Source organism: Cajanus cajan, chromosome 10 (genome assembly GCF_000230855.2).
Source record: "Cajanus cajan strain Asha chromosome 10, NIPB_CcT2T_4, whole genome shotgun sequence".
Lineage (NCBI taxonomy): Eukaryota > Viridiplantae > Streptophyta > Magnoliopsida > Fabales > Fabaceae > Cajanus > Cajanus cajan.
In genome coordinates, this window is record NC_138526.1 from 24,114,915 (window position 1) to 24,187,003 (window position 72,089).

The following is a 72,089-nucleotide window of genomic DNA, read 5'->3' on the forward strand; positions in this document are numbered from 1 at the left end:
ATTTTTAAAACACGTATATGTAGCAAAAATGTAAAAGTAAAATTTAATATATCTGATATTTTCTTATAAACTAGTATTTTAACGTGTAATGCAGAGATATATTCATTATATATAATATAATTAAAATTTATAATAAATTATATATAAAAAATATAATATTTAAATATATAAATTATATTTACAAAAAGCATATATAAATATTTTTAAATGTATAAATTATATTTTATATTTATAATAAATAATTTATATTGTAAAAAAAAATTATTTATTAATAATATATTTTAAAATATTAATATTTAAATAATAAATAATTATAATAAATAAAAATTAAATTAGATAAAAAGTTAAAAAATCTTACAAATCATCTCGTTAAAGAAAAATTCTTAAAAACACTCTCATATAAAATAAAGATTCTATTTAAATATAGGAGTTGATATGTTGTATTTTAGTTTCAGTTTTCTATTTTTTTAAACTTTGTTCTTTATAATTTTAAAAAATATTTCTCTTACTATTTCGAAATAGTTACTAACATGATATATCTAACACGTGTCATATATTATTAAATAATAATAAAAATAATTTTAAAAAATAAAATTATAAGACTAAAAATGAAAAATTATTTTAAAAACTTAAACCAATATTTATTATATTTATAAGAATTAAAATTTAAATACATATTTGGAACAGAAATAAATAACAGATAAATATAGTTATACATAATATCTATATTTATAATTATATATAATTAAAGATGATATAAGTTTTTGGTGTACACATTTTGTGTACTCTTAAGTTTAATTGAAATTTTGGTTCTCCTAATTTAGTATGAGAGCAATTTTGCTCTACATATTTGAAAAATGGATAATTTTGGTCTCATTAGTAAAATCATAGTATAGTTGGCCATGTACAAAGGATTGGCGACTTAGAGTTTATGGCTAAGAAAGGTCTAGTTTTTTGCCATATATATATAATCAATGGTATGATAATTTTTTATTTATATATTTTTTATAAAATAAATAAAATTATTATTTATATCTTTTTTCTCTATTTTTTTTACAAAGTCTTCAAGCTTCTTTATATAGGTGTTTGATGGAGATGATTGTTGCAAATCTTTGAGCTTTACTTGTAGATTTGTTTCGTCTGCCTTTATTTTTTGTAGAATAAGATGTTCGTTCGTACATTAAATGTGTTTAACTAAATTGTCACTTCTTATTTTAATAAGAAAACTACTTCTTATTGTTGAAAATAACTTTCTTTGTGACTTTATACACTTAATTTGAGAAATGTACTTGGCCTCTCTTTGACGAAAAACATATATTTATTCCTTTTTGAAGTATAAGTACCAAAGAAATTTTTATTCCTTTAATCTATTGAGGACATAGATGAGTTGGTTATTAGACATTATAAATGATACATTTAATGCATTCGTCTTAAGTAGACCAAGTGATCTGTCTGAAAGACTACATGTCATTATAATCAATCATGACATAATCCTAGAATGGCTAACCAAGGAAGACACTAAAGATATTTTTTTGGATTGTTTTTGAAGACATTGAAGACATTGGAGGGTTAGGAAAGGAGGTTCAACCATTTATTTAGTACGAAGAAATGGAGCCAACTTATAGAATAGCTTTTGGGCACTATGGTGCTTATAATAATCTTTAGTTGAGTTTATGTTTTAGTCAACTCAATAGAATTTATTTTTGTCAAGAAAATAGAGATGAAATTAGATATAGAAAAATTAGTCACTAAATTTTAGCTTAGCGACTAGATCATAGCTAAGTGAGAATTTCTCTTTATAACTATTTTAGCCAAACAACCAACTCTCATTACTGAGCGAGCTTAACTCTTTATTTCATTAAATTATAATCACTACAAGAAAAACTGTTATTATCTATGAAATATTACTTATGAAATTTTTTCTGTAGATAATTTTTAGTTATTTATAGAATATTATCTACGAAATTTTTTCTGTAGATAATGTTTAGTTATCTATGGAATATTACTTACAATTTTTTTTATGAACAATGTTTAGTTATCTACGAAATATTACTTACGAATTTTTTTCTATAGATAATTTTTAGTTATCTACGAAAATTTTCAGTAAATAACATATGGTAAGTGGGTAATGAAAAAATTCAGATTACCTACGGATTATCCATAGATAACCTTAGCGGGATACATGGCAAAAAAATTTATGCTCTAAGTGATGTAAAGAATATTTGGTAAAAAATAAATATTATTAAAAATTGTCATTTTAAATTTTTTATTTTTATAAATTAATGATAATAAAAAATAACATAGTAATTTTTTTTATAATAATATCAAAATATTTAATAACATTTAATTTAAAAATAAGTAGAATATTTGGTAAAAAAATAAATATTATTAAAAATTGTCATTTTTAATTTTTAATTTTTATAAATTAATGATAATAAAAAATAACATAGTAATTTTTTTATAATAATATCAAAATATTTAATAACATTTAATTTAAAAATAAGTACAATATTTAAAATAAATGAAAATAATAATAAGTACAATATTTTAATTTTGTATAACTAATATCTAGTTTTAAATTTGATATGAAAATATTATGATATAATTAGATAAGATTTTAAATTATTATTTTATTAATGGTTGATAACTAGAAAATAAAACAATAATAAATACATTTTTTAAATTTTATATCTTAGATTTAAGATGAATAAATATATTAAGTTAATTAATAATTTATTTAAAATGTTAAAATTTAATTTATAAAAATAATATTTTAAAAGAGAAGGGTTATAATAACATCGGTGTAACTTTTACTAAGTATTACACCGCTTAATAATTTTATATTAAATGTGAATTTTATAAATTCAACCATTGGATTGAAAGTTTTTTTACTCAGCTCATATATAAAAATGTTTATATTAATTCAAGATGATTTGATACTTCATTCTTGTAAAACAAAATTGACGTAATATATACGTTTCAAAATATACTAAAATACGAACATTTTGATTACCTTTAAGTTGTTGTTCAATTTTAACAAAATTTGATATAAACATATAAAGTGATATGAACTTTCAATCTAATGGTTGGATTTACAAAATTCACATTTAATATAAAGTTATTGAGTGGTGTAATACTTAGTAAAAGTTACACCGGTGTTATTATAACCCTTATGATTTTAAAATATATAAATTATTATTTAAACTTTTAAATTTATAATAAATAATTTAAATTGTATCATAATATTAATTTTAAATAGAAATAAGTAGATTGTTAATTATAAAAGTAAATATATATATATATAAAAAAAGATTAATTAAATATAATATAATTATTATTATTGGTAATATGATTATTATATATATTTTTATATTTTTATAGCGGTCCGAACACACCGAAATGAGAGAGATCCAAAGATAGTATAAGTATGAGATTGTATAGTTGAGGATGACTTAAATGAATTAATTTGTACTACTTATAATATGCATATGCTTTTCGGTAGAAGCGTGATTGACTTAGAGTAATATAGGGATAAATGACCTTTTGGGAAGTTTACTAGAAATTGTGCAGTAAGGACAAAACACGTTGAAAAGTGAAGTGTCGTGAAATAGCATCCTTGAGAGGCCAAATATGAGAGTTGTTACATTAATAAATTTATTAAAATTAAACAAAAATTTTCCTACGGAAATTTTCATAGATAACCTCACCCATAGATAATTTCGTAGGTAAGTCTTTTAAATTTTATCCGTAGATATAATCCATAGATAACAACTTTTGTGGGTAATCCGTAGATATGTCCATATATAAAATTATCTACGACCTTATTACCTGCTAATTTTTGGTTGTACATAATCCGTAGATAATTAAGACTTATCTACAGATTTTCATGCTTATCTATGGATTTCTTCCGTAGATAATTCTGATTTTTCTTACAGTGAATCTCGTTGAGCGACCAGATCGCTTTTGAACGAGAATTTCTCTATGTGGCAGAATCTTATGTCTAAGAAGAAATGATGCAACTACATCTATAGTTTGAGTTTGTTTTGCATGTCAAACCTCTTTTTTGGGCATTTTAGTGAGTTGAAGTGTGTCTAATACACTTCTTAAATGGGTTAACTATAAATAGGTATTATCCATTCATTTGTAAAACGCTTTTGGAAGTCATTGAATGAGATTATTATCTCTTGGGGGAATTTTTCTCTTGGCTTTTATCAAAGAACTTAGTTCTTATCAATGAAAAAAACATTTATGACAAATCTTTGTTGACTTAAGGATCCACTCAAATCATAGTGTCCAACCATTTCTTTTTTATTTTGTGTTTCTCCAATTTTGTACAGATTACGGACTATCTAACTATATAGAATGATGAATCAAATATATTGAAAATGATTGTTATTTCTCTTTCTATGGATCGGATTATATCAACGGATATCAACTAAGCAACCAACTCTCGTGGTTAAACAAGTTTAGTTCTCTTTTTCATCAATTTTATTTATATATTTCATAAATTATTAAATAATGTAATTTATAAAAAATTAATATCGTATTAAATATTTATGTGACACAAACCAAACGACGAGTTATTTATTTATACACCATAAATATTCTTCATTAGTGTTGATCATATTCTAGATGGTGAGTTAACTCTCATATATGGCTAGTAAAATTTTCCATTTTTTAAATAAATATATGAACAAAAATTGAGCAGTTAAAGCTATGGGACCAAAATTATAATGCATTAATTACGTCAATTAATTCATAAATATAATTAATTTATTAAAACACCTCTTTTATTTAATTAATTAATAGAAATATTTTTTTATATTATAAACTTAATTAATTATTTAACTAAGCCTATATTATACTTTTTTAATAAAGGAGATTTATTTTATTTTGTTTCAGAAAATCGACTGATCCACCATAATAAATAAAAAAGAATTTCTAAAATAAATTAATAAAAAAATTATTTACCAAACTAAATAATTTTGGACACGTCGGATGTGGAGGAAAGAAGAAAACGTCAGAGATAGTGACAATTTGTGAAAAACGTTACTCTGAATGATGTGTTGATATTGTTCATCACAAAAAAACGTCACTGGTACTAACGTTTTTTGTTCATCAACAAAAAGTAACAGAAAACGTCACTGGTACTAACATTTTCTGTTCATCAACAAAAAGCAACAGAATACGTCACTGGAGTTCTCTATCATGGGAGTGAAACAACAGGATTTTTTATTTTTCATTGGATAGTGGTGCTACATGGAGGAAAAATAGGATCTCATGTGGAAGAAGGGATAGACTGAAATAAGATCTAAATAAGACAGGATTGTGACCTAATAAGCTCAAAATTACGGACTCTACTAAAAGAAGTAAGCAAGCGCTACGCCCCTTGAAAGCGAAAGCGAGGAAAGGCTAATTGCGAAGAATCTTGTTATCGAATTCGCTTTTGCTGCGCCTTGTTCTCGAATAAGCTCTTTTAAACTGGAAAATAACGTATCGTATAGAATATAGGAATGGAAAGGTATCAATTGCGGGCGGCTTTGAACCGGGAGAGTTCTAAGGATCGTTGCGTAGGCCTCTTATCTTTGCGGGTGGATGCCCATGGAAAACTGTTAAAGCAACTGACACCGGTTAATCAATAGTAGTGAAATCCACATCCCTGTCCCATTCTTGAACAACCTATTCTGTGCGTGGAAGAAAAAGTTGTTTTGCTATAGCACCAAGTTTTATCCTGCAATGATCACCATTTACGTCGCACAAAATATCAGTACCAGTGACGTATTCTGTTGCTTTTTGTTGATGAATAGAAAACGTCAGTACCAGTGACGTTTTCTGTTGCTTTTTTTTTTTTATGAGCAGAAAATGTCAGTACTAGTGACGTTTTCTGTGATGAACAATATTAACACGAACATTTTTCACAAATTGTCACTGCCTCTGACGTTTTCTTCTTTCCTCCACATCCGACGTGTCCAAAATTATTTAGTTTGGTAAATAGTTTTTTTTAATATTTTATTTTAGGAATTTTTTTTATTTATTATGGTGGATCATCCCAGAAAATCAGGGTATAACAAAAAGCACTTTCTTCCAAAAATAAAAATAAAAAAATCTTAAAAGCACTCTCCTCATAATATATGTTCATGTTTAATATATAGAAATACATTCATTTCAGTCTTTATCTTTAATTTTTTTTAATCTTTTAATTTTAAAAATTGAGTTTATATTTGAAAAATAATATTAACTTAAATTTAAAAACTAAAATATTAAAATAAAAGATAAAAAAAACAAAACAATTTTTTTACAAGAGAAAAAAGACAAAAATATATCAAACCATGCATGTCCCCTTCCCATCATCCCATAGAGAAATTATTATTCCTAACTATTCTCCACATAAGATGTAATTAAATGTAAATATTATTTTCTTATAAGTTAATAATTAGTTAATCAAATCATAAACTAATAACTTTTTCCATCCCATGGCTATAACATGTATATATATATTCTTAGATAGCAAGTGCATAATCATTATTGATCAAAACAGTTCCCACCCCCATAGAATGCTTCTCATAGTCTTCTCCATCTTGTTCCTATTACTTCTCCAGACCCTATGGCACTTAACTTCCACAAAAGGCAAAAACTCACCCCCTTCCCCTCCAAAGTTTCCCATAATAGGAAACCTCCACCAACTGGGCTCCCATCCCCACCGCACCCTCCGATCTCTGGCCCAAAAGCACGGCCCATTAATGCTTCTCCACCTCGGGAGGGTCCCACTTGTGGTCATCTCATCAGCCGACGCCGCACGTGCGGTCATGAAAACCCACGACCGCCTCTTCTCGGACAGACCGCACAGTAAAATGTTCGACATCCTCTTGTACGGCTCAAACGACGTCGCTTCGGCGCCGTACGGAGAGTACTGGAGGCAAATGAGGAGCATCTCCGTGTTGCACCTTCTCAGCGCCAAAAGGGTTCGATCCTTTCGCGCGGTGAGAGAAGAGGAAGTGGAAGCCACCATGGACAACATTCGACACTCTTGTTCCTCCGGTTCGACGTTGCTGAACTTGAGCGAAACGTTGTCTAGGGTTACCAACAACGTAGTTTGTCGCGTTGCTTTGGGGAGAACGTACGGTGGAGAACGTGGGAGGGGGTTTAAGAGGTTGTTGGAGGAGTTTACGGAGTTGCTTGGGAGCTTTGTTGTTGGGGACTACGTGCCTTGGCTTGAGTTCTTAGATAGGGTTTCTGGGTTGCATGGTACAGCAAAAAGAGTGGCTCAAGAGTTTGATGAGTTTTTGCATGAGGTTATTGAAGAGCATGTGAGTGGTCTTGGAGGAACCGACATGGAACATGGCAATTTTGTGGAGGTTTTGCTTCGGATCCAAAGGACAAATGATGTTGGCTTTCCTATAGACAGGACTGTCATCAAGGCTATTATATTGGTAAATTATCTATCATATATTGCTTAAAAATGTCATGCATGTTTTTATATATCATTTTTTTATGTTAAATTACTTTTCTTGACTTTTTTTTTTATCTGTACATTTGTTTTTTTTATTTAAATATTCAATTTATTCTCATAATTTTAGAAAATATGATTAAGTTAGTAATGATGTTAGAGTGAATTTAAATGAAAAAACAACGTTGAATAATTTTTAAAAATTAAAAGATTAAAAATTCAACGTTTTAAAAATAGAAGAATCAAATTAAATTATTTAAATAAAAGAAAATAATTTTTCTTGTAAGCTAGCTATACTATTTGTATATTATTTATTATATATATATGCATATATATATATATATATATATATATATATATATATATATATATATATATATATATAATTTCTCTTTGTCATAATACTTTTTTAATGTTATACTATTTTTCTCTCTCTTTCGTGAGAATTATATACATACAGCTTTGTCCTCAAAATTTAGTTTATTTTCGTAATTCTTCTTCTTGTAAAATCATTATTTTAATATATAGTCATATTTATTAATATCAATATCAAGTGTAAGGTTAAAAATTTACCTAAAATCTTATGTATTCGATAGGTTTTTATATAATATAAATTTAATTAATCTAAAATTTAAATTATGTGATATTATATTCATGATCTTATTTATCAAATTTTATGTGATTTAATTTTTTTAAATATATTATTTAATAATAGATATTTATACATATTTTAAATATTATATTATATGTTAAAATAAAATAATACAATAAATTAAAATATAATTTTAAAATTTTGTAAAATTTGATATACATGATTAGATTGACTGATTGTAACATAATTTAATCATTAGTTTATTAAAAAAATATTAAAAATATAAAATTTGATATAAATTTTTAGACATAGTAATAAATCCTGACTTATATATAAAACATATTAAAAGCGTAAATAAAAAGAAAGATAGAAAATAAAAGATTAAGATCGGGAGTGGGAGTGATGTAAAAATCAAAAAGGGAAAGTGGGGGATTGTTAGTTGCATTGCCCAAGTGTGATAGTGGAATATTGTAAGGCTTGGCTTTTAGTGCTAAAGAAAATATTGTATAATAATAAAAAAATAAAAGAAATTGTTTTATATGGTTGTGAAAAGAAAGCCTCGAGGATTCCACATGAAAAGTCGGTAGCTAATATTATTGTCCTTATTGCGCATATAAACATCTTTCAATAAATTCATCCACTTATGGCCGAGTCCAATATAGTATACTTTCTTTGTCGTTTATACACTCTCATTGTCATTGGTTCAAGTTAGGATTATCTCATTTAGGGGTTGTTGGCTGGTATAAAAAGAGAAGTGATAATAAAAATTAAAAATGCATAAAGATCGATAAAGTGATATAAAATGCGATGTTATAAGAAAGGAAGAGAGAAATGTGAAAAGAAAAGAATACGACTATGGAAATATATAGTTGATTGATCTAATTGTAATTTAACTATAGTCAAATTGAATAAGTAATAATTAATTTATATGTATATATTTTTAATATTATATAATGTGTTGATAATAAATTAATGCTTTATTATAAAAATAATTAGTTAAATATTTTTCAAAAGGATAATATTAAAAAATTTAATAGTTAACGGACTAAATAACTATTTTCAAAAATAAGGTAACCATAATGAAATTGAATAAGTAATAATTAATATATATATATATAATATTATTTAATTATTAATTATAAATTAAAACATTATTATAAAAAAAAATAAGTTAAATAATTTTTTGACACAGTTAAATACTTTTTTAGTGTAACATATAAAGTTATATCATATAAAGTTAAATCTAACTTTGAATGTGTTATTATATAAAATATGCATTATATATTTAATAACAGACATGTTAAACTTTTCTTTTTCATTTTTTTTGTGTGCTAGAAGCACATTAGACTAGTATGAAGTTAGCAGAAATATATACAGAAGGAGGGTTGAATGTGTATGTTCATGTTCAAAGGCAGATTTTTAAAAATCGCTTATCAAGAATAATTTTAAAATTGAGTGTTTCAAACTTGGTTTAAGAAAAACTTATGCAGACTTTTCTATTAGAGATTTTTCTTGTTTAGAAAAACTGATCTTCTACTTAAAGATACAGGTTAAGTAAATTGGTTTTCTGTCTGAAAGGCTTATCGTCCAATAAAAGTTGTTTCAGAAGGTCAAGTGTGTTTCTGTCTAATGATTTGTTGAAAAACAAGGTAGGAGAAAGACAAAGTGAGTAATGTTGAAAAATAAGAGAATGCACAAATGTTTTATACTGGTTCACTCAATCTGAGATACGTCCAGTCTCCTTCCACCGAAGGGTTCCACTAATCACAAAGGATTATTCTCAACCACTTCTGGCTCGTCAACCTCTCTTGTCGACGATAGTATTCTTAACCACTTCTGGTTCTCCAAGTATTCTTGACCACTTCTGACCCGCTAGCTTCACTCACTAGCACTAGTATTCTCAATCACTTCTGGTTCACAAGTATTCTTTTTACTAGCCTCTTCAGGCTTTACAGCAATTGAGTGTGTTAAGTGTGTTTGCAACTCTCATGGAGAGGATAGGGTGGTTTCTACACTCACTAAGGTGTGTAACCTTAGTTTTACAGAGATAAGTGTCTAAGTGTTTATTTACTCTCAAAGAGAGGATTGACTATTAACAACACTTACTAAGATAAGCTATCTTAGTTTTTACACAGATATACAGGAAATACTTGAAGAAGAAATATAGCTTATGCTCCTTGTTTTTTTTATTGCACGTTTTTTTTCTCTCTATTCTATCTCTTCTTCTTCTTGGCCTTGATACTTATACTCATTTGATAAATTTGTCCGTTGTTTGAATTCAATTTTTTCGTTGGAGCGTATCTTTGTGTCGTTGCAGATGGAGACTTCATTCACGTTCATGTAAATCTTTTCATTTAATGCATTTGATCTTGCATTAAATGTTTGCTTGTATTCGTGGAGTTTTTCTGTGTAGTTGATTACTTCAATATCTGACTTTAATCATGATCTAGGTATATTTTTACTTTCCTCATCAGTTTAGCTGCTACGGTACTGTCTTTTTCTGAAAAGTAGGTGTCCTTTCTCTAATGTACTCAGCTTTGACTTGTGAATTCACGCTTGCTTATTTTTATCCTTTCTGTATTCACGTTGATGTCCTCTTGTGTTTCTTGTATGATTTCTTTCAATGTGATTAATGGACTTCAGACGTGCTTCAGTATTTTTGACATCGTTTGGATACAAGATACTTCGTCTGATTTAGACTACCCTTCTCGTCTGGGCATAAGAGTTATAACTTCATCTTCTAGTTTATTTAGTTCTATCTGTTGGTCACTTCATGTTGATGTCAGCCTTAGTCTTGATGTTGGCCTTTGTATTGTCTGATGTTTTGTCTAGCCAGATTATGCTTGATCATATTTCATTGCTTGAAATTTTTATTATCCGACTGAAACACTAATGCACATGTTAGTAATAACAATATGTATTATATTTGTCATGTTCAAAACCTTGGTGGAAATTGTGAATGCACTTCGTCTGACTTAACATAGTAGCATAGGGGTGTACCTCTACAAAATTTAATTGCCTAAAAATTTGCTTAGGAGGAAATAAAAAGCACATATAGTATTTGGATTCTCACTTCAACATTTGATTTTGTTAATAAATTTTACAACATGAAGTTAAGACTCATATATAATTTATAAGGTGAGAATTATTCCTTATTTATATATATTATTATATTTTTGTCTACAGTTGATCTGAGATCTCCAACACAATTTGTGACACCCTTACTACCCCAACACATATATAAATAAATCTTGTAAATAAACTAAAAAATAAAATATTCAACGTTGGTAAAAGGGTTCATATAAAACCTTCATAAATAACCAAAATAATTAAAAATTTAATTTAGAAAGTAAAACTTGAGAGTTTATAAATTGCTTTCAAAAGAGAAGGTATAACTCTAAATACATATAAAAATTTATCCTAGAATTCTCTGTCCCAATGTCACAATATCAGAGCACACCCACAACTCAACGGTTGACATTCTAGATGCCACTCAAAGCCGGATCTTCCTCACCTAAAACATCCACAAATTGTACGGTGAGAAAAAAAAAACATTTATATATAAAGCACACAAGGAAATCCACAACATCATCTCATCATAATTTGAAATGTTATTTACAAGCATTTCTATAGATATATCATCATTCTATATCATTCATCATCACATCACAATTCATAATCAAAAAAATACATTACAATCCACACAAATCTTACAATTAACACTATGTCAAGGCCACGCCACATCTGACACAAGTGATACGGGTTAATTGCCTCACTCATCTCACACCATGCCAGGGGCATGCTCGTCCTTGTAGCATCACTTACTCAAGGTTCGTCTCATCCCTGATCATTAGTGTGAGGAACCACAATCACATTACAATCCACACAAGTCTTGCAATTAACCCTATGCCAGGGCTGCCATATGTGACATAAGTGATGCGTGTTAATTGCCTCACTCATCCCACACCATGCCAGGGGCACGCTCGTCCTTATAGCATCACTTATTCAAGGTTCATCTCATCCCTGGTCATTAGTGTGAGGAACCACAATCACAATCATAATCATATCCATACAACATCTCATCTCATAGTTCAATTTCATATCACATACACAATTCCATATCACATACACAATTCCATATCACATACACAATTTCATATCACATAAACAACAGATAAGTCCAACAAAATAAGGGTTTACACACCCCTCAAGCAATTCACATCTAGATCATCAATTTTTATCAAGTAATATAAGAATAACATTCATAAATTAATATAATACTCAATTGAATAACCAATTTAATAGAATCTTAACTCAAATAGTAAAACCCCCAATTATGCCAAAACCTATCTCACAGACACTTTTCTACAATTTCATTCTCTCTCCCAGATCGTCATTCTTACAAATTAAATATATATTTCTAATCCTCAACACATACAGAATTTAATGGGATCATCAATTTCTCAAACAGAAATAATTATAAAATTATTCATAATCTTAAGGGACTCTTCCTCTACCCAATTCCCTCATGTAACTCTACATACAAATAATCCCCTTCCCTTGTACCTGGATAAATAGTAGTTGAAACTAAAACAAAGATCTCCTTGGTCTCCTCCTCTAAGTGCCCCTCGGTCTTCAGAGAGTGTAGAAGGAAAAGAAGAGAGCAAAGAAGAAAAGAAGAGAAAAGTGAAAAGTGTGCTTTTTGGGAGTGTCAGAGTGCTCTATTTATAGGCATCAAGTGTCTCCGGAACGGCTCGTTCCAAATCCAGAAAGGCCCGTTCTGGACCCTTAAATCATGAGTAAAATTCATATCCAGAATGACCGTTCTCAAACCAGAACGACCCGTTCTGGGTTTGCATTAAAAACTCTCAATGGTCATATTTTAAAACGACCCGTTCCAACTCTGGAACGACCCGTTCTTAATAAGGTTTAAAGGCCATTTCTAAAATCCGGAACAGTCCGTTCCCAACTAAGAATCATAGGCAAATTTAATAGTTTGGAACGACCCGTTCCATTTTGGGAAAGGCCCGTTCCGAGCCACTAAATCACCTTCGTTTTAGTAACTTGAAACGACCCGTTCCAATTTTAGAATGACCCGTTCTGGGTTACTAAAACACCCCTGTAAATTACTAAATTACCCTCATTGGACTTTTAGGCCCTCGTACATTCTATGAAAATTGGACTGTTACACACTTCTTTTATATCGAAGACCAAACATTTAACAATATATCTCTAACACACCCCTAGCTAATTCAATACTATTAAATTTAATATGTAAATTAATATAAGACTTGAATTTTTTTCAATATATCTTGTCACATTTAACTATATTAAACTTGATATACAGATAAATAAATATCATATAACCCTTTTTAATTATCAAGATAAGTAAGATAAGTAGGACTTCAGTTTTTTTTCCTAATGAAATTCTAAGTAAAGAAAATTTCAGTCCCACAAATGTCACGACTTAATTTTAGGAAAAATAAAAAAGTTGCAAAACAGAGGTTTAGAAATAAAAGCCTCCTTCCCTTCAAAAAAATAAATAAATAAATAAATAAAAGCCTCCCGTATAATATATATTATTCTTATCAGAGTCGGTTTAATGGTTAGTGGGAACAAAAGAAAATTTTGAGAAAACTCATTTTATTTTAGACAAGAAAACTATATATTAAGCCCTTTTATCGAAATATGCAACTTTTTTACTTAATATAAATTAAAATAAATATTTTTTTTTGTTAAAATACTTAAAGTTTCATATTTAGTAGCCTTACCTTTTGGATGAACCCGGTTCTTTATTAAGTACAAATATCTCCCATCAAATTTATCCAGTAATGTCCATATGCTTATATGTTGATTTATTGGGCTCGTTGTTGGTTTCAGTAATTTTGAAAGGGAAAATAAGCATTGAAATGAGACTGTCAATTATTTATAGTTTTAGTCAATATCACATAATTGAGTTTTTTCATAAATTAAAAAATTTGGTAACATGTCAATACAGATTGGCCAAAACTATGAACACAGAAAGTTCTATATACAATAATTTATACTCATATACTCATCGGATTAACGTTCTGGGTCAAAAAAAGCTCATCTCTTGAGGTCTATGCTTATTTTTAGGAGAATAATATTAATGTGAATGAATTAAAAAATGCATATGATTTTGTATATTATAAATTAAAATTAAACAAGATTGACCAATTATAGTTTTCATAATTTTTAATGAATCAATATTTGTTCATTAAATGTATATTAATTTTGAAAATCTAAATATTCATTAAATCAGGTAAATTAAATTTAAATTAAGCAATGTAATAAACTATTAAATAATTTTAAAATAATGTGAAATTTAATACACGTGATCTTTTGTATAATATCACAAAATTTCAATAATTTAATTGGTTAAATTTCAATTATACAAAAATTATAGAAGTTATAAAATTTTAGACATCTTGTATTAATGAATCCTGATTCATTTAAGTATGCACATGTTAAAACTCTTGGTTTCACATATGAAAGAAAGGTTATGTTCTCACTATATAGCACCATCACACATTGACCATGCACTTGTTTTTGTTTTAGGATATGTTTGCAGCAGGCACAGACACTACATCAACCCTCTTAGAGTGGACAATGACAGAACTCTTAAGACATCCAATTGTAATGAAGAAATTGCAAGACGAAGGTAAGAGTGTGGCTGGTGACAAAAAGCACATAACTGAAGAGGACTTAGGTCACATGCAATACTTAAAGGCAGTGGTTAAAGAAACTCTAAGATTACACCCTCCAGTCCCATTACTACTCCCACGACAAAGCATGGAAGACATCAAATTGAATGATTACCACATTGAAGCTGGCACACGAGTAATTGTAAATGCTTGGGCAATTGCAAGAGATCCTATGTATTGGGATCAACCTGAAGAATTCAAACCTGAGAGATTCTTAAATAGTTCAATAGATGTAAAAGGAAATGACTTCCAATTGATCCCATTTGGAGCAGGGAGAAGGGGGTGCCCAGGAACAATGTTTGCTATGATGGTGAATGAACTTGTGCTAGCCAACCTTGTCCATCAATTTGATTGGGCATTACCAAGTGGGGATAACACATTGGACATGTCTGAAACAATTGGTTTGACTATGCAAAGAAAAATTCCCCTCATGGCGGTTGCAGTCCCAAATTAAATAAGAAGTAGTGAAGGGGTAAATGTTTAATTTATATATAAGTACAAAAAGATTTTAATTTAGACAAAAATAATTAGATTTGACTATTTTATTTGTTAAAATTTCATATCGTTCTAGTCATTGATATAACATGACGATAAGTTATATAATGTTTTACATCAATAATGTTGAGAGCTTAGAGAGGCTATACTAAAAAAGAATACTTGTTTTGCTTTCTCGTGAGTGCTTGAAAAAAAAGAATATTTGTAACAATGGTTGATATATAGTTAGTGAAATTATTGGTAAGAAGCTAAACACCAAATATAGTCTTTTGGTGAGATATGAGCCAATACAAACTTTTGGTGTTATTATTCTTTCCCTTATTGTTGTATGTTTTAACTAACCTAGGAATTGAATTGTATGCATTGTCTATTGTTTGCAAACTTGAATTTTAATAAAATTGCTAGATAAAAAAGATAAATTAGAACTTCTCAAAATATATGTTTTATATGATAACAAATGTATGTTTTTTTGTGCAGCATAAAAAGACTAAGTTATAAGACGATAACATAGATCACATAAAATGAACATATTTGACTAAGTCTTAAGCTTGTCCAAATATAATATTTAATGTTTTTATTTCAATATTTATTATACCTAATATTCCTATTAGTTGTTTTCAACGTATACCTTAACAAATTGAAGAAATAATCTCTTCTTTGGTACTTGGAATGATTATAAAAGGATGTGACTTGCTTTTTATAAACAAAAGGAGAAGATCTCTTGAAGTATGTGAAATCATCTAAAAATTGTTTTGAGGTATGTAAAATCATCTAAAAATTGTTTTGGACTAACACATGTTACAGTTCTTTACCATTTGTACCCAAAAGTTGATAAGCAACATCATTGATCAGAAGTATGTTTGATTATAAGTTTAGAAAATCTTTTCAGAGGTTCACTACTAAAAATAAAAAAGTTTTTTCTAGTAGAGAAGTTCTTAAAAGTCCTTTAGATTATATCTAAATATATTCCAAATAAGAAGTGACCACTTAGTGAAATGTATTAAATGTACCAAGAACATATCTTTGCACAAGAAAACAAGATAAGAAGTGACCATTTCTATTTTATTTGGTACGTGAATTTCTTTATTCTGTTTATGCGTATAATTTAAATTATATTTTATATATTTATAAATTTAATTATTTTAAGTTGTTAATTATTTGTTGTAGGACATGAATTTAAATACTTTATTATAAGGAAGATTAATTTTGGTTGAAAGAATATTTTCAATAAGAACAAAAATTTAGTTCTAAACAAAATTTACTTATAACTATTAATTTGGAGGAAGTATTTTATATATATTTATTTTAATTTTAATTTAACTCCTCTCCTTCTTTTAATTATTTTATAGTCTTGTAGATTTAAATTAGAAGAGAGAAAGATTTAAAATTTATAGAAAAGAGAGAGAGAGAGAGAGAGAAGATTACTATTCATGATGTGACTTGATCTTATCACTTAAAATTAAACCTTCTCACTTCTCCCTAGAGGGAGAAAATAAAAGTTTCCTTTCATCTTGTCCATTCCTCCTTCTTCTCTAGAGCACTTTTACTTGTTCTACTCAAATATAACATAAACAACTAAGTTTTTGAGCTTTCTACTTCATCTTCCTTTGATTTTTCTTCTTCTATTTCTCTTTAAACTTACTTCAAGCTTGTTCTCTTTAGGGGAAATTGTGTAGAAGCTTATTTTCTTCATTCCATCTTGAGAAAAGCTTCCTTGAGGTAAGGGGTGTGACACACCTTCTACCCCGCATATCATAATACAAATAATAAAATTTAAATAACACAGTCTTTCAATTTTTTTTAAATACCAAACATGTTCAGATAGAGAGCACCACATTCATAACTTAAACAAATAACATAATCACAAAAGAAATAAGGATAATATTTTCAAAATAATTTAACAGAAACAACATACTAATCTAATCCTATCTACGCCCCGATGTCACATGTCCTATCAGAGCAAATCCCAACATAGAAGCCTAAGCTTCATCACCAACATCCTCAGCCTCATGCTGATAATCACCTATAAGACAGTCAAGGAAAAACACCACAAGAAAAGGGAGTGAGAAATATCTCACTCTGACTCACAGTGTAAGAATATACACTAGATAGTCAAACACAAACAAAACATATATAACATAGATAAATTAATAATAATATCACATTTCACTCATTCAAGACATATCAACTTTTCATATAACATTAAAATGCACATGTATGGATACAGACTACATTTTATCATGCATGTGGCGCTAGTAACATATCACATGGCATATTGCCGCTAGCAATACACGAAGAGTAGTCTAGGAGTACATGCCGGGTCACACCCTCTGCGCACTCTCACTAGAAGGACATACTACTAGAGTCTCGTCGGGATAGCTAAGCCGCGCAAGATACATCCTATGCACACAATGGGCGAGACTGGGACTTCCAAACCGAGTTATCCCCAAGGACTAATCCCCAAAGCTTTTACACTAGAGGGCCTTCTCTGGTGGTGTATTCCATATCGTACCCTTAAAAATATTTATGCACATGATGCATGTCAATCAAGACTCTATGCATTCTCATATCACATTATTATCATCACATCTCATCATCACATTTCATCATCACATTTCATCCTCATATTCCATCATCATATTTCATCATCATATTCACAATATCCCATTATCACATTATAATCTCACAGAGCACTTTAATCCATATTAAAACTCATCTATTTGTGAAATTAAACACATATTTACACTTTGCAAACATTAAGGAACACAACAAAGCAATCAAAAGGCAAAACAGAAAACATTCATATTTTGCCCGTTTTCTCATAGGGTTTTCTGTAGGGACCCACAAAAATCTCAAATCATACAACTACAATTTTAAAACTGAAATGAATCATTCATTCAAGCAATTTATACAATTAATTACATATAAGAGGAACAATAGATGAAATAGATACAATTGGGGGAAACCCCTCATACATGAGCATACAACAAACACAAGATTGGAGGTCAATCCCACTACCCAACATACATTCCCACACCCAGAGTAAGGTTTCTCACTTCCCCCTTACCTGGATGAGTAGAAGATGAATGGTCTTGCTGTGATCTAAGATCGTTCCTGAATACTCTTCCTTAAAGCTCTTTGTTTCTCCTTTTTTTCCCTAACCCTTTAGAATGCAAATGAGGCAGATAAGGTTAACGCCACCGGACTTCTTTCTTAAAATTAATCCATTGGGCTGGGTCAACCCAACCCGTTTTCCTTCTCTTCTAACCCACTTCTCTTTTTCCTCAAAATAATTAAATAAAATAAATACATGTGTATTATAAAATATTTTTCTTCTATAATAATAATATATTTCTGACCCCAAAATATAATAATATAATATCAATAACAAAATATCATATAAAATCAACCTTCTCTTAAAACATATAAATATTCATTTAAAAATGCTAATAAAGATACTTATTTAATACGTACAAAATAATTGTCCAAAACAATAATTATTTAAAACGTACAAAATAACATTCCTCTATAATCATTAAAATAATTATGAACAAATACCTTGTAATAATAATAATAATAATAATAATAATAATAACCTTTTTGAAAATTGGGGTGTTACAAGGGGAGTTGATCTCAACAGTTGAACTCTTGTTTGTTGTAGTTTCTTTAGATCTTGGAAAATAAAATCTAAAAAAAATCATGACTTCCCTGTTTGGTCTACATTGATATACTGGTTATTTTTAATTTTTTATGTCAAAAATGGATTCCTTGGGTATGAAAACATTGTGTTTGGTTCAAAGATCATTTAAAACGAAATTTTCTAGCAAAATATATGATTAAAACAAGTTTTGAGGATTTTTGTAAAATCTTTTTATAGCACGAAAATGGTGTAATTTTTGGAGATGATAACCCTATTTTAATACAATTCCTAGTGTTTAAAATGTTCTTAATGTGAAAATGTATGCTTACTCATTTATTTTGTGAAAAATCAATTTATGAGCAATTTAGTACTTATAATCAAATTTTGGCACTTTTGGTGCACTTGCTATTTTGTTTTCTATAGTTGGTCTCTAAAATGATTTAATTTAGTTATTTTGACCTTAAAAATGAATATAGAACATGGATAACCTTTGAAAAAGTATTAAGGTTTATTTTAATTATTTCCAATAGAAGAATTGAAACAATATGTATCAATCGATAAAACGATTGATTTATAAATTTTCTATGCTTTGTTTAGTTTGAAGAATCACGATGTATATTGTTTTACAATATAAAATTTATGATTGTGATATGAAGTATTTACTTTTGAACCTAGGATAGTTTTCAAATTGATAAGACCGTGAGAGTATGAACTCCAACAATTTAATTGTGGTGTATGAATTTAATTATTTAAAATATTGGATTATGCGGTTTAGCTGAGTTTGAGGGTCTTTGACCTTCGACATATTGGTTAGGATGATATTGTAATCCAGGGACATTTCTTGGTTGATCTAAATTGTTTGGAATATATGAATTTACATCTATTATGCTGTCTATTTGTTTGTGTGACCTTTCTTGTGTTTTAGTTTCTTTTGAGTGCTAATATGCTAGAAATGTTTGTATGGTTTTATTTTAATTGGTTTAATGATTATTATGGAATGGGGAATTATATATTAAACAATAACTTTTGAGTTATGGTATAAGGAAACATTAGGTGGATGTGTGGATAATTACAGAGATACACTAGGGTACATGAAAAAAGGTTTTCTGACTTTGGGAAATTGGAAAGTGGTGAATCTGACTAACATTTGGTGTACACATTTGACGTGTTAGAAATCATAGGCCTCACGTTCCACTTCTAATTCTGATGCGATTTATAATTTTAGCCAAGGGATCGTATGCCCCACCATTGTATCGGTCCAAAGCATTGACCAACCGGTGATTATCCACATGTGACGTAAGACCATCATGAAAAAAGGGATTTTGATGGTAGCGTTTGGGCCAAGTTAATAGATTAATGTGTTGATGATCCTTTTATGATACTTGAAAGTAAATTGTTGATAAAACCATTAAAGATTGTTTAGTGGTAGTGTATTTGTTGATTTTAAGATGTATTACTGTATGCATGTTATTGTGTTTGTGGAGATTGAAAAGTTGGTGAAACTCACCCTTACAACCTATATTTTAGGAGACGACAACACCCTAAAGGATCCTTCATCTTGTTGAGTTTCGTTACAACTATGAGGAAGCTCGTGAAATTAGAAATCATGTTCATTTTAGTTATTAAAAGTTCTTAGTAATAACCCCAACCTCAGATTACTATAGAGGTGAATTTGACTTACATGATGCCTTTTTGGGTGGACACCTTGTATGAGGATTCATCATGTACGATACTACTATATTTACTATGGCACGGAGAGACCTGCAAATGTATTGAAGTTTCTTCAAGAGCTCTTTGATCATGATACTCATGGAAGACCTACCCAACAAACTTTTTAACAAGATACTGGTGTTGAAGTGTATGCTGATGAGGGGACTTCTAACCTCAACGATGTGACTTCAGAGGATCAAGAGTACTATTATAGTTTGTTCGGGGAGAGTTAGTCTCCACAAGTTTTCCATCTTCCTCTTATTTTGGGTAAACTGCTCTGAGTATAGGTTATTTCCTTTCTGGATGTATATTTGGGGTGGGAAATTTTCTATACTTTATTTGTTAATACCAGTGATGTAATTAGTGCCTGTACCTTAATTTTGTAAGGGGTTACATCTTCTACTTCTTTTTGAAAAAAAATTATGGATGTATGTAACAAACTTTATATGTATAAAGATATGACTCACCTTAAGTTCTTGCACATAAGGTTATATATCTTTTAAATTATCATACTACTTTAATTATGCATATTTCTTCGATACAGTTTCAGCCTATTAACATATTTTAGAAAGTGTAAATGAAATAATTCTAGTTACATATTTTAATATGCACTTACTTAAATATTATTATGTTTATACATGTTTTTCATAAATTTGATTATTGATTATATTTTCGCTAGAATTAATATATTTAAATAAATTAAATGTTAAAAATCTATAAATATTAGTAATGATTTTGGACGTCATTGGAAGACTCAAGGGTTTTGCAGCAGCTACCTTTCATTGTTGCCTATATAAGAAGTAGGACAAACTCATAGAAAAAAAGAATGCACAATCTTATTCTCTATTCAATTTTCTTTGTAAATAAACTCTCTATACTTAATTATTTTTCATGTCTTGTGTGTAAGATGATTTGTTAATTTACCCAGCTTAAAATTTGTGTTTAGCTTGAAGCTTGAAGATGCTTTATGTTTAAAGAATATTTGGCATAAAATCCTTGATAGATTTTTTTGTTTAAAGAAGACTCGGTGGATAGTTTTTGACGAGACAAATTAAAGAATAGGTTGAGCTAACAATGGTTTCTATAAAGAATACTTTGTGCCTTTTTAAAGATAATAGAACTTGATCAATTGATCAAAAACTGAACGTAATTTCAGTGGTTGAAACGAATTAGTATAAAAATGTTGAAATAAAGATCCACCAAGAAGGACGTTTGAGTTGGTGTTCAAAATCTTTTTGCAATGTGGGAAGTCATCTCTCTCTTTCTTAAATTTTGAAAAACTCTTTCTTGAAAATGTTTCTTAAATTTTTTTTTCTTAATTTTTTGAAATGATTAAGTCAGATTGATGAAATAAAGATCAATCCAACAAATTCAAAGCATAAAAATAACCCAATCAAGAAATCAAGATATATCAAGCAATTATCAAGAAATAGAAGTGTAGGGAAAAAGAGAATCACACAAAAATTTATATCGATTCATTTTCTTATGAAAATTACATTTATTCTCCCATAATCAACCTTAGATTACAAATTATTCTCTAGGAGTAAAAGAATAATTATAGATTAATCTAGTTCGGCCATAGTTTATTATGAAAAGAATGAGAGCTTTACTCATGAAATATGAAATCTATGGTTTGCATGGACTAAAAATTTTACACACACATATACATATATATATATATATATATATATATATATATATATATATATATATATATATATATATATATATATATATATATATAATTTTTAAAAAACACTTGAATCTTCTCTTTAAGTTTGTGATTATATCTTCACCAAAAGTTATCAGAAAAGAAAGGACCATAAAATTAATTTCTCTTGCACAGTAAGCCACACTGTGAGTGTGGAAAATTTGATATTTTTGTTATCAAACAAAGTCCACCTTTCCTGTAATTTATTTCTCTTGCACAGTAAGCCACATTCTTGAACACCATAAGCCTATGAAATTTCATGCACCAAACATGGTTAACAACACATTTTTTTTTTCATTTTTTTTAATTTTTTATTAACCTAATTTGAACTCAACATCTAACTTAAGTGATCTATCCTAAGTTTCACTCAAACCATTTTTTTTATTAAAATCCAAACAGAGACAATTATTCACCATAATTGTAAACTTGTGAGGAAATCAATCAGCTCCACAAATTTCTAAAAGATGAAGCAATTATAAGTAAATTTTTTAAATATATTTTTAGTTTTTTAAATTAAAGTATATATTATTTTGTTTTCCAAATTTTAATTTATGTTTAATTTCCTATAAATTTTAAAAATATTGGTTGGGTCTCTAAAATTTTAAAAGAAAATTTGACCTCCAAAATATAAAAAATTATTATTTTAGTCTTTTTCAATTTATCACTATCAATTATGATATCAATGATTAAAATATGTCTTTTTTAAAATTATAGGAAATAAAAATGATAAATTGTAAGTTTGAGAGACCAAAATAATAATTTTTGATATTTTAGAAATTAAAAACACAATTCCTAAGTTTGGAGGACAAAAAATATATATTTCAAATTTGAAGGACTAAAAATATAATTGAATCTTATATGTAATTAGACGGTTCAATTGCACTTTTGTTTCTTTTATTTACGTTAATATGCAATTTTGGTCCCTCAGTTTCAAAATAGAGACATAGTCCCTTTATTTTTAAAAATACAAAATTTGGTCCTTCCATCTGTTAATCGTTTAATTTTAGTGATATGACATTTGAAGATTAAAAATACTAAAAAAATACATGCAAATAAGATTTATTAATAAAATAAATATCAATAACTTGTTTATATATATATATATATATATATATATATATATATATATATATATAGACACACACATATGAGGAGGGTTCAAATGACACTGGTGTAACTTTTAGTAAGTATTATACTGCTCAATAATTTTATATTAAATGTGAATTCTATAAATTTAATCGTTAGATTGTTAGATCATATATACAAAATTTTATATTAATCCAATATGATTTGATACTTTATTCTTATAAAACAAAATTGACGTAATATATACATTTCAAAATATAATAAAATATGAACACTTTGATTACCTTCAAATTATTGTTTAGTTTTAACAAAATTTGATATAAACATATAAAGTGATATGAACTTTCAGTCAAGCAGTTGAATTTACAAAATTCGCATTTAATATAAAGTTATTGAGCGGTGTAATACTTAGTAAAATTTTAACCAGTGTCATTTGAACCCTCATATATATATATATATATATATATATATATATATATATATATATATATATATATATAAATGAAGATTTTTTGTAAAGTTATTTTATTTTTAGTTTCTATCCTTATATGCCACTTTAATAAATATCACGTCACTTAATTAGTAGGGATAACAATGGGTAGGGTCTAGATAAGGTACTATAGTACTCATCCTTATACCTACGTTTAAAAATAACTCCCGTACCCAACCCCATACCCTTGCGGGTAACAATTTTAATCCTCTTCTTTGTACCCGTTGGGTATTTGTGTACCCATATCTGTACCTGCGACCTACATTTTACTTATGTAAAAAGTAAATAAGTTAATAAAGAGATAACATTTCACACAAAATAACATAATATTAATTTGTGAGGTCTATAATATTACAAAAATCTAACATAACAATTTTTATAAATAATGATTACAAAAAATTCAATTCTTGTAAATAAACTTTTAAAAAATCAACATAATAAAAGTTGTAGTTAAACTTCCAACATCATGATCATGTGTTAACAATATTCTCCAAGAATTGAGAAAAAAAATTGTACAGAAATTAATTAGATTAAATTTATTAATTAAATTAAATACTATAATTTAAAAAAAATATATATAGACATTTAACCTCATCATTGGAATCAACTTCTTATTTTTGCAAATACTTGTCTTCCAAGTCTATATTATTTTGGTTCAGTAATACCAATAGAAACTACATGACAAGAAAATGAATGATTAAATAATTAAATTAATAATTAAAAACTAACAATAAAAAAATAAAATAACTTTTATTAAATAAATAAAATTTTTAATTATTTATTACCTTATTGTTTGTGTTTCAACGAACTTTGTGTACACATAAGTGTTTCTAGAGTAAATCCATAGAATTTAGAATGATGAGAACTCAAAAATGCATCTCTTGTACTTAATGCTAATTTTGAAACTACGATTGAAAATTGGGGTTATCAAAACATCCTTAGCATTTTTTTTTGCAAAATTGGATACTTGATCCCATTTGTTTTTCACCATCTAAGAATGTCAAAAGTAGCACTTCTAGGAAAAAAAATTTCTTCCAATAAGAGCCCTATTTCAGACTTCCTTTGTGTTTCAATTGTATCATTCACAAATGAGTCATCATCACTAAGAAAATTGCTAATATTTAGATTATCTAAGTTTGACTCATTGATATTTGCTCGTGAAGTTGAACTTTCCACTATTCCCTTAGTTTTAGTTTGATACTCTCCAAATAATAAGTAACATAATTTCTTGATATTATTAATTTCAATTAAAGATGAGTTACCATAAAACTTAGGAAAAAAGTACTCTAACAACTTCAACTTGTATCTTGGATCTAAAATGATAGTAATATTATTATATTAATTAATATATAAATAAATTATTATTAAATAATTATATCATATATATATATATATATATATATATAACTATGGGGCAGGGTGGGTTGGATACCATAGTACTCGAACCCACACCCACTAAATTTTGTAGGTCTATACCTATCCCATACCCATCCCCATATAAGCAAGTATTTACCCATCCCACGTGAGGGTATTTTTGCAAGTGCCTATAGGGTCTAGGTCTATTTTGCCTTCCCTACACATAAATAATTACAAATAACTAGGTAACATTAAAAATTAACTATCAATAAGCATCAAATTAATGTATAACAAAAATTATACAAAATAACTTGTACAATATCATTTTTGTATCTATCTCTCTCCATCATTAATAATATATCTCTCCATAATAAATGAAGTGATGGAGAGAGATGGATACGTACAATTGTAAACAATCATGAGGTGCCTTCTACGAGTGGGGTCATGTGACATGACAAACTTGTTATTCCTACTATAACTATGGTGGGAAGACCACTCTAATTATTGAAGGTTAGAAGAATTTGAAGAAATGGCAATCATTTAAGAAAAAAGGACCAACTAGTGATTTAAGAAATGGTGGCCAATTGAATAAACCTTAGGATATGATTTTTGTTAATTAATAGAAAGAGAAACAAGGAAAATGGTCCCACCATAATGGTGGATGGTAACCTTTAAGGGAAGAGATGGGATTGGTGGCCCCTAAGGCCTAAGCTACAATAATTTTTGGGAAAGAATCAAGCTTGGCTAACTCTAGGAACCCTCATGAGGTGGGGGCTAAAGGCCTAATTATTAAAAATCGAAAGTCCGTTTAGAGCAACAAAGTCATGGGCCAGCTACTGTGAATCATAATAAGCCTTTTTTGAAAATTATATATGGAGAAAAAAAGCGTGATGGTTATTGGGGTAGTGATGTACAAGGCGCAACTGAAAAAAACTGAAACGACAAAGAGAAAGGAGAAAAGCCAACCCCTTATCTCCGATTCCATTGTGAACCTCAACCAAACTAAGATATAGGCCATGGCTGATTTTGATAATTGTTCGATGAAGCCTAACTTGCTAGCTAATATGACCATGGCTACCTAATAAGGATTCTTTGATGATATAGATATGGAACTCCTAGAATAAGAGGAATTGGATGTGCAATTAGATGATGATGGGGATGGCGTTACGGGGATGGAGAGTAGTCGTATGAAGATTGATGAGATGGTTGATGAACGACCTAGTATGGACCAATGAGTGTTCTTCTTCTTTTCTTTTCTGTTACTGTCATGGATTGCAACATTCTGAGTTGGAATTGTCAAGGTGCGAGGAACCAATCTTTCTTTTCTTTGATTTGTGATCTGGGTGTGAAACATAGAGTCTATATTCTGTCGTGGTTAAGTCATGATGGAAGAGCATGGACCAAGGGTCCAACCACTAGAGCAATGACTAGGAGATTACTTGAAGACTTGACTACTTTAGAGCTTAGTGGGCCTAATGGGATTGGTGGGCCTAGGGTGCTCCTCACTTGGGATTTACTTGTTTGACACTACTTTTTTATTGCATATTCATAGAATAGGAATTTACTTTGTTTTGGTCTTGTATTTTGGACCATAGATTAGGTTTTGTGAGATTTGGACTTATAGGGCCTAGTTTTGGGCTTCATGGGCCTTTGGACTTTTGGTACACAATATTAAGCTCATTTTCATTCTTGTAATTTTTCCTATTCATTGTATTTCATTGACCATTGTATTTAGGTCATTAGTATAGGATTTAAGGAGGAATACTTGTTTAAGAGGATTAGGCCAAACTAGGTTTAATTTAGCTTGCATTTAAGTTGCATTTTGAGTCACAAGTTTGGCGCCACCTTGGCTGAACATGTGTGACTCAAATTCAACCCTAAATGCAAACTAAATCAAACTTAAATGTACACTTAGCCCTTGGAATCTGGTGATGTACATGTGGGTTAAGATTTGAATTCAAAATTCAAATTTGAATTCAAAATTCAAATTTGAATTCAAATCTTGGCGCCACATGTGAAGCCTCCACATTGGCGCCAAGTGTCCCTAATTTCGAATCTATAAAAGTCTCCCTCCTAACACCTTGTAATCACTTTTGAATATATGAAATTTCTGAACATTCTTCAGCCAAATTTCTACAAGAGTCACCGTGAGAGAGTGCCTTCAAAACCCTAGGAATAATTCCCTTAGTTTCCTACCTTTGAAGTGAGCATTCCTTTGAGCCTTCAAGCTAGGATAATTCCTTCTCTAGCCTAGGCTTTCTTGCTTCGTGTTCTTCAATCAAATAAGCTCCATCTATTCGGTTCAAGTCTCCAAGAAGAGGATCATACGCTTGGTGAAGTCAAGGAGTAGTTCATCTATCACTTCTCCTAGTTTCTCCATCAAGTCCCAGATTAGTCGTCGTAGGGCTAAGAAGATTTGTAGGAAGTTGGGGTATAATAATAATCTTTGTGAAGAGGCAAAGATTTTCTATGGAGGAATTTGGTTGTTTTCGGAGCCTAAGGGTTTTGATTTGGTGGTGGATAGTTTTTCCAATCATAGTAGGGCTTCACTAGCACCTATAGGCCTCCTAGACAGAATCTTAGGCACACCCTATGGTAGTATTTGGTGGACCTAAGCAGTGGTATGGAGGAGACTTATAGGTGATTGTGGGGGATTTTAATGTGTATCTTCATTCACATGAAAAGAGAAAGGGTTGCACTATGAATACACTTTTTATATTGCATTTCAATAATTGTATGGAATCTAGTTCGTTGATGGATTTGTAGTCTTGTGGGCCTAGGTTCACCTAGGAACCTAGGGGTGTGGTCAAGAGACTTGACAAAGCGATTTGTAATACCAGGTTGAGGGCTGCATTTCCTAAATTTTTTGTGAAACACCTTTCATTTTTTCAACCGAATCATAGAGTTATTCTTTTGTGTTTCAAAAAACTTGTTTGGAGAAATAAAGGTAACTCATTTTGTTTCACGAAAAATTGGCTATAAGACCTTTCTTTTGATCAGGTTGTTAGTGATGCTCGGGAAAACTCGCCTTATTAAGAAGGCACTGTTTCAACTTTCCAGAATCAAGTCATGGAGTGGAACTACTCTCACTTTGGTAATGTTTTTCACAGGAAAAAAATTATGGGGAGGATGGAAAGGATAGATAAGTGGCTTCATAAGAACTTCTCTAGTGGCCTCCTTAAAATGAGATGTTCACTTTGGAAGGAGTATCAAGATATCCTCTGCCATAAAGATCTTCTATAGTACCAAAGGCTATACATTCTCTTTGTGATGAGGACGGGTTGATTGTTGAGAATTAGGAAGATATCAATAATAATATTGAGATTTTCTATAGAAATTTATTCAGAGATGATTAAGGCCAAGTTGATTGACCTTTGAGAGGGCGCTTTCCTCCTTTATCCAGGGATGACATTGACTTAGTCCAAGCCATCCCCATGGGCCAATAGGTGAAGTCAGTTGTGCATAGCATGAGTGCTTTAAATGCCCCTAGATTTGATGACCTTCATCCATTATTCTTTTAGTCACAATGGAAGAAAGTTGGAGGATCAATCTATAATTGATTAGGGAAGCTTTCATGGATCCTTTCACCATTGATTCCTTAAACAACACTAGTATTGTGCTCATTGGTAAAGGTGGCCATTTACTACTATCTTAGGGAATGGATCGTTAGTGAGGTTTCGACTAGATAAGTGGCTCCTTTCAGGGACTTCCTTTATTTTTGTAGTCACTTATCTCCTTTCTCAACAGGACCTTGAGTGCAAGGTGAAAGAATACGTTGGACTAGAAGGGGTGTGGATGGAATCTTGTATGGCTCCTTACATACCTCAATTTGTGCTTAATGAAATCAAAGCTTTCTTCCCCCTTATCTCAACATAGTGATGATCAAATGTTGTAGGGCATGACTTCAAATGATTGTTTCTCTGTTAAAATAGCTTACACTTTTCTTCAAGGTCTTACTCACATTTCTATAGGGATTTATTGGAAGAGAGTGTGGTGTGTTAAGTATGTGGAGTCAGAAGGGTTTATTGGGCTTGGCCTATTTTCTTTTTTTTTTCTTTTTTTATTTATTTTATAAATACTCATGTAATTGTAAACCTAATTGTAGACACCTAATTTCGTCTGGGGGCATACAAACAAGGAAATGAACCTCTGTTATGAAGGGAAAGTGCTCCCAAAGCATGTAAACAACAAGACAGGACATTAGAAGGCCTAAAGCCCAAATAAATTGGTTTTAGTGGCCCGGAACGGGCTGTTCCAAAATCAGAGGGATGTTCCAAGCCACAAAAAAGGCCTAAAAACCTAGTCTAGAACGGGCCGTTCCAAAACTAGAGCCAACGGTTCGTCTGGGTTTGATGCAGGAAGACCCTCAATGTTGTGCCTCCCCTCAATGTTGTGCCTCGCGATGGAGATCCGAACTTGGTGCCTTGTGTCGAAAGTCTTCCTGATATTGTGGTGTTCAGGCGGCGTGTTCCGTAGAGTTAACGGCGGTACAAGATGGTGACGGATTATCGCGGCGGCGTGTTCCGTAGAGTTAACGGCGGTACAAGATGGTGACGGATTATCGCTTGAGGGGAGGAGGTCACGAGACATGTGGTCCTTGGTCTGAATTCATCCCAAGTCCCACATCTGTAAAATGAAGGAACATTGGCTAGTTTATAAGGGTGTCCACCATTCCACATAGTATGAGGCCTTTTGGGAAGGAGCCCAAAAACAAAACCGTGCGGGCCTAGCCCAAAGCGGACAATATCATACTATGGTGGAGGAACGGGTGGACTAGCGGGCCCTACAAGTGGTATCAGAGCCAACGGTTCGTCTGGGTTTGATGCGGGAAGACCCTCAGTGTTGTGCCTCGCGATGGAGATTCGAACTTGGTGCCTTGTGTCGAAAGTCTTCCTGATATTGTGGTGTTCAGGCGGCGTGTCCCGTAGAGTTAACGGCGGTACAAGATGGTGACATGGTGACGGATTATCGCTTGAGGGGAGGAGATCACGAGACATGTGGTCCTTGGTCTGAGGGGAGGTTTGTTGGGATTCATCCCAAGTCCCACATCGGTAAAATGAAGGAACATTGGCTAGTTTATAAGTGTCCACCATTCCACATAGTATGAGGCCTTTTGGGAAGGAGCCCAAAAACAAAACCGTGCGGGCTTGGGCCCAAAGCGGACAATATCATACTATGGTGGAGGAAAGGGTGGACAATCGGGCCCTACAAGTGGTATCAGAGCCAACGGTTCGTCTGGGTTTGATGCGGGAAGACCCTCAGTGTTGTGCCTCGCGATGGAGATTCGAACTTGGTGCCTTGTGTCGAAAGTCTTCCTGATATTGTGGTGTTCAGGCGGCGTGTCCCGTAGAGTTAACGGCGGTACAAGATGGTGACGGATTATCGCTTGAGGGGAGGAGATTGGTCCCACATCGGTAAAAATGAAGGAACATTGGCTAGTTTATAAGTGTCCACCATTCCACATAGTATGAGGCCTTTTGGGAAGGAGCCCAAAAACAAAACCGTGCGGGCTTGGGCCCAAAGCGGACAATATCATACTATGGTGGAGGAAAGGGTGGACAATCGGGCCCTACAAACGGGTCGTTGCAAACCAGGCAAAAGGCCTAAAAATCTTAGGCTTGAACGAGCCGTTCCTAAACCAGAACGGGACGTTTCAAATCGCTAAATAGCCTAAAAAACCTAGTTTGGAACGGGCCGTTCTAGCAATGCATTTTTGTGTTAATCTCAATCCCAAAACGGGCTGTTCTGGTTTCTGAACAGGCCGTTTCAGGATAAGAATTTAACACATAACGTTCAGATCCAGAACTGGTCGTTCTGAATTTGGAATGGGCCGTTCTGGCACCCTTCTGATGCCTATAAATAGACAGCTTGGGCACAGTTCTCAGGGCACAAAATTTTGTCCAAGACTCCTTAGAGCTCGAATTCTCTCTCTCTCTCTCTCTCTCTCTCTTATTGTATTTCTTGAGTTTTATGAGACATATTATAGTGTGAAAGGTAGCCAAAAAGTACTTAAAAGTCCCCATATTTGAAGATTTAATAGAGCTCGTTCAAGAGGTATTTCAATCAATCTTCTTCTCTCTATTTTATTTTGTTATCTTTGATAAATATTGTTATAATAAAAGCAATCATGTAGGCATTTTAGAGTTAATTGTATAATTTAAATTTCAAGCATGTAAATAAATATATTAATAAATGGGATTAAATATTTAAATTATTAATTCTTATCACGTTAACTTCATCATAAGGTACCGATTGAAGGCGTTGTAGGGGTGCTTAATACCTTCCCTACACGTAACCGACCCCCGAACCCAATTCTATTTATCAAGGCCATTATTGGATTTTTGAAAACCTTTTCCTTTTCCAATGTTTTGAGTAAAACATTGGTGGCGACTCCATGAACTCATTTTTCAAAACCATCAATTAAGGATTAGTCTGGGTCCGGGCATTCTTTAATTGATGAGATCTTTAAAATGATGTCTAAACCATAGGTCGCGAGATCGGAAATTTTCGGGTTGCGACACTAATAATGAAAATAGAAAATACCATCTAGTGTAGCCGTGGACATAGGTTATTTTGACCGAACCACGTAAATCTCTATATCTTGTTAATTTACTTTCTCTTTTGCAATTGTGCGTGTGAGTGCGTTTAGGATCCCCAATAGCTAGTATCAAGAGCCTAGGGTTTCACGCAAGTGGGAGCAATGACAGAAGAAGAGAAAGTGAAGATTGACAAGTTCGATGGGAGCAATTTTGGATTTTGGAAGATGCAGATTAAAGATTATTTGTATCAGAAAAAGTTGTACCAGCCTCTGTCCGAGAATAAACCAAAAACAATGTCTCAAGAAGATTGGAATTTGCTAGATCGACAGGCTCTAAGGGTCTTCAGATTGATGTTGGCGAAAAATGTCGCCTACAACATTGTCAATGAGAAGATGACATATGGTTTGATAAAAGCATTATCAAACATGTACAAGAAGCCATCAACATCAAACAAGGTATTTCTTATTCGTCAACTAGTTAATACGAAGATGGGAGAAGGTGCTAGTGTTACAGATCATGTGAATGAATTTAATTCCTTACTGTCGAGATTAATATCAGTGGATATTAAATTTGATGATGAAGTATAAGCCCTATTGTTGCTATCTTTGTTGCCTGATAGTTGGTCAGGAACTGTCACAACAATCGCTAGTACATCTAGGACTACAAAATTGACCTTTGAAGGAATAAGGGATTTAATCATTGGTGAGGATGTTTGTAGGAGAGTAGCCGAAGAATCAGTAGGTTCTTTATTGAGCACAGAAGGTAGGGGCAAAAGGCCTGAAAGGGGGCAAGGTTCTAGGCGTAATAGATCAAAGTCCAAGAAACGGGGACAGTCCAAGCATCGCAAGGATATTATATGTTGGAATTGTCAGCAGAATGGCCACTTTAGAAACCAGTGTACTGCTCTTTTTGGCCTTAAAGAAAAGAGGCATGAAAACATAGTAAATTCAGCACAAGAAGACATTAATGATGCATTAATTTGTTGCGTTGAGAGTAAGTTTGAATCCTGGATCATGGATTCTGGTGCATATTTCCATGCTTCTCCTTACAAGGACTCGATGAAAAATTTCAGAACTGGGAATTTTGGCAAAGTTCTTCTAGCAGATGATGAAGCTTTAGATATCGTAGGCATGAGAGATATAAATCTTAGAACTTTTGCGAGTACAGTATAGACACTGAAGGACGTTAAATATATTTTAGGACTCAAGATAATGTTAATCTCTGTGGGTATGTTGGATGTTCAGGGATCTCGAGTTACATTCAGAGATGGTCAATGGAAGATGGTGAAAGGTAATCTAGTTGTTGCTCACGGCTGGAAGAAAGGAACCCTTTACATGGTAGAATTACTTGTAGAAGATGTAAATTCAGTTAGTAATGATGTTGGTCATTCTTCGACTCTATGGCACCAAAGACTTGGTCATATGAGCGAGAAGGGTATGAAAATACTAGTCTCAAAGGGGAACATTCCAAAACTGAAAGAGGTAGAAGTTGGTTTCTATGAGCCATGCGTGTTTGGAAAGAAAAAAAGAGTTACTTTTGCCATGTCAGGGAGGACGTCCAAGGTTGAGAAGTTGGAGCTTGTTCATACAGATGTGTACGGACCAACATTAGTCTCATCATTGGGAGGATCACGATATTATGTCACCTTCATTGATGATTCCACCAGAAAGGTATGGGTTTATTTTTTGAAGTAAAAATCAGAAGTATTTAATACCTTTAAGAAGTGGAAAACTGCTATTGAGAATGAGACAAGATTAAAAGTAAAATGTTTAAAGTCTGATAATGGTGGTGAATACAGTAGTACTGAATTTGTTAATGACTATGCTGAGAATGAAATTAGAATGCTTAAAACTATTCCTGAGACACCTCAACAGAATGGTGTTGCTGAAAGAATGAACAAGACCTTGAATAAGAGAGCAAAGAGTATGAGAATTCATGCAGGGTTGCCAAAGACATTCTGTCAGATGCAGTGAGCACAACAACATACCTCGTTAATCGAGGACCCTCAGTTCCCGTAGGGTTCAAGATTCCTGAGGAGGAATGGCAAAGCAAGGATGTAAGTCATTCTCATTTGAAAGTATTTGGTTGTGTTTCTTACGTTTGTGTTAGAGATGCTGATAGGGACAAGCTTGATCCAAAAGCAAGAAAGTGCATTTTTATTGGATATGGAGAAAATGATATGGGATATCGCTTTTGGAATGATCAAAACAAAAAGATCATTAGAAGCAAAGATGTTATTTTCAATGAAAATGTCGTGTACAAGGAAAAATTTGAGACAAATGCTGAAGCTGAAAAGAAACCAACAAAGAAGCAAGAGGCAGTGTTAGATGACATTATAGAAGACGACATTGCAGGAAAATGTGAGAGCTCAGAAAATAAGACAGTTTATGAGACCACTCCAGTAATTGAAGTGAGGAGATCTAGCAGAGTTATTAGGCCTCCTCATAGATTCTCTCTTTCAACAAATTATTTGTTGTTGACTGATGATGGAGAACCTCTATGTTATCATGAGGCATTGCAGATGGATGATGCAACCCAGTGGGAATTAGCCATGCAGGAGGAGATGAAGTCACTTGAGAAGAATAAAACTTGGTGTTTGACTGACCTACCGACAAGAAAAAGGGCATTGCAGAACAAATGTGTAAAAGGTTTTTAGCAGAAAAGAGGTATTGACTATAATGAGATTTTCTCTCCTGTAGTTAAAATGAATACCATTAGACTTGTGTTGAGCATTGCGTCTGTAGAGGATTTACATCTAGAGCAGCTAGATGTTAAGACAAAATTCTTACATGGTGACCTTGATGAGAATATCTACATGATGCAACTAGAGGGTTTCCAAATAGCAGGGAAGGAGAACTTAGTCTATAAGTTGACTAAGAGTTTGTATGGGCTAAAGCAAGCATCAAGGCAGTGGTACTTGAAGTTTGACAGTTTTATGAGTAGGAAAGGGTACAAGAAGTGTGTCATGGATCAGTGTTGTTATTTGAAAATTTTTGGTCCATCCTCTATCATATTACTATTATATGTTGATGACATGTTAGTTGCATAATCTAATATGGATGAAATCAATAGATTGAAGGAAAAATTATCTGAAGAGTTTGAAATGAAGGATTTGGGTGCTGCAAAGTAGATTTTGGGCATAAACATCAGTAGGAACAGATTTGAAGGTTCCTTAATATTATCTCAAGAGAAGTATATTGGGAAATTATTAGAGAAATTCAGCATGAAGGATGCTAAGATCGTAAGTACACCTTTGGGGGTTCACTTCAATCTCTCAAAGGAGCATTCACCTAAGACGGATGAAGACAAGGCAGCAATGGCTAAAGTTCCTTATGCATCTGTAATTAGTAGCTTAATGTATGCAATGGTAGGCATTAAACCAAACATTGCTCATGTAGTGGAGTTGTTAGCAGATTCATGTCTAATCCAGGAAAGAAGCATTGGGAGGCTGTCAAGTGGTTATGCTACTTGAAATGTACTTCTAAGATTGCATTATGTTTAAGTAAGAATAATGTTATTTTGGAAGGATATTCTGATGCAGATTTGGGAGGTTGTTCAGACACAAGGAAGAGTATTACAAGATTTTTTTTCACAGTAGGTGGATCAACAATTAGTTGGATGTCTTGACTTCAGAAAAGTGTTGCAGTTTCAACCACAGAAGCAAAGTACATGACCATTTCAAAAGCTGGTAAAGAAATGAATTGGTTGAAGAATTTTCTTGAAGAGTTGGGCAAGAAGTAGTGTGACAGTGCTCTTTAAAGTGATAATCAAAGTGTCATTCATCTAGCAAAGAATCACGTGTTTCATGCAAAGACAAAGCACATCCAGTTAAGATACCATTTCATTAAAGGGCTAATCAGTTATGGTACTTTGTTCTTGAAGAAGATCTCTGGGTAAGAGAATCCTGCAGATATGTTAACCAAGGTGGTTACTATTGAGAAGTTGAAACTTTGCATAGCTTCAACTGAACTTCATGGTTAATTGTTGAGAAGGCGTCACACTAGTTTGGAGGTGTTATGGTTTTGAGGTTTACTAGATTTACTTTGGAGTGTAGTTGATGTGATCAACCTCTAAGTGGGAGATTGTTGAATATGTGGAGTCTGAAGGGTTTATTGGGCTTGGCCCATTTTGTTTCTTTTTTTTTTATAAATACTCATGTAATTGTAAACCTAATAATGAAAATAGAAAATACCATCTAGTGCAGCCGTGAACGTGGGTTATTTTGACACTACAAGAAAAACTATTATTATCTACGGAATATTACCTACGGAATTTTTTTCGTAGATAATATTTAGTTTTCTACGAAATATTACCTACGAAATTTTTTATGTAAATAATTTTTAGTTATCTACAGAATATTACCTATGGAATTTCTTTTGTAGATAATGTTTAGTTTGAAGTTTAGTGGAAAAAACACAGAAGGGGGGGTTGAATGTGTGTGAACGGAGGATTTTAACAAACGTTTCCACAAAGGTGGTTCCTTCCGTTAGAAAATAGTATTTCAAGTGTGTACGGAAAGTGCAAGATTGGTTAAAAGAGACTTTGCGTCTGAAGACCTATCGTTTGTTCGAAAATGGTTTCTTTAGTCAAATAAAAATAAATTCATCTAATTAATATTGTTTAGAAAATAAGTAGTAGTAGACGAAGTTTTTCAGTGTGATAGATCAATATAAGTAATACTAATAACAATGCATAAATTTTTTATACTGGTTCACTCGTTCCAGTCTCCTTCAACTGAAGGGTTCCACTAATCACAACAGATTACAAGTATTCTTAACCACTTTTGGTTCGTTAACTTTACTTGTTGACGCTAGTATTCTTAAACCACTTCTAGTTGCCCGAGTATTCTCAACCACTCCTGGTTCGTCAACTTCACTTGCTGACGCTAGTATTTTTAAACCACTTCTGGTTCTACAAGTATTCTTTTTGCTAGCCTTTTCAGGCTTTATAGACGATAGATGTTTTGAGTGTGTATGTGACTCTCACAGAAAGAATAAAATGGTTTCTACACTCACTATGGTATTCAACCTTAGTTTTTCAAGGATGTGTTTAGAGTGTGTATGTAACTCTCACAGAGAGGATAGGGTAATTTCTACACTCACTAAGATAAACTATTTTAGTTTTACATGGATGTTCAAATCTGAACAAGAAGAGAGGTGAGATTATTTTGACGCTTGTTTTTGCTTGTTTCTTCTCTTCTCTACTTCTTTTCTTCTCAAGTCTTGATATTTATAGCCTTGTGATAAATCTGCCCGTTATTTAAATTTGAATGTGTCCATTGAGGCAGAGCTTTCCGTTGGTGCAGATGATTGCTTCGTTTATGGCTACACAGATCTTTTTCATTTAATGCGTTTGATTTTGCATTAAATGCTTTGCTTGCTAAATCTGTGTTACGTGAAGTCCTTTGCATATTTTGTTCCCTTTTATTTCTGACTTCAATTATGACCTAGGTATGTTTGTCCTTTTTTCGTCATTGTAGTTGCGGAGGCGTTGCCTTTCTCTGAAAAGTAGGTGTACTTGCTCTGACACATGCAACTTTGACTTGAGAATTCGCGCTTTTCACTTTTTCTTCTTTCTTTTCATTTCTTTGATAACTCTGTGTGCTTTTCTTGTGAGTGGAGATGATATATGATCTTCTTTGTTGTGACTAGTGGACTCTAGACGCTTTTCACCATGCTTCGTTTGCGTCTAAAAGTTTGAATCTCTGTCTAACGGTTAGACTTTGACTTTTTCATCTCGTTTGATCAGTCTTGAGGGTGAATGACTTTTATTCCATCTGGAATATTTCTTCGTCTTGGGTTATCCAACGACTGATAATTGTTTTGTTGACCTATATGTGGTTGACCATTGAGCTTCATCTGATGTTTATTTGGTGCTGAGCCAACTTTGTCTTGGTCTTATTTTGCTCTTGTTTTTGATTTCTTATATTGTGCTCTAGATTGTTCTTGGTACATTTTTGTTTGGTATTCGTTGTCGTCTGGTGCGCAAGTCATGATCTTTCTATTATTTGGCTTGATTTGCCTGATTTTTATTTTGTTCGACCTTGCTTCATACTTTAGTTTTTCCTGTTCTTATACATATTTGAAACACTATTACACAGATTAGTAATAACAATATGTATTATATTTGTCATATTCAAAACCTCGTTGGGAATTGCTTCGTCTGACTTAACATAGTTATTTACGAAATATTAGCTACAAAATTTTTTTGTAGATAATTTTTAGTTATCTATGGAATATTACCTACGAAATTTTTTTTGTAAATAATTTTTAGTTATTTACGTTAAATTTGATATGAAAATATTATGATATAATTAGATAAGATTTTAAATTAGTATTTTATTAATGGTTGATAATTAGAAAATAAAATAAGAATAAATACATCTTTTGAATTTTATATCTTAGATTTAAGATGAATAAATATATTAATTTAATTAATAATTTATTTAAAATGTTAAAATTTAATTTATAAAAATAATATTTTAAAAGAGAAGGTAACGTTATCTACGAAAAATTTCGTAAGTAACGTTACCTACGGAAAATTCTATAGGTAACGTTACCTACGAAAAATTCTGTAGATAACGTTAAATTTGATATGAAAATATTATGATATAATTAGATAAGATTTTAAATTAGTATTTTATTAATGGTTGATAATTAGAAAATAAAACAAGAATAAATACATTTTTTAAATTTTATATCTTAGATTTAAGATGAATAAATATATTAAGTTAATTAATAATTTATTTAAAATGTTAAAATTTATTTTATAAAAATAATATTTTAAAAGAGAATGTAACGTTATCTACGAAAAATTCTGTAGGTAATGTTAAATTTGATATGAAAATATTATGATATAATTAGATAAAATTTTAAATTAGTATTTTATTAATGATTGATAATTAGAAAATAAAACAAGAATAAATACATTTTTTGTATTTTATATCTTAGATTTAAGATGAATAAATATATTAAGTTAATTAATAATTTATTTAAAATGTTAAAATTTAATTTATAAAAATAATATTTTAAAAGAGAATGTAACGTTACCTACAAAAAATTCTGTAGGTAACGTTAAATTTGATATGAAAATATTATGATATAATTAGCTAATATTTTAAATTAGCATCTTAATGGTTGATAATTAGAATATAAAACAAGAATAAATACATTTTTTGAATTTTATATCTTAGATGAATAAATATATTAAGTTAGTTAATAATTTATTTAAAATGTTAAAATTTAATTTATAAAAATAATATTTTAAAAGAGAAGGTAACGTTATCTAGGAAAATTTCGTAGGTAATGTTACCTACAGAATCTTTCGTAGGTAACGTTAAATTTGATATGAAAATATTATATAATTAGATAAGATTTTAAATTAGTATTTTATCAATGGTAGATAATTAGAAAATAAAAAAAGAATAAATACATTTTTTTAATTTTATATCTTAGATTTAAGATGAATAATTATATTAATTTAATTAATAATTTATTTAAAATTTTAAAATTTAATTTATAAAAATAATATTGAAAGTTTTTTCACTCTTAGCTCATATATACAAAATTTTATATTAATTCAAGATGATTTGATACTTCATTCTTGTAAAATAAAATTGACGTAATATATACATTTCAAAATATACTAAAATATGAACACTTTGATTACCTTCAAGTTGTTGTTCAATTTTAACAAAATTTGATATAAACATATAAAGTGATACGAACTTTCAATCTAATAGTTAGATTTACAAAATTCACATTTAATATAAAGTTATTGAGCAGTGTAATACTTAGTAAAAGTTACACCGGTGTTATTATAGCTCTTATCATTTTAAAATATATAAATTATTATTTAAACTTTTATATTTATAATAAATAATTTAAATTGTATCATAATATTAATTTTAAATAGAAATAAGTAGATTGTTAATTATACAAGTGTATATATATATATATATATATATATATATATAAATAAATAAATATATATATATATGAATAAAGATTAATTAAATATAATATAATTATTATTATTGGTAATATAATTATTATATATATTTTTATAATTTTATAACGGCCTAGGCATACCAAAATGAAAGGGATCCAAAAATAGTATAAGTATGAGATTCTATAGATAATTGACAGTTACCTACGGATTTTCATGCTTATCTACGGATTTCTTCCATAGATAATCCTGATTTTTCTTATAGTGTGACCGAACCACATAAATATCTGTGTTTTGTTAATTTACTTTTTCTTTTATAGTTGTGCGTATGAGTACGTTTAGGATCCCAACATGATGGTAGAATGAATCATATTGTATAAGGAGTTTTCTTTGGATGGTTCTACATAAAGACCTTAACATAAATAGTAGGAGATATAGTTGTGGATTATCAAAGGATAATCTCTGTCCTTTATATGATTCTTATGTTGAAACGAATGTCATTTTCTTCAGGATTATCTTGATGTGTTCCATTTAGGAGGCCTTGCTTTTGACTCATCGCTCCACTTTTGGTGGGTTTTATAGTTATAATCTATCAAATTGGATTATTAAGAATATTAGCTATAAATCCCTCCTATCTTGGAGCTTTCTTTTTGGGATAATGCTTTGGGTCATTTGGAATGCTAGGAACAATGTTTGTCATGTTTTTTTTTTGAGGAATTTGGAGAGTTTAAGATGTAGTGGCTAAATCTAAATTCACAAACCTAAAGGTTGGATCTGTTGTGGAGATTGATTGCCACAGAATCCAAGGGGTGGAGATACGAGGGATGTCTTGGTCGTTCCCACCTCCTGGTTGGACCAAGTCCAATGTTGATGGATTAGTGCAAGCTAGGGGCACTTAAGCAAGTTGTGGGGTGTTCATAAAAGATGACAAAGAGAGATGAACCTCTAGTTTTTGTGGGAAGTCGGGTTCTTGTACCATTATGGTTGCAGATATTTGGGGTATAGTTACAATATTGGAGCAGGCTTGGAGTTTGGGTTGTAGACACATATTGATTGAATCTGCCTCTTTAGAAGCACTTTCATTATTTAACAGAGGAGTTCTTATGGATGAGCCCTATTTTAGATTGATCCATTATGGTCATTTGTATTTGCAGAAATCTTAGAATGTTAATATTACTTATGTGGTCCATGAAGCAAACTCAATAATAGATTGTCTGGAAGCTTTAGCTCGTAATGGAGACATTAGTATTATTGATTTTAACAATCCATCCTTGAAGTGTGGGATTTGCTTTGCCAAGATTTTAGGGGTTATTCCTATATCTACATCTCTCCTTTATAATTCACCTTTGATAGCAAAAACAAAGAGAGGGTATTATTGTAGGTTATTATCGAACTTTTATTATATGTGTAACATTATTTTAAAAAATAATATATATATATATATATATAATATTTTTTATTTTAAAATAAAGAGATGAAAATCGTAGAAAAGAAGTGTCGAGATACCATTAACAAAGAGAGGGTATTATTGTAGGTTATTGCAGATTCTTTGAGTGTCTTGGAATACCAAAAATATTTGGAAGATATCAACATCATGAAAAAGGTAATCAAATTCATGAATCACGATTATACCAAGGATAAAAAATTCATGATTATATAATTAAATTATTAGGAGTATTTATTAACGTACCCTACCAATGCATAGATAATCATTAATATATTTTAATAATGACATGTCCTTGGAGGAAGTAAAACGTAAATGCACATGTGCTAGATCTTGTTTTATTTATTTATTTACTTTTGCCAACACGTTTATCTTACACGTTATTTTTAATTATTATCAGTAACTTTACTTTTCTCTTATGAGCTTTTATAGGTATCATTAAAAAAAAAAAAACTTTTACATGTTACTAGCACTATTTTAAACTTTTAGTACGTGCAATGCCCGATATGATTATTTATTTTATATAATTTTTTTTATAAATAAATACTTTTATCATATAGTATATTATAATTAAAATTCTTGATAATGAATATTTTTAATTATCTAAATTATATTTTAAATTTATGATATTAACAATCTTTTTAAGAAATAAAATGAATATGAAAATACATATTCAAATAATTAGAAAATTAAAAATATACAAATAATATTTTCAAAAGGATAAAAAAAAAGTTAATAAATATAAAAATGATGCACGTGGATAAAATTTGATTTTTGGAAATAAGATCTATATTTTATTTTGATATTCAATTATAAATAATAGATCGTTCATTAATAAATTATTAGTTTAAAAAGTATTAAACTCAATCTTCTCAAATAAATTATTAAATTTGAATCATAAATAAAAAACAGTTAAAAATGAAGATATTTATGCATGAAAATAAAATAACTCAATCGCACAAATCTTATAATATTTATGCAATACTTGTTATTTTTATCACTCTTCATCAAATCAACTATTTTATCATACACTTCTTTTAATTCTTAATTTTGCTTTGTCGTATATTTTGTTTACAAAGAAATTATACCAATACGAATTCTTAAGTTTGAGAATGCTTTTCTTGTAAAATAAAAAAAACAAAAAATTTAGATATATTTTTAATCTCTCAAAAATAAAATAAATTAATTTTAATATCTTAAATTTAAATACTTTTTTTTGTTCTCTTTAATTTTTTAAAAAATAATTTCAGTTCTTTTGATCAAACACGACTAATAAATTTATCACAGTACTCAACTATCACTAAATCTATTACACAAAACTCATAGATAATATCATTATTAGGAAAAACATCACAACAGATCTAATTGTCATAGAATTGACTAAATTTACCTGTCAATAATAATATGTGGTCCTGAGGACTAAAGTAAACATTTTCAAAATCACAAGAGACTAAAATAAATAAGAGTTAATCACCTATACATCGTTAGTATAAAAAAATTTTATACTGGTAATCAATTATATTTCTTAATTGTGTTATGTCACTGTAAACACATTTACTTTTAACAGTGACATGGCATAATTAAAAGATATAATTGGTTGCTAGTGTAAAAAAACTTTACACTAATAGTGTATAGGTGATTAACTCAATAAATAATAACCTTAAATTTAGGAAATTTAGACAAATTGTGTTCAAATTTAAAAGATTAAATAATTAAAAACACATTTAAGTTTGATAGAGAGAGCAATATTGTTACCGGCATTGTAATGAAATAAAACTTTTACGATTATTTAAAGGGTGTACTGAGTTGAAACTAGTTTTGTTTTAATTAGAGCTGTCAAAATGGACTCAACCCGGTGAGCCAATCCGGTCCACCACGGGTTTGAGTCGGGTTGGGCGAAAAAAAAATTAAAAATTTTAATACGAGCCAATTTTGAACCCGGTTCACTAACAACCCGGCTCACCCGGGTTGAACCTGTGGTGAGCCAGGCAGACCCACCAAACTGTTAAGAAAAAAAACTTATATTTCAACTTTTAGTTTATTGGGCCCAATTGCCCAAATGAGCATTAGGGTTTGAATTATATTTGAATTATTAGGCCTAAAAAAGAGTATTTGAGATGATTTTGAATTAATTTGTTTACATGAGATTATTTAGATTTTATTTGATTGTATTTAGAATTATTATTTAATTATGATTTTGGGTTTTAGTTGTATAGTAAAAGAAATTATATATTTTTTTAAATTATGTAAACCAACCCGTTTAACCCACCAACCCGTGGTGGGCCGGATCGGGTTCAATTTTTTGAGCTCACTAATAAATGAGCCGGGTTGGGTTGGCCCACCAAATGCTCAACCCGTGGTGGGCCGGGTCGGGCCGGGCTGAGTTACCCGTTTTGACAGCTCTAGTTTTAATAGACTTTGAGGTTTTAATGTTGTTGCAGAAACAGTGGGGTAATTGGAATAATAACTGGTCCTTGCATCCGATAACGTTTGTACTGGCTAACCGAGTTGCCGACTTGTCCCTCACCAATCTGCTGACTCGGTCAAAGGTTTACCAGCCTAACCAACCAGTAAGCTCATTATTGCCAAGCTCCTCAGCCCGACCATGAAACATGGACATCGGAACACCACATCGGCCCAAAGAGGTCACATCATCAAACAAATAAAAATACAATCTTGTCACCGCGCCGCCCACGCATTATGGGAACGAGGTGATGGTTATGACACATGGCGTCATGACAAATAGGCGTACGCAAAAAGTCACGACCCCTTGTCGAGCTTGGTCTTAACTCCTCGACCTACGGTCTTCGGAGCTCGGGGGGCAAGTGTACTATCCGTACCGCCATGCTGAGCTCGAGCTCGGCATCACAACGCGGAGTGACCTCGAACACGCGCTAGACGACATCGGCTCGCTATCCAATTAGGTCATAAACTGATCTCGGGCCCAAGGCCCAACAAAACCCTAATACACACAAAGGTACGTGCATTACTTATACGAGACTCATATTCACACAAACCCTAACTTTAGCATCGGTCTCTTTTGCAGGTACCACCCCATCTTGGAGCATCAACGTACTCGTGAAGGAGGCTCACCGATCTTACCCAGCGGATCATCCCAACCTCGAATTCTCGGTAAGAACATTTGGCGCCCACCGTGGGGCCGATCAAGACAGCACTTATCGGCCACGTTTATGGTTTTCACCACAAGCCATAGCAGACGCGCAACAGACGACCTAGATCACACCACTAACATGGATAACGAAGCAGCATTGAGACGACTGATCGAGCAGGTCGAGCAGATGCGGCAGCAACACGCCGCAGATCTACAAAGTATGCGTGCCAAGCACGAAACTGACCTAGCAGCGATGCGTACCGCTAATGAGGCTGACCTAGCGACGTTACGCGCCGAGAACGAGCGTATTCGCGCTCAACTCCCTCAGCGTCCCTCTGATCAACCCCCTCAACAAAGCAACCTGCATGAGGAGGAAGGGCACTCGGTTTCTCAACCGCCAACAGTGGCTAGGGCACCAACCCCTAAGCCTGCCACACATCGGTCTCACACACTGACCAACAGGTCGGCACATGACGTAAGCAACGCTCCTGCCCACGTCATGGAAAATCAGGCGACCTTCCGCCATCATCCTTTTGTGGACGGCATCATGGAAACACCTCTCCTTTTCGGGTGGAAGCCTCTCCACATCGACCGTTACGACGACACCACGGATCCGAACGAGCACATCGATCTGTACACCACACAGGTAAATCTTTCCACTAATGAGGATGCTATCCTGTGTAGGGTTTTTCTGACCTCACTCAAAAGGGCCGCGCTCAACTGGTACACCCAGCTACCTGCCGAGTCAATTGACAGCTTCGGTACCCTGGTCAGACGGTTCACAGCACAGTATGCGATGAGCCGACCTCATCACATAACATCAGCTGCCCTGGCCAGTCTCAGATAGAGTGACGACGAGCCACTCCGGACGTTCATGGAACGATTCGCCGCCATCTCGGTAAAGATCCGAAATCTGAATCCCGAGGTTGCACTGCACTCCATGCTCATGGCGTTCAAGCCAGGACCTTTCGTCGATAGCCTTTGCCGACGACCTCCTCCCGACATGGACGAGCTCCGAGCTCATGCTGCTGGGTACATCCAGATGGAGGAGCATGCCGAGTTCCGCAAGGTAATTCGCGACAAACCACAAGGAAAGCAAGACCAAGGTCAGGCCACGAACATTTAAAGTTGGCGACCTTGTTTGGCGATTACGGGGAGAAGCAAGAACAGACCCCTCCAAAGGAAAATTTGGAACTTGGAATTCCACCCACTTCAAATTTTATTTCTCTTAACTTGTAAATTCAGGTGATGTACTCTTTTTTCCTCCTCATCCTTTTTTCCCACTAAAGAAAAGGGTTTTTGGCCAAGGAAGGTTTTAACGAGGCACACATCAGAAATAACACTACTAGAAAAATTAAAATTAGAGAGGGAACAAATCCGTCACTAAATTTGATAAAATCCGTCACAAATCAATTAGTGACGGAATTTGTGACGGAAATGATTCCGTCACAAAATTTGGCGTCACAAAATATTTAGTGACGGATTATTTTCTCCGTCACAATTAGTGACGGAATTAAGGCATCACAAACAGTATAATTTCCGTCACTAATTTCTAATAATAAATGTTTAGAAATTAATAAAAATCCGTCGCAATTTGTGAGGGATTAAATCCCTCGCAATTTGTGAGGGATTAAATCCGTCACAAACTGTGATGACTTTAATTAAGTAGAATCCGTCACAATTTGCGAGGGATTAAATCCCTCGCAATTTGTGAGGGATTTAATCCGTCACAAACTGTGATGACTTTTAATTACGTAGAATCCGTCACAATTTGCGAGGGTTTAAATCCCTCGCAATTTGTGAGGGATTAAATCCGTCACAAACTGTGATAACTTTAATTAAGTAGAATCCGTCACAATTTGCGACGGATTTTATCCGTCACTAACTGGGATGAATCCCTCACTAACTGTTGATGACTAAATCTGAGGAAACCATTGTTTTTAAGAGTCTGGTAATCGATTACCTATACATGTAATCGATTACCAGACAATGAAAATCATATGTTCGAAATTTACTTATTAAAAAGTTCTCTGGTAATCGATTACCCATTTCTTGTAATCGATTACCAGAAGATGAAAATTCCAAATTTGAATTTAAACTTTACAACTTGAAACTAAACCGATGTAATCGATTACCAAGTCTTGTAATCGATTACCAGAGCCTATTATTCTGGACTAAACAATAACATTTGTCTTCTGAAATTTAATAACAAGTAACTAAGTGTGCTATATAATCCTATCAGATGCAAACAATCATTGAAAAATGCGTTTATAGTATGTTAATGGAACAATTATTGATTCAAGATCTTGCGTATTTAATTTGTACAATTAATCAACTGTATATAATAACTCATTACTATTGTCCAACATATTATATTTTATTCTAAGACTATTCATGAACAATTGTTGACTAAAATATATTTTTTTTTCATTCGAATACAGTGCAGAATAAAGTTTTTAGTAATACATAATACAAAATTATAATAAACTAATTTTTAAATTTATGTACATTATCACATTAAAAAAACTGTATGCTAATCTAAGATAGAGTTTTTTACTCAATGAGACAAGGAAGTTAACACTCAGTTGTACATTTTGGAAGATTTGTTTTTCCTCCATGCGAACATTCCCCACAGCTACTCCCATGCAGAGCACCTTCTTAAGCTGGAATAGCCTTACTCTCATTAACCTTTGACTCGAGAGTTTCTTGGTGAGTCACAAGTGTTGGGAACTTCCCTGCAAAGTGGTGCAAAATATCAAAATAAGGTTCAGCTAAAGCAATATTGAAATCAGAAAACCCAAAATATAACAATTCTAAAAAGCAGGGAATCAAATTAAAAGCAAGGGATAGTAGAGCCAATTCAAAAGGATAACCAAAGCCACTTAAAAAAATTATGTAGTTAGTGTTTAAAAACATCCAAGTAAATACAATATAGCGCAATGTGACCAGAAATTAACAAGAACACAGCAATGTATTATGTGAACTGATCAGAACAAGCAAATCACCAAGTACACTCTAGAACATCCAAGAGGATCAAAATCGTAAACCCAAAACAATAAAACGTGCCTGCCTTGTTGAGACCAGGTCCCAAGAGACGAGGAATTTGCTTGATCCTGCCACCATCTTGTTAAATAACTGCTAGCAGTGCTATAACATTCTAAATTCTTGCATAAATAATCATTTGAAATGACAATAGTACTTGAAAGCAAACCAGAGAATAACTTGGAGTTCAAATTAGAGTTAATAGGTGAGCTTCCAACACAACAAAAGTACCAATTCAATTGCTAGATGTTAAAAAAATTGAACTTGACATCATCATTGAACATATCAAGACACCAAAAAAGTTACGAACATGCACATACAATTAAGCCTTACAGTAAAATAGTCATTAAAACTATCAACACACCAAAAAAATTAACATGCCTTGAACATGCCTGCATCAATTGATTATCAAATTTACATATGCCAATATATCTTATTTAAAAAGACCCGAATGTGAGTTGATGACAATAATCCCCTCAAAGATTTTCAAAAATGACACTCCACCACAACCAAGCTACTCTAAAATTATACTTCCACAGAATCTAAGAAAACAATCAGGCAACTAAAGATTTAACTATTGTTTAATCAAGTTATTGTACCATATATTTTTTATTTTATAAAATGTGATATTTTGAAAATGAAAACAAAGAAAACTCACATCTCTACAAGTAAAAGGTTGTCTAACACCGGTAACCATTAGTACAATCAGAACACGAAGGCCAAGACAGTAGTGCCTATTAGTTGCCATATTTTCCTTTCTCTAATATCAAAGCAACTGAAAGCTAATACCTTGAATACTAGCATACTATTCACTTGTTTTCATGTATGTTTTTGAAACTGACCTGGTACAGAGTGCGAATGTGCAATGTGCCTATCTTTTCATTTTATTATAAAATATCTAATTGCACGTCTTGGGGCTCCTATTTCTAATCTTCCATTTCTTAAGCTCTGCAGAAATATCTAATTTTATTGCTACTTATAGTCCTACTATTTTATCAACCATACGCTGAAGTGAAGAAGATTTGCAATTGTAACATTGCTCTACCTGGCAATACTTTTAGGTACCGCAGTAGAAAGTGGATACGGTGCTGGAGTTAGTGATTGATCGTGGAAAATGTGGGTGGAGGAATGTCATGTTTGGAAAATGAATTTGACTATCCGCAGCTGATGGTATTATTGTTGAAGGGAATCCTGATGATGCTGCAGTAGAGAACGGTGGAGTAAGAGTTGCCCCGCCGTAAGGACCTTGGACTTGCCATGCCCAATTTGGCATGGGACCAGCTTCCATCCTCTTCTCTATTGCTGTTTCCTGTGAATATAAAACCATAATTAGTATGTAACGCAGAACAAAGTAAGGCAAAATTAATCATGTTTGCCAGAATATGTGAAAATCACCTCACAGATGGGAAAGAAATTGCTACCACTCCAAACGGAAGAATGACGCTCGGATGCCATGGAGAAGCCAGGAGGTGGCTGAACAGGCAGTGATCTTGATCCAGAGTGCTCAAGCTATTAAGCAAAGTGAAAATATACAATGAAAGCTGAGAATACAAACTACAAATTCAGAAACACGTGAAAAAACAGAGGGGCTAGGGAAATTCGAGACTCAAGAATTAAATCAAACCATATATGGCCATATAACACTCTCCACCTTACCATAACTCTCTTATCGACAGGTATTTGGTCCCAGCCGTGCGGAACCTTCAAACCACTCCCATTGTTGGGTGTGTTCTTGATTTGACCGTCAGTGTAAGAAGGGGGAGCTATGCCCAAGTTAAGATCAAGATTTTGCTTGCTATCTGAATAGTGTCAGAATCAACATGTCAGTGCAAGACTTCATATTTCAATCATTAAGCAGATTAGGAGGCAACTAAAACAAATAAATTATTAAAAAAGAAGATTATCAAGGATAAACAAGTGGTACCTTCATTATCAGACTGAGAAATCATATCCCCTTCATACAAGCTGGGCTCGAAGTTTGTAACTACTTCCCTTCCATTGCACTTGATAGCAGCCCTATCATAAGCTCTGGAATTATTACACAGCAAGTCAATGACACAAAATGTGTGTAATAATTACTTTTCACATACATTGATACTCAAATGATATCAAGATTTTACTTTTCACACACAAATTAACAATCAAATATATATAGAAAAGAAAATCAAAATAAGTTTCTCCATAAACTAAAAATTAACTTATTCACAAGTTAAAAATAACATTTTAGATAAGTTAACACAAAAAGCTTAATTTATGGACTAACTTATTTCATTTTTTTTTCTCTTGTTTTTCACGCTATAAATGATTCTTTCACCCAAACATGTTCATACTAGCAAATAGACAGAATCAGAGACCAATTTACCTGAGTGTCTGCATTTTTTATTGTTTTATAAAATAAAGAGAATGTGAGCAATTAATTTAAAACAATTATATATTAGAAAAATGTAGCTTTTACCCATTGAACAATAAACATCAATTACATATTAGAAAAAGAAAAGGCACAGTTTTTACACATCACAGAAGTGTCCCTTCTCATTTTTTTAGACAATTAGGGTTTTGCAAAATGGGATCCCCTAAAAATGGAATTTTGAAGAAGGGTGTGCAATGGGGTACCTGCGGTGACGGCGCCACCGGGGGAGTTGAGGTACATGTGGATGGGTTTGGAAGGGTTTTCGGATTCGAGGAAGAGGAGCTGCGCAACAACGACGTGAGCGGTGTCGTCGGAGATGGGTCCGTTGATGCAGATAATGCGCTCCTTCATAAGGCGCGAGAAGATGTCGTAAGCCCTCTCTCCTCGGGAAGAGTGTTCGATCACCATTGGGACAAGACTGTATGAACGAGCGTTCCTTCCAATTCCATGGAACAGCAACTTCCGAGCAAACGCTTTCGTGCTCCACACAAGGCCTCTCATGGCTCCCTCTCCCTCTCGCTCAGAACACAACGATTAGGCACGATTTTGGTGAGGAAAGTGCGTTGAATTGGGAGAATGAGAAAGCGTTGGGGTTTTAAATTAGGGAAAATAAATTGGTGTGGGAATTAGGGTTTTGAAAGAAGGAAGAAGCGGAGGGAAGGTGAAAAGCGTTTAAAGAGAGAGAGAGAAAGGGTTTGAAATGAGAGGGAAAAAACTAAAATGGATTTTTAGTGTGCGGAGAGTTCTGGCACCAAAACTTATTTTGACGAAAGTGACACAATCGCGCACTCAAACCCTATCACCAAATATGAATGAAAATTATTATTTTAATCCATTATGACTTTTAGTGTCATAAATATGAATAAAAATTATTAAATATATAGTTTGAGACTGAACTCTGATTCATCACGAACGAAACCAACCCAAGTAAAATAGCGTTTAATACTTAATTGATCCAATTAAAATGCAGGTGATCAAATCATGTCAGATTCATCGATTACTGAATTGAACCAAAGGGTTTTGTTATAACTAAAATCACAATAAATTTTCTAATATTAAATTTAGTCTATATTAAAATTAATTAAATATTAGTATTTAAGAAATTGTTACAGATTTTAAATATATATTTTAAAGTTTTTATTTTATTAAATTAATTGAAAATAAATTATATTTGATCATTTTTTAATAAAATAAGTGAATGATAATGAATTAACTAAAATTTTGAAATATATTTTAATTAAAAAAAATTATGACATTAGAAAGACATTTTTCAATAAACAACTATACTAAAAAATAACAAATCAATAACTTAGAAAAATAAATTGACACTTCTGATTTCTTTACTTTAATTTATAAGTTTTTTTAAAATTTATTATATTATAATTAAATTATTATATTTAAAAATACTTTAAAAATTATTAAATATTATCTGAATTAATTTTTAAAATTATTAAATATTTAAAATTTGGTTAACATTTTTTTTATAAAATTTTATTTAAAAATCTCAACATATAAATATATTTTTAAAAGCAATTTTATCATGATAGAATCAAATTATCATATCCATATTAACAATTTAAAATTTAAAAAAATTGAATTGACTTAGCCAAACGAAATATTTTAACAATGATAGAAATTGAAATCAAAGTAATTCAAATACCAAGAATTTCAAATTCCTTGAATTTGTAAAATTACTCATCCAAACACACCATAAGGGAATGCAATTGTAAGAGACAATTATATGAGTAAGATGTTTATTGTATGGATTAGAGTACTCTGTAAGTTCTTGAGAGAATCCTGAAAGAAACAAATAAACTATGCAAGTTTATATTTTGCTTTTTGATTGTTCTGTTGTATTCCTTATTGCGTGAGATGTATGAATATCTCCACAAATACATGAGTTTTGATTTGAATTAAACATGTTTGGTATTTCAAATATGAAAAAGATTATGTTATTCAATTTTTGTTATTTGTGTTATGGTATGTGGGGTAGAGGGTGTCACACAAATGATATATATTTATTATTAATAAATACATAATATATATATATATATATAAATATATTATATTTTTATAATATTATTCATAAATTAATATCAATAATATTATTAGTATATTTATACATAAACTAATAATTTGATAAATATAACTTATTATATATTAATATACTTTTACAAAAATATAAATATACATATCTTATCTACTATATTTATATTTTTGTAAAAGTATATTAATATATACTAAGTTATATTTATCAAATTATCAATTTATCTATAAATATACTAAAAATATTATTGATATTAATTTATTAGCAATATTAAATTATTAATAATATATAAATATTTGTATAATATATTATTTATATTAATAATATATAAATAATATATAAATTATTAATAATATATAATTATTAATTAAATATTTGTATTTAAGAAATTGTTACAGATTTTAGATATATATTTTAAAGTTTTTATTTTATTAAATTAATTAAAAATTAATTATATTTTATCACTTTTTAATCAAGTGAGTGAATGATAATGAATAAGTTAACTAAAAATTATTATATAAGATCTTAAAGAAGTTATTTCTTAAAACATATCATTATTCGAATTCATTGAATGTTTAATGTTAATTATAATTAAGATCTTATTATATAAAAACTTATTATATAATATATCTTAAATAAGTTATTTCTTAATCATATATATATATATATATATATATATAAGTGATTTGTAATGTACGAATTTTTATTATTTATATATACTTTATTTTAGTTATATCATTATTCAATATAAAATTTTTAATACATTTCCTCACATTTTGAGTGTAACATTTATAAAACTCTAAATATATAAATGCACTTAATACCAGAAAATTTTGATAAAGGGTAATACAATAAATTCAACAATAAAATATTAATATAAACTTTAATATAAATCTTAATTAAGAATACTTAAGTGTCACTCTCCTTCTTTGTATGATACTCTATATATAGTTAACTTGGCCGGTTCCCTCTAGCATTTAATATTGCATTTAAGTTTTATCTAAAAATAAATATATTATCCATTATCTTGTCAACATATTTCTAAAAAGTGAAGAAGACAAAAGGGAGGATTTATTTTATTATTTATTTTCAAAAAATTTTAAACAAATTTTACATTAAATTATTAATTATAGTCATTTTTTAACTAAGTTATTTAATTTTACTTTTTATAATCATTTTATTATTATTTTTATACTGAATTTAAATTTATTCCGTAACAGTAGACGGAACGGGCCGTTTCAAAAGTGAAACGGGCCGTTCCGGAATAACAAAAATGCCCTATATTGGAGAAGCAGAACGGGCCGTTCTGCTGGTTATGAGAACGGGTCGTTCTGCTTCTCCAGTTTTGGGCATTTTTCTTATTCCGGAACGGCCCGTTTCACTTTTGAAACGGCCCGTTCCGGCCACCAGCAATTTTGAGTTATTATATATTCAACTTATTAAAAATCTAAATTTAAGATATTTCTATTTATCAAATTCATTTTTTTTATATAAAATAACATAAATATAAATTATCGTTTCAATAATTTCTAAATTCATTTTTAAAAAGTTAAATATATAATCATATTTTATTATAAATTCAATTTTAAAATTAGCCTAATTTTGAATTTTGAAATTTATATAATTCTTATGGTTTTTTAATTACAAAAATTCAAATAACTAAATTTATGTTATTTTGAATATTTTATTTAGAAATTTGATTTCATTTGAGTTTTTTCCAAAAAAAAAAATTATAAATAAAATCTACAATAAATTATTACATTTAGTCATTTTTTATAATCTAAATCATGTTTTCTCATTTTTAAAAAAAATCAATTTAAACTTATTTATAACTTAACTAAAGATAAAAGAAATACAAAGGTTTTGGTCTCCACTTTATTAAAAAATAACCTCCATGTAGTAGTTTTGTTGGTTATCCAATTTTACAGTTTTGTTGGTTTTTATAATAAAAATAAGACATAATTTAAAACAGATAAATTATTGACGGTTGAAAGAGGATGGAGCAAAGCAATTCTTGCATTTCAAAATCAAAGTGTTTAGGGTTTATCGAATATGCATTCCAATTCATCACAGTAGTAGTACTTTCTATTTTCATTCGAATTAAATCTTCGATATAAGGTTCCCAACCTCTCCATGTTCTTGTTAATCGAATTCATAACGACCATGTGTTACTGTCAAACCCATGGTTGAGTCAAGTACTATGGTATTGATAAAAATTTATTCACTAGAGTGTGGGATTGTTTCTCATAATTTGTTAGATATGACTCAATGAAGGGTTTCAAGATATCTTGTTTTCTTACTTTTTTTCCTTCATTTAGAAGCAATTAAAGTTAAAAAATAATTAAAAACTTGTAAATTATCCTTGTCACTTTTAAATCTAAATTACATTAATTTATAGTTTGTTTTTAAACATAAAAATAAAGAAATTAAAAGATATTATTTTATTAACATAAAATAAGAAACTTTTAATTTTTTAACTAAAAATTTACACTTTAAAATTATAAAATTATGACATTAGAAAGACATTTTTCAATAAACAACTAAACTAAAAAATAAGAAATCAATAACTTAGAAAAATAAATTGACACTTCTGATTTCTTTACTTTAATTTATAAGTTTTTTTAAAATTTATTATATTATAATTAAATTATTAAATTAAAAAATAAATATTTTAAACTTTTCTAATTACACATTCATTTTTAACTTTTTTAGCTAAAAAATTATATGCTTAATTGTATTTTTAATCTTTTAAGTATTGCAATTGTGCAATTTTGATCCCTAAGATTTTAATTGGGTAATTTTAGATTGCAATTGTGCAATTTTAGTTCTTCAATTTTTAATTGAACAATTTTAGTCTATTAAATATCATAATTGTGTGATTTTAGTCTCTCTCATTAAAAATTTCATAATTTTACTATATATACATATATATATATATATATACAATATTTTAAAATTATATTATTTGTCTATTCAAATCAACGTGTATTATAATTTTCATTAATATATCAAATTGTAACATCCCGAATTTTCTATTAGTATAATTGTTTATTATTACTAAATAAATAAAATTTATATATTATTATTTTTATAATATCATTGATAAATTAATATCAATAATATTATTAGTGTGTTTATAGATAAACTCATAATTTGATAAATATAACTTATTATATATTAATATACTTTTACAAAATTATAAGTATATTAATTATAAATATACATATCTTATCTAGTATATTTATATTTTTGTAAAATTATATTAACATATACTAAGTTATATTTATCAAATTATGAGTTTATCTATAAATATACTAAATATATTATTGATATTAATTTATTAGCAATATTAAATTATTAATAATATATACATTTTATTTATTTAGTAATATTAAATATATATCATTTGTTACATTAATAAAAATTATAGTATATGCTAACTTAAATAAGCAAATAATTATATAATTTTAAATTATTTTATATATATATATATATATTAAAATTTTAAAATTATTAATTTTTTAATGGGAGACATTCAAATTGTACAATTATGATATTTGAGGGACTAAAATTGTTCAATTAAAAATTAAAGAACTAAAATTGCACAATTACAATTCTTTAGGGACTAAAATTATCCAATTAAAATCTTAGGGATCAAAATTGCAAATTACAATACTTGAAGGATCAAAAATGTAATTAAGCCAAAATTAAATTAATATTTTTTTTATTTTCACAAGTTTTTTTTTAAATATTTTTAATGAATGTCTTAGTTTCTTATGTTCAAAATTGACAATTTTTTATTTAATAAAATGAATTTCATAATTTTTTCAGTCCTTTAATGAAATAAAATATTTTTAATTTTTTTTAAAAAAAAATTAACATATTTTCTTTAATTATGCATAATTCTTAAATATAAAAGTTTCATAAATAAAATTTAATATTTTGAGAGGGAACAATTTGTCACAAAATATGTTAACCTATTTGTGACGGAATTTTGAGAGGGAAAAATCCGTCACTAAATTTTTTCATTTTAGTGATAAAATTTGTGACGGATTTTTTAGAGACGAAGTTCATTCCGTCACAAAATCCGTCACAAAATTTTTTTTTTATTTAGTGATGAAATTTGTGACGGATTTTTAGAGACGAAAATTTTTCCGTCACAAAATCCGTCACAAATATTTTTTTTTTCGATTCAGTGACGAAATTTGTGACGGATTTTTAGAGACGGAATATATTCCGTCACAAAAGTCAATAAATTCTTGTCCGTCACAAAACTTAAAATTCCCTCACAAAATGCGTCACTATTAGCGATGCTATTTTTTCCGTCACAAAATTCGTCACAAATATTAATTTTTCTAGTAGTGTAAATCAACAAAGAAACTTCATTCCCATACATTTTCGGTATTGGCACATTAACCATGACGACTTGCCAAGATCGAGTCCGAACCTTGAGATCACATTTTCTTAACCAAGGTCGAGTTCGAACCTTGATATGCCAAGGTCGAGTCTGAACCTTGAGATCACATTTTCTTAACTAAGGTCGAGTTCGAACCTTAATATGCCAAGGTCGAGTCCGAACCTTGAGATCACATTTTCTTAACCAAGGTCGAGTTCGAACCTTGATATGCCAAGGTCGAGTCCGAACCTTGAGATCACATTTTCCTAACCAAGGTCGAGTTCGAACCTTAATATGCTAAGGTCGAGTCCGAACCTTGAGATCACATTTTTTAACCAAGGTCGAGTTCAAACCTTGATATGCCAAGGTTGAGTCCGAACCTTGAGATCACATTTTCTTAACCAAGGTCGAGTTCGAACCTTAATATGCCAAGGTCGATTTTCTTAACCAAGGTCGAGTTCGAACCTTAATATGCCAAGGTCGAGTCCGAATCTTGAGATCACATTTTCTTAACCAAGGTCGAGTTCGAACCTTGATATGCCAAGGTCGGGTCCGAACCTTGAGATTACATTTTCTTAACCAAGGTCGAGTTCGAACCTTGATATGCCAAGGTCGAGTCCGAACCTTGAGATCACATTTTCTTAACCAAGGTCGAGTTCGAACCTTGATATGCCAAGGTCGAATTCGAACCTTGAGATCACATTTTCTTAACTAAGGTCGAGTTCGAACCTTGATATGCCAAGGTCGAGTCCGAACCTTGAGATCACATTTTCCTAACCAAGGTCGAGTTCGAACCTTGATATGCCAAGGTCGAGTCTAGGCATGGCAACGGGGCGGGGCGGGGGCGGGTTTTACGTTCCCCGCCCCCGCCCCCGCAAATTTAAATCGCCCCCGCCCCCGCCCCCGCCCCCGATACCCACCGGGGATAAAATCTAGGTCCCCATCCCCGTCGGGCCCGCCCCTGCTCCTATTTTTTTCTTCTTCTTTTTTTCTTTTAAATAAATATGAATAATTTAAAAAAAAATAAAAGAAAAGTAAAATAATATAAATTTTTACATATAAATATTTATAATTTTAGTTTATATATATAAAAATAATTTTTTAATTATATTATTAAGCGGGGCAGGGGCGGGGGCGGGTATGGGGGCGTGGGCGGGGTGGGTATTAACATCCCCACCCCCGCCCCCGCCCCCGATTTTATCAATCGGGGAAAACCCGAACCCGAACTCGAACCCGATAAACACGGGTTTTCCCCATCCAAATCGGGGCGGGTTCGGGCGGGTACCCACGGGAGCGGGTTAGATTGTCATGCCTAGTCGAGTCCGAACCTTGAGATCACATCTACTTAACAAGGTCGAATTTGAACCTTCAAACAACAAATTTGGGAACTCCTCAGAAGCCCCTTTGCTCTTACATCACTCGGTGCTTGGGGGGCAAGTGTACTGGCCAGCCGAGTTGCCGACTTGTCCCTCACCAATCTGCTGACTCGGTCAAAGGTTTACCAACCTAACCAAGCAGTAAGCTCATTATTGCCGAGCTCCTCAGCCCGACCATGAAACATGGACATCGGAACACCACATTGGCCCAAAGAGGCCACGTCATCAAACAAATAAAAATACAATCTTGTCACCGCGCCGCCCACGCGTTATGGGAACGAGGTGACGGTTATGACACATGGCGTCATGACAAATAGGCGTACGTGAAAAGTCACGACCCCTTGTCGAACTCGGTCTTAACTCCTCGACCTACGGTCTTCGGAGCTCGGGGGGCAAGTGTACTATCCGTACCGCTATGCCGAGCACGAGCTCGGCATCACAGCGCGGAGTGACCTCGGATGTGAGGACCCTATTTTTTTTCATTTCCCATTTTCACCCTTACACTTTTTTTTTTCTTCAGCCTCACTCACCCTTCCCCACACAACTCATTTTCTCTCCAAATACTCACTTCTCCTTTTCTCTCTTTTGCTGGTGGCGATTCTTGGCAGCTGAAGGTGCTTAGGGGGTGTGAACTGATTCCTCCAGCTGATTTCTTCTCCGTTCACTTCCAAGCTTCTCTTCTCCTTCATTCTTTTCCACCCGAAGCTCAGAATCTTTGGCCGAGGTAAGGGAAGCTAGTACTTTTGTTCTTTTTCGCTGTTTGTGGTTGTGGACGAGTTCTAGAAACTCATTAGATGCTGATTGATGGATAATTCGTGGTTGAATTGAAAGAGAACTTGGTTTTTGGGGTTTCGGGGTTGTTGAGAAATTTTGGGGAAAATCCTTGATTTGTTGTTGCATGTTGAAAAAGGTGGTATTTTTGGACTCTTGGATGAAATTGTAGTAATTCGAACTGATTGCATGTGAAGTTTCTGGTTGTTTTGCAGATTGTTTGAAGAGTTTTTCGAAAATGGTTGGATGCTGCTAAGCTTCGCGCTGAGCGCGGTTCTTCGCGCTGAGCGCGGTTCTTTGCGCTGAGCGCGGTTCTTCGCGCTGAGTGCGTGGCCACCAGGGGACCCCATTTGGCCAAGCTCGCTGAGCGCAATGATGAATGCGCAGGGCGCGCTTGGGGATGTGGGTCTCTGGCTGGCCCGTGCTGGGCGTGACCTGGACCGCATTGGGCGCGATACTAGTTGTGGCAAATTTTGGGTTTTCTATTGGGCGCTGAGCGCGCCCCTTGTTGCGATGGGCACACCTGCGCTGGGCGTGCTGGTCCCCTGGTGCTCTCTGGTTGCGTTGCACTGGGCGCAGCCACGTGCGCGCCGGGCGCGGAGATGGGATGGTTATGTATGAAGTTTTATGCTGAGTTGAATTGAAATAGAAGGTTATGAAATGATGTCTAGCAGATAATGTTATTATTGATATTGAATTGTATCTGATGAACGTGTTGAGAAGTGGTGTTATGTTGTAGCTGATTTGTTGAACTGTGAAGTTGATATGTTGAGTTGTACGTTTGTGTTGTGTTGTGAGTTAATATGTTGAGATGTATAAGTTATGTTGTGTTGGAATATTGATGTGAGTTGTTGTAGGCTGCAAGGCTGAGTTGTTGTAGGCCGTAAGGCTGAGTTAATGTAGGCCGAAAGGCTGAGTTGTTGTAGGAGATCTCCGAGTTGATATGCGTGACGACGCATTGTATGCTTATTGATGATCACGTTGAAAATCGAGGGAATGTATGTTGATGAAGCATAAATAGTCGTGGTTGTTTATATTTTCTTAAAAATCTTGCTATATGTTGTTTTCTTTATGCTAGCTTACCCTTTGTGTTTCCATGTGATTGGACTGCTATGATCGTACTGTGTACGGGAGCAGAGCAGGGATAGGTGATGGATAGTGATGAGTCGGCAGCCGATAGATGGAGCTGATTTCTGCGGATGTTCTATTTGTTTTGGTCACTTGGCATAGTGACTTTTGATGTAATCCCTATATCACATGCCCTAACTCTAGTCAGATTCGGGACATATGTATATACTTATATTCTAGACTCTATATTTATATACTTGTTCTATTCTGTCTAGTTTTTCCGGTGCATTTTGGTGGTGAGTGAATGGCCAGTCGGGTCGTTACATCGGACACGCGCTAGGCGACATCGACTCGCTATCCAATTAGGTCATAAACTGATCTCGGGCCCAAGGCCCAACAAAATCCTAATACACACAAAGGTACGTGCATTACTTATACGAGACTCATATTCACACAAACCCTAACTTTAGCATCGGAGTCTCTTTTGCAGGTACCACTCCCATCTTGGAGAATCAACGTACCCGTGAAGGAAGCTCACCGATTTTACCCAGCGGATCATCCCTACCTCGGATTACCGGTAAGAACAACGTCTAAAATCTTTTCATCCATGAAGTATATAATTGAACAACCAATACTAATCGATAAGATTAAAAAATAACAAACACAAACATGAATCAGGAGGCATCCATATTTTGCCATACATCCTAATGCTTCATTTCCTGCCATTAAACTTGAAGATGGAAACAATGGTAGATAATTCTCCAAGAGGAAAACAATGGTTCAAAAATTCCATCATACAGGTTGTGCATGATTTAAAAAGAACTTGAATCTTAAGAGGAGCCGCTTTAGTTCGGTTGGCGAGCATGGCAGTAACATCTATATCGTCACCGGTTCTAGCCATTAGTCCTACAACAAAACAAAGTTTAACATCAATTTAAAACACTGCAATATAACCGAAGTAGGAAGACATACCTAGCAATGTTAACTCAAAGTTTGAAATTTCGAAAATATCCAAAAGGCCTCGGACAGGCAAGCCCTTCGGCAATTTGTCAAGGAAAGCAACAATCTCTTGATCCTCGGCAGGGAGCCCAGACGCGGCCATGGCCTCGAAACGTGTCGGGGTCTTCATCCAGTAGAAAGGGAACATCTTCGACCCTTCGCGGTCGAAGAAGCAACTCGTCAAGTCCGACCCCTAGCATATTTTAAAGAAACCACTCTTAAAACCCTTGTTAGAGGACGTGAACGCCCTTAAGAAACCACGCTTCCGCACTTGAGCCAAGGAAACCCATTTGGTCGGCCTGCTCGGATGACAAATTTAGTAGTAGAGGAATGACAGAGGTCGGGGAGTGATGCCCAGGCAAAGGCATAAGTTCTTGAAGGCTTGCATCGCCACCCAAGAGTTCGGATGTAGCTGGGTCAGCGCCATATTTAGGGTTCAGAGCACCCCTATTTGAAAATCATCAAAGGGCAGCTTTATGCCCAAATCTTGGAACCAACACATGTAAGCGTAGAAGAAGTCGCTCTCCTCGACTCCACGGTCCAAGAACACAAAATCGGTGTCCGGGCCCTCGTCAGCAATCAAAGGCAACTCACCCTCCCCACTCCCGAAACACTTCTCCAACTTCACGAACTTGTTTAGCAAACCTTGATCCGAGAAGGAGGAGAAGTAGATACCGACTTCCCCATCTACCCACTCGTACCCAAGAATCTCCACTGTCCCATAATCGATATTGGCCCGAGCCACCACACGACCCCCCACCTCGTCGTTCGCCGCGTCGCTGTAGACCCCTAAAATTGTCCGGGTCGGAAATAAAGCTTGAAGACTCTTGAGGACTGAAGGAAAGTCAGCCAGAAGGACTCATGGAAGGCCCTAGGAGGATTCTCTGTAGGTCTAGAGGTCTTGTAATAAGCTCAAAATAAGGAAGTGGAGGGAATGAAGCCCAATACGGCCTCCCAAAAGTTCAGTACGGCCGTATTGAACATTTTGAACTACAATACGGCCGCACTGAACTCAATACGGCCGGATTGAAGTTCACTACGGCCGCACTGAACTCAATACGGCCGTATTGAGGTTTTTTGAACTTCAATACGGCCGTACTGAATTCAATACGGCCGTATTGTAGTTCAAAAACTCAATACGGGCCGTATTGACCCCCAGAGGCCGTACTGCGCCTCATCCCTATAAATATGACGTCAATTGGACGTCATTGGACACTTTTACACTGAGTTTTAACCCTCTTCTTGAGTATTCTGGGTTTTTTTGAGCAGTGCTCTGCCTAGAAATCACTCGGAGAGTTGATCCGACAAAGTTCTCGAGTTCTGAGCTTTTTGCTTGAGTCTCGAACTGAGTCGAAGGGAAATCCTCCGGATTTCCATAGTTAAAATTTTCTAGGAGGGAGCGAGCGGGCTTGTAGAGCGAGGGAACGCCAAAAAGCTTCCCAGTTTTACTTGAATATAAAAGCACGCTTCAAAGGTTTCTTCTTAAGACCTTCCTTTTACTGCTTTCTGTGTGTATATTTAACTGTCATCATGTAGATAGTTAAGTTATAATTGTTTAGAATAAATAGGGGTAATTTAGTAATTTCGCACTATTATTTTTAGAAATAATCTGTCATAGGGAACCCGAAAGGGGCGCTGTGGGGTGCTAACACCTTCCCCACGCGTAACCGACTCCCTTACCCGACTCTGGTTGTCATGGCCGAAGTCGATTTTTGAATCGATTGCCTTAAACTTCTTTTTCCAATGTTTTGAGTAAAACATTGGTGGCGACTCCATGAACCCTTCATTTTTATGAAAACCGCTAATCCATGGAGGGTCCCGCTTGGGATTAACATGGATTGGTGAGCCTTTTAATAAAATTGCTCGTTTGACAAGGTCTCAGTTTGAGAATAAGTCATTCTAGCAATCCATATTTTTAAACAAATAAAAGAGTCCAACCATCCATCGCGAATGCCGAAAGCCCGTTTCGGGCCGGTGGCGACAGATGGCGACTCCACTAGGGAAGCCTCGAGAGTCAGTCCCATTTAGTGACAGATTATTTTTAACAAATAATAGTTAAAATTACTTTATTACCCCTTGTTTGTATGATAACATGCCTTATTTTTATGGCTTTAATAACTGTTGTATGTTTAGTTTCTGCAATTGTTTGAAATATAAATTGCACACAAACCTTTGCACACAACAGTTCCCTCTATACCCGGGGGCATGAGTGGTAAGCCATAGGGAGTGGATGTTAGTACGGCCGGTTGTCGAATGGGTCTATAGGTGCCCGTAGACCGTTGTCGGAAAGCATCACTAAAGGTGATAACCATGAACTCGAGTCCGACAGTGCGTTGGAGCTTTCCATCGACTTACGACGAGAGGAATTGGGTCCCTATAATGGGGGCACCTTGGGGGCCTTGGACTGGTGAGAACAGTTAGAACCACCTTGAATATGCACCTTTCTGCAGGATACCCCTACCTCGTGATTCGCTCGTGACTGTTCGTGGATGAGTGAATTGTTTGTGCATTTTTATGTGACATTGTATGAGCATACATTGCACCTTTTAAACATACAACATTCCTTTTTAAATAATAAGAATAAATAGAAATAAGAATCTTCCATTACATGGTGTTAACATCTACCTTCATCACATTCATATAGGTAATTTCCCTTTTCACCCTAAAAATACAAAAAAAATATATATTCAAAAAACAAAGAAAAATGATATTTACCCAAAACCAAGCAATATCATGCATCATCTTAGGGACATCCCGAAAACATGATAATGCTTAGTTCAATAAACACAATGCATGCATATTCAACCTCATCATCTCATATCATGCATATAGATCATGGAGAGATCTAGGAGTCATTCATTTCATACATCTCTCCTAGTAATCCATTAATAACATTAATAAAAAGAAAAAATTAATCGATGCGTATGTTCAAAGAATGGATCGCACGCCGTTTGTTATCAAGTGTAAGTCAACAACCGCGCCAAGCGAACACACGTCAACTCCGTTGTTGGTAATCAAGACAAACAAAGGGGAAGGTCCGACACCGTTAAGGATCATCGCTCCAAGGCCTTTCCCCTACGAATCAAATAAGGCTGTGCCATGGATATACGACGTCCATTCTTCTGCCGACAGCGATATCTCCAACATCGCTGGACTTGGGGGCATGACTAGGAGTGGAAGGATCTACACTCCCGAAGATCTTCAGGATAAAGCTCCCAAGAATAAAGGAAAGGAAGAAAAGAAAATCGAGAAAAAAGAATCCGAGGAGGAGATAGACGAGCTGTTAAAGTTTATCCGACAGAGCGAGTACTCCATCGTGGATCAACTTCATAGGACGCCAGCAAAGATTACACTGTTGTCGTTGATCCTAAGCTCCGAACCGCATCGGCAAGCTCTGTTGAAAGTCTTGAACGAGGCATATGTTTCGCATACTATCTCCCAAGACAAATTTGAGGGGATTGTTAGTCACATTACGGCTAATGATCACCTCTCTTTCACCGATGAAGAGATCCCCGCTGAGGGACCGAACCACAACAAGCCCTTGCACATCTCTGTAAAGTGCAAGGAGTATCACATCGCTAAAGTCTTGGTAGATAATGGATCTTCCTTGAACGTGATGCCAAAAAAGAACGCTCGATCAAGTGGCAATCAAGGGAGTCCAAATGCGCCCGAGCAACATGATCGTTCGAGCTTTCGACGGATCTAAAAGAGAAGTGGTGGGAGAAGTCAATCTCCCAATCCAAATTGGACCCACCATCTTCAACGTCGAATTTCAAGTGATGGACGTTACTCCCGCATACAGCTGTCTCCTCGGCCGACCTTGGATTCATGATGCGAAAGCTGTTCCCTCTACGCTCCACCAGAAAGTCAAATTCATAGTGGATGACAAACTGGTGACCGTACAAGCTGAAGATGACATACTCATCAGCAAGCCATCCACCATACCTTACGTGGATGCAGCAGAGGAAGCTCTAGAAACCGCCTTCCAAGCATTGGAGATTGCCAATGTTGAAACGTTTCCCCGAGAAATGAAGAAGGTAGCCCATATGCTCACCAAGAATGGATACTTGCCTGGACAAGGACTTGGCAAGGATTCCCAAGGAATTCCCGAGCTACCCATTATCAAGGATAATTCGGGGAAACAAGGGTTAGGATACAACCCTAATAAAGATCAAAGGACGAAGAGGAACCAAGATCCTTCTCGACGTTCTTTAAGCCAGATCTTTAGGAAGGCCGGTTCACAAGCGTCAAGGCCGTTCGTTGTCATCAAGTGCTTTTCTCCTTCTGATAGGGATGTATAGACCTGATGACTATTAGAGATCACTCCTCGGGGACAGCCCGACCCCCGAGCCTCGATAGGGCACATGTTTCCATTATGATTATAATAAAATCATTCTTTATTATTTCTTACTGCTTCTCTTCTTGCTTACAATAAATTTCTAAACCACATTATTTTTAACCCTGTTTGAATAAGCATGAATGAGGTTAAGATTGTCTTAATAACAATAAACCCGCATCATTTTTATGTGGAAGTGTGCGTGACAACTTAGAGCACCTTTCCTTGGCCTCGACAAGTGCCATCATGGATAAAAAGAAAATCCTTTAAAAACAAGAACCATAAAAACAAAAAAGCTCGGCAGGAAACCCAAAAAGGGGGCTGCGCAAAAATAAGAGCAAAAGACCCGCTAGGAATCCCACGAAAGGGTGACCTAGGCAAAAGTTAGGGTTGCAAAAATGAACAAAAACAAAAGTCCGCTAAAACGCCACAAAAGGGTGTTTTAGGCAAAAATAAGGACAATCAAAAAGCGAAAAGAAATCCATGATGGTACCATGAACAGAATTCAAAAAGAAAAAGTTCAGGGAAAGCTATCTAAGTTGTCAAATCACAACGTCAATAACAAGATTTGATTAACTTCATAAATGCTTAAACAAACAAGCCTAAACACAATAAGCCTACCTTGGCCAGCCATTCTTACAAAAACCATTTTTCAAAATGAAAATAAAAACCCCTCTAAAACACAAACTTTCGAAAAATATATACCTTTCCTTTCTTTTCTCTCTTGTCCCAAGCGATTTTAGGATAATCTAGTGGAAACATGGAGATATAGTGGTCAATAGGAGGGTTGACATATCTTCTAAAAGAAGGGAAGAATCACTTGGTTGATAACACCAAATCTCAATATAACACGCATCATTCCTCGGCTACAGAAATCGGCATCGCACAGCCCGTCTGGAGGAATGGCAAAATTCAAACAGAGAAACGCATCGGTTAATTCTTTTGAAAAATGAATCAAATAGAATTAGGTGCATCATACCGCATACATGCATACAGATGATAGGTGTACTGGAAGATCACTTATTCTCTGTTTATTAAAAAAAAAAAAAAAATCAAACTTCAGAAAAAACAAATGCGCCCGTATCATGTTCAGTACACCCGTACTAAAAATAGGGTTATGAACAAATTTTCAACTCAATACGGGCGTACTGAAATGGATATGGCCGTATTAGCCACAAAGAAATTTTCAAAGACCTCTTCATGAGGCAATTGCATAAAATAGAAAAATAGGAAAAATTGCTTGTGTATGGCAGCGGTCAACAAGAAAAAGCCAAAAATCGATAAAAGGCAAACATAGAAAATCCACAAAATTGTACAGAATAATTGAGCCTGGAGAGGCTTGCTGAAATAATATTCTCTCAGAAATAACTGAGCCTGGAGAGGCTTGCCGAAATAATACTCCTTAAGAATAACTGAGCCTGGAGAGGCTTGCCGAAATAATACTCCTTCAGAATAACTGAGCCTGGAGAGGCTTGCCGAAATAATACTCCTTCAGAATAACCGAGCCTGGAGAGGCTTGCCGAAACAATACTCATCAGAATAAATGAGCCTGGAGAGGCTTGCCGAAATAATACTCTCTCAGAATAACTGAGCCTGGAGAGGCTTGCCGAAATAATACTCTCTCAGAATAATTGAGCCTGGAGAGGCTTGCTGAAATAATACTCCCCAACTGTACAGAATAAATGAGCCTGGAGAGGCTCGCAGAAATAATACTCCCCAGAGAAACCTCAGCTTAAGCTCATGGAACAAATCCCCAGCGAGAGCTATCAAAGCAAGATCGTCAAAATCCCCAATGGAAGCGCGATCATCCAAACAAAATATTCAGTCAAAGGACTTGAAACTTCCTCAGTGGAAGATAGCTCTCTGACTCAAGCACTGAGTGAGGCTAAGCCTGCAGAGGCTTCCTAAATAATACTCTGGGATACATAAGATCCCCAAAACCCCAGTCGCCTACTCAAGAGGCACCCCTACAAAAGGAGAAAAATAAAAAATATCAATAAATATTCCCCAAGCGGAATTCGGCATCCAGCCAAACACCGAATATCAAGATGATTTGCCTAACAGAAGAGGCCAGTCAAGAATTGAATGACAGAATCCCCCAGCGGATAACAGCCTACACAGAGGCTACAAAAATCAAAAAAAAAAATAAAAAAATAAAAATCAAAAGAGACACCCGAATAAGGACAACCGGGATACTCCACCAACGTCAAAGGACGTCAGCCAAACATAAGGCATCGCTCAATTCAAGAAGAGCATCTGTGTCTACACCCCAAGGAGTCAGAAATTCCCCATGGGTACCAATTATGCAAATGCAAGTTGGGGCACAAGAACCTATGAATGACTGCACATCCCCTAGACGGATCCCTGCGTTATCCAGCCCTCAGTGGCACAAAATCAGAAAAACCATCGAAGCAGCATAGTGGACTGTGGAGACAAAAAAATCATCTCAGATCCCTGGAGAGGGTAAACTCGCATTGCCGAAGTGATCAGAAGACACGGACGCAGACCCTGGAGAGGGCAAACTCAGTTGCCTAGGTCGTCAGAGACAACCGAAGCAAAGTCTGGAGAGACGGTACTCAAAGTCTGGAGAGACGGTACTCAAAGTCTGGAGAGACGGTACTCAAAGTCTGGAGAGACGGTACTCAAAGTCTGGAGAGACGGTACTCAAAGTCTGGAGAGACGGTACTCAAAGTCTGGAGAGACGGTACTCAGAGTCTGGAGAGACGATACTCAGAGTCTGGAGAGACGGTACTCAAAGTCTGGAGAGACGGTACTCAAAGTCTGGAGAGACGGTACTCAAAGTCTGGAGAGACGGTACTCAAAGTCTGGAGAGACGGTACTCAGAGTCTGGAGAGACGGTACTCAGAGTCTAGAGAGACGGTACTCAGAGTCTGGAGAGACGGTACTCAAGGTCTGGAGAGACGGTACTCAAGGTCTGGAGAGACGGTACTCAAAGTCTGGAGAGACGGTACTCAAGGTCTGGAGAGACAGTACTCAACCATCAGCGTCGTCAGAGGCACGTTGGTGTTCAACTTCCGGCTCGGGCGTCGAGTGAAGTTGACCCTGGAGAGGGTAAACTTAGCTATCGAGGTTGTCAGAAGCGCCGAGGTATGCAACAACCTGGAGAGGCTACTCAACAATTTTCCACCGGAAGACGCTACAAGTCAGAAGGTTGGCACATCACCCGGACAATTGGGTCAACTCCTTTACTTGTCAGCCGGTACACCAAAAGGCCGTCCGACTAAGTAAAGGGGGGGCAGCTGTAGACCCCTAAAATTGTCCGGGTCGGAAATAAAGCTTGAAGACTCTTGAGGACTGAAGGAAAGTCAGCCAGAAGGACTCATGGAAGGCCCTAGGAGGATTCTCTGTAGGTCTAGAGGTCTTGTAATAAGCTCAAAATAAGGAAGTGGAGGGAATGAAGCCCAATACGGCCTCCCAAAAGTTCAGTACGGCCGTATTGAACATTTTGAACTACAATACGGCCGCACTGAACTCAATACGGCCGGATTGAAGTTCACTACGGCCGCACTGAACTCAATACGGCCGTATTGAGGTTTTTTGAACTTCAATACGGCCGTACTGAATTCAATACGGCCGTATTGTAGTTCAAAAACTCAATACGGGCCGTATTGACCCCCAGAGGCCGTACTGCGCCTCATCCCTATAAATATGACGTCAATTGGACGTCATTGGACACTTTTACACTGAGTTTTAACCCTCTTCTTGAGTATTCTGGGTTTTTTTGAGCAGTGCTCTGCCTAGAAATCACTCGGAGAGTTGATCTGACAAAGTTCTCGAGTTCTGAGCTTTTTGCTTGAGTCTCGAACTGAGTCGAAGGGAAATCCTCCGGATTTCCATAGTTAAAATTTTCTAGGAGGGAGCGAGCGGGCTTGTAGAGCGAGGGAACGCCAAAAAGCTTCCCAGTTTTACTTGAATATAAAAGCACGCTTCAAAGGTTTCTTCTTAAGACCTTCCTTTTACTGCTTTCTGTGTGTATATTTAACTGTCATCATGTAGATAGTTAAGTTATAATTGTTTAGAATAAATAGGGGTAATTTAGTAATTTCGCACTATTATTTTTAGAAATAATCTGTCATAGGGAACCCGAAAGGGGCGCTGTGGGGTGCTAACACCTTCCCCACGCGTAACCGACTCCCTTACCCGACTCTGGTTGTCATGGCCGAAGTCGATTTTTGAATCGATTGCCTTAAACTTCTTTTTCCAATGTTTTGAGTAAAACATTGGTGGCGACTCCATGAACCCTTCATTTTTATGAAAACCGCTAATCCATGGAGGGTCCCGCTTGGGATTAACATGGATTGGTGAGCCTTTTAATAAAATTGCTCGTTTGACAAGGTCTCAGTTTGAGAATAAGTCATTCTAGCAATCCATATTTTTAAACAAATAAAAGAGTCCAACCATCCATCGCGAATGCCGAAAGCCCGTTTCGGGCCGGTGGCGACAGTCGTCACGACCCGCAGCTTTGTCACTTGCCCCGGCCTGATCGGCCCTTTCATCCCTCTTTGCCGAGGACGCACCGAACTCCTCATCTCGACAGACCTCTACGGTCACGAGAAAGGTAGCACCTCCACTACCTCGTCCCCATTTTCTTCTTGATTGGAGAAGTCCGAAGGAAAGATGACTTCGCACTACAAGGACGGCAACCTTGACACCTCGCTCGAGCTCGATCCCTCTCCCGTAGGCGAAGACCCCGACGCCTATGACGATGTCCAGCTCCTAGCCGAGGAATACCCACTATCCATCTAACACTAGAGCAAAATAATAGAAATTCTCACCTTACTCGGTTGTCTTGGTCGTTCTCTAATGATTAGTGGCTCTTGGAAATTTTACAGCGTGTAAAAATCCAAGCACCCACCCTTTATTTATAGGCAAGTTCAAAGAGGGAGGTGAAAAGACGTCTCGCATCTCCAGCCATTGGATTAAAGCCACTCAACGGCCCAGATCTCATGATCGTTGGGCTTTCAACTGCCACCTCAGAACCGACGAGGCCTCCCACGTTCAACGAGGAATCACCAAGAATCGTGTCTGGCTAAAAGTGGTCGACAAGGATCCCTACGCCCAACATGGTTTCGACAAGATCATCCTCGACTATGAGTGGTCGGCAAGGCATTCCACGTACGTGGCACCGTCGATGTTACACCCGTCGACGCCTGGCCACCTTTCGCCGAACATTTGTTTTAATGATTAGTCTGCATACTCACAGGTTAGGGAGGTTCGGCACGGATAATCTGAGGCCCTTATTATGTCCTTCGTCCTTCTAGTCCTTGACGCTATGGGAGTTGTATACCGGATGGCAGCCGACCAGGCCGAACACGCAACTCGGCCGATCCAACCGACCATACCAAGCACAACCAACCCGGTCGGCTCGGTTAAATTAAGGTCAGACTGATCGACTAGTAGGTTCTGCGTGCACGAGCGTACAGAGTTAAGTCAGGTCAACTAAAGAGAGATTAATTTACTTAATACACCGGTTTAACCCCCTAATTTCCCGAGGCCTAGTTCCTAATCATGACCCAACAACAACCACTATAAATAGACTCCCAACGAGGTACGTAACTAACTTGAACTACCGCATTTAATACGCCGGTCACTTACTTGAGCGTCAGAGTGTCTTTCCAGGCACCCCCACTGTAACACCCAAATTTTTATTATTTTAATGGCATTTTCGTAATTTTAATAAAGTTATAGGGGTATTTTGGGTTCTGGAACGGGCCGTTCCAAAAGTGGAACGGGCCGTTCCAAATGTTGAAAATGTGAGGTTTTTGTAGTCCCAGAACGGCTTTGGAACGGGCCGTTCCGGTATGGAGAACGGGCCGTTCCGGAAGGAGAACGGGCCGTTCTTCTAACATTGAGAACGGGCCGTTCTGGTTTCAGAACGGGCCGTTCTGGTTTTTTGGGAACGGGCCGTTTCGATTTTGGAACGGGCCGTTCCAGTTACAAATTTTGCCCAGATTTGAAGGATCCGGAACGGGCCGTTCCGAAATCAGTACGGGCCGTTCCGGGTGCGTCAGATTGCCTATAAATAGGGGCAGGGGGGGTGAAATTTTTTATACAGAGGAAGAAAGTGAAATTTTAGAAAGAGAAAGAGAAGAGAGAGAGAGAGAGAGAGAAAGAAAGAGAAAGAAAGAGAGAGAGAAAGGAAGAGGGAATCCAGAGGAGGAGGCTCTGCCTAAGTTCAGCTCCGCTTATCCAGGTAAGGGGGGGAGTGAGAACCTCGCTCAGGGGTGTAGGGATAATTGTTGGATAGTTGTTTGTCGGATTGGCCCCCAATCCTTTGTCGTTATTCTGTTTAATTTCTATTTACTCTACTTTGCTTTTTTGTTGGAGGTGCCGTTGTTCTGTCTAAATTTCTATTTACTCTACTTTGCTTTTTGTTGAAGGTGCCGTTGTTCTGTCCGATTTTCTATTTATTCTACTTTGTTTTTGTTGAAAGTGCCGTTGTTCTGTCTGATTTTCTATTTACTCTACCTTGTTCTTTGTTGAAAGTAATAAATGAATATGAAATTAATGTTAATAATAAATGAGTTTTAATATGAATAAGAATGCTCTCTGGATCTCTGTGAATACCTATGCGGACCTTAAGAGGAGTATTGATGACATGACCATGTGAAATATGGACAAATGACATGAGACCTAAGAATTGACTATTGAGACAAACTATGATTATGAGACTATGACAAATGAGGACATGATGTACTAAATGAAATCATGTAAAAAGTTAAATATTGAGTCAATGAGATTATGATGGTATGACATGCATCATATGCATATATTATTCCAGGTGTGCCGCTGAGGCCGCATACCAGTGATGTAACATGCTAACAAGGTGTATCTTAGGGTCACCAGTGATGTAACTTGTAACCAGGTGTACCTTAGGGTCACCAGTGATGTAACCAGGTGTACCTTTGGGTCACCAGTGATGTAACCAGGTGTGCCTTAGGGTCACCAGTGATGATATGTGAAACTTCCTTATGGCGCCACATGCATGCATTTATAAGTCAAGATCATGACATCATTGCATGATAAATGAATATATATGTGATATTGATGATGTATGTGTATTATTTATAAGTGACTTATATTTGTTGTGTGTGTGAGTGCTATCTAGCCTTTATTTCTGCACCTGAAACTGAGTGAGATGTTTCTCACTCCCTTGTTGTTTTTGTATATGTTTAAATTATGTTGCAGGTGATCAGCATCATGAGGATGTTGGTGATGAGGCTTAAAGGCTTCAATTGGGCATGCTCTGATAGGATGTGACATCGGGGCATAGTTATTTTAGTTTAATATGTTATTGTTTTTATAACTTTAGTTTCTCTTCTTTTGTAA

The 72,089-nt window shown here is 33.6% G+C and overlaps 2 protein-coding genes and 1 long non-coding RNA gene across 3 annotated transcripts in view; 2 read left to right on the forward strand and 1 right to left on the reverse strand.

The window, feature by feature from the left end:
• The first annotated feature begins 6,501 nt into the window (after positions 1 to 6,501).
• Positions 6,502 to 15,327, forward strand: LOC109813567 (cytochrome P450 736A117). The gene is made up of 2 exons (XM_020377771.3): positions 6,502 to 7,430; positions 14,619 to 15,327. Exons 1-2 carry the CDS (start codon positions 6,555 to 6,557, stop codon positions 15,216 to 15,218), a joined length of 1,476 nt encoding a protein of 491 aa, XP_020233360.1. The 5' UTR covers positions 6,502 to 6,554; the 3' UTR covers positions 15,219 to 15,327.
• Positions 15,328 to 46,685: 31,358 nt separating this feature from the next.
• On the reverse strand, positions 46,686 to 60,506 carry LOC145952384 (uncharacterized). The gene is made up of 7 exons (XM_083064738.1): positions 60,377 to 60,506; positions 60,228 to 60,310; positions 49,950 to 50,182; positions 49,261 to 49,364; positions 48,993 to 49,135; positions 48,732 to 48,845; positions 46,686 to 48,645 (listed from the first exon to the last, which is right to left on the reverse strand). The coding sequence occupies exons 1-7, from the start codon at positions 60,504 to 60,506 to the stop codon at positions 48,394 to 48,396; spliced, it is 1,059 nt and encodes a 352-aa protein (XP_082920864.1). The 3' UTR covers positions 46,686 to 48,393.
• A 9,137-nt stretch (positions 60,507 to 69,643) lies between these two features.
• LOC145952653 (uncharacterized) overlaps positions 69,644 to 72,089 on the forward strand; it is a 2,555-nt gene continuing 109 nt past the window's right edge. The window contains exons 1-2 of the long non-coding RNA XR_014430163.1: positions 69,644 to 70,953; positions 71,949 to 72,089. The exon at positions 71,949 to 72,089 is cut by the window's right edge and continues 109 nt beyond it. This is a non-coding gene — a long non-coding RNA (uncharacterized LOC145952653). The remainder of the gene's footprint in view (positions 70,954 to 71,948) is intronic.

Excerpts from the sequence above, each read along its gene's own strand:
- LOC109813567 (XM_020377771.3), top strand. The coding sequence starts at position 6,555 with ATGCTTCTCATAGTCTTCTCCATCTTGTTCCTATTACTTCTCCAGACC. Across the intron at positions 7,431-14,618 it reads TCATCAAGGCTATTATATTG|GATATGTTTGCAGCAGGCAC; the intron begins GTAAATTATCTA and ends TTTTTGTTTTAG.
- LOC145952384 (XM_083064738.1), bottom strand. The coding sequence starts at position 60,506 with ATGGCCGCGTCTGGGCTCCCTGCCGAGGATCAAGAGATTGTTGCTTTC. Across the intron at positions 49,365-49,949 it reads CGGTGGCGCCGTCACCGCAG|AGCTTATGATAGGGCTGCTA; the intron begins GTACCCCATTGC and ends TAATAATTCCAG. Across the intron at positions 48,846-48,992 it reads CTGTCGATAAGAGAGTTATG|CTTGAGCACTCTGGATCAAG; the intron begins GTAAGGTGGAGA and ends TTTGCTTAATAG.